The following is a 61,311-nucleotide window of genomic DNA, read 5'->3' as shown; positions in this document are numbered from 1 at the left end:
TTCTTTTCTTCTATAAATATATGGTACTGGGCTTCCCTGGTGGCGCAGTGGTTGAGAGTCCGCCTGCCGATGCAGGGGACACGGGTTCGTGCCCCAGTCCGGAAAGATCCCACATGCCGCGGAGCGGCTGTGCCCGTGAGCCATGGCCGCTGAGCCTGCGCGTCCGGAGCCTGTTGCTCTGCAACGGGAGAGGCCACAACAGTGAGAGGCCCGCGTACCGCAAAAAAAAAAAAAAAAAAAAAAAAAAAAAAAAATATGGTACTGCCTTAAAAAAATTGTTTTATTGAGGTATAATTTATATTCAATAAAATGCACCCACTTTAAAGTGTTAAGTTAGATAAATGCATACGCCGGTGTACTACCACTGTACTACCAATTGGTATACACCAATGTACTACCACTACCAGTCAAGACATAGAACTTTCCTTCACCTCAAAGAGTGTCCTTTACCACCTTGCAGTCAATACCTTCCAGCCCACCCTGATCCCATGCAACCACTGATCTAACTTGTCTTTATAAATTGGTTTTACCTTCTCAATGTTCATATAAATGGAATCATATAGTATGTATTCTTTTTGTATCTGACTTCATTGTTGTTGTTGCATCTCTTTTTGCTGTTGTTATTTAGTATCACTGTATGAATACACAGTACCACAGTTTGTTGAACTGTTTCTCTGTTGGCGGGTATTTGGGTTGTTTTCAGATTTTGGTTATTATAAACAAAACTCCTATGGGAGTTTGTGTATAAGTCTTGTTTTGAACATATGTCTTGTGGTGAACATGTTTTTATTTTTCTTGAGTAAATATCTGGAGTAGGATTGTTTGCTTATATGATACAAATGTCTTGGAAAAGTGTAGAGAGTTTAAAACAACCTGTTTGAAAATGGCATTCATTGATTCCCTAAGTATTGCCTCTTAGGCCAGCTGCTCACTGGAACACAAAGACGGAAAGAACATGGTCCCACCTTCAAGGACCCCAGAGTGCCCAATGTTAGAAACAACACAGTGGTGGGCTAATGTCCAAATGAGAAAAAGTAAAACCAAAGAGCATAACATATTTATCCAACAACCCCAAAGAAAAGAAGCTCTACAGATAAAAGTGAGTTTATGAATTGAAAATCTTATAGTTTGTATAGTTCTCTACTTATTTTAAAATCAGTACTCACGGGCTTCCCTGGTGGCGCAGTGGTTGAGAGTCCGCCTGCCGATGCAGGGGACACGAGCTCGTGCCCCGGTCCGGGAAGATCCCACATACCGCGGAGCGGCTGGGCCCGTGAGCCGTGGCCGCTGAGCCTGCGCGTCCGGAGCCTGTGCTCCGCAATGGGAGAGGCCACAACAGTGAGAGGCCCGCATACAGCAAAAAAAAAAAAAAAAAAATCGGTACGCACAATGACAATAATTAAGATTTAAGAAATTAGATTGACATGGATTAAATGCTTAATGATCAGTAGTAGCCTTTATTTCTGCCACATGGAAGACACTGCTTTGTTTTCCCTTCCTTCGATTGTTATTTCCTGAGCTGTGCTTGTTTTTTAGTTTAGTAGTTTATATTTATCTGGCAAAGAAAAAAAGATGGAGTCAGTTCAATTAATTCAAAAGTCTGAAATACATAATCTTTTAAAGTTATTACTGTTAAGTATAAAACTTAAAGTAACTAAACATGAGTAGAATAAGTGATTGAAATAAGTAAAATTACATTTATAATACAATACAGCATTTCTTCTTAATATAACAATAAATATCCTTGGACAGGTAAGATCTCATTTTTTAAATCTAGAAGTTGATGCAATATTAAAGGAACTTCTTAATTTCTTAAAATCTTTGTTTTTAAAAGTTATTTCTACCATGTAATAATCTAATAAATCAAAAAGTCAAGATTAAAATTATGGGCTTTTATTCTTTAAGACTTATAGATATTGTCATTGAATTATTTGCAAGTTCTTGATCTATGCTAAACTGAGTCCTGAAATAAGTCATATATATGTGAGATTTACATACACATAATTTATGCTCATTGTAAATAAGGGGCCAAGTAACTTTGACATTATTTCAGTTATAATAATACAAAGTCTTTATTAGTAGCAAACTTTTTTCACCATATAAAAAAATCATCTACCTTTTCCCATATATTAGCGACTCACAATTTAAATATTTGGGAGCCACTTTTTGAATTTCTGAAGTCAAGATTTAAATACGTTATGTATATCATCATTTTTGCCCTTCTTTGCATTTGTAGATCTCTCTTAATGAGACCACAATATTTGAAATGTCATGTTATAGAATATATCAATGAAAGGATGAAATCACTGTAGAATATTGGGTTAGCTTTTTAAAGGAACTTCTCTCTCTAAATGCTATAATATATTGAGAAATAGCTGGGCTTGGGACTCTCCCTAGGTGGGTATAGGAATCAGCATATCACCCTGAGTGCCATCCCTTCACTGTCCACCACCATAGAACACTGTTAAGAGCATACTTAATAGTGTATGCTCTTAAAAACACTATTAAGGAGTGACAAAAGAACAGCACAGACTAAGCAGAGTATGTGAAGGCCAGGGGATTATGGTGTGTGAACATTTGTTATTTTTTGGCCACATTGTTTTTCTCTGGTGCGTTATCTCTGGCCCATGGTGTGTATCTGGGTGGGGCCCTGTTAATAAACTCAGTGCTCAAATGCTAAACTGACTTTGATGGCAGAGTGCCAGAAAGGTGGAAAAGAGGGTAGGCACCTCAATTCCATCATCAGAGCCCTGATAAGATGGGCACGTGCTTCCTGCTGAAGCCACCCCTGTTTCACCGAACTTCCCTTCAATTGTGTGAATTCAGCCTTAAACGCATGTGTGTGCATATGCACACACACACACAGTCTCTCTCTCTCACACACACACACACACACACACACACACACACACAGCATTAGCTATATTGGGAGAGGCAACTGAGAGAAGTTTCATTCATAAGTAACTCACTGTAAAGTTAGTGTCTCAAAGAAATTTAGAATACTGTATGCCACCACATACAGCTGTGCAAGTTACTCGTTGCACAGAGACTACAACGTGAATAGGACCCCCAACTCTGTGCAGTGTCCAATCTGCACAATTGTACATGGCAGCCCTGCAGGGACTCTGTGAATATTTGTATAATTTTGGTATGAAAGTAAGAGGCTTTGGCTGTGTTGGCTAATCTGAGAAAGCAGGTTGGGAAAGAGTATGATAAGGGAGCAAAGAGGAAGGTAGCAATGAGAAAGGAATCACTGTAAAAGCAGTAGCAAGTAATTCCCTGCCAGTGCCTCACCTGAAGTGCCTTCTTGCCCTGTGCTGATGTTACATTTTGACCCCTGGTGGATTCTAGAGCAGAAGCCACAACAATATCTCAATATTCCATTCCACCTCTATTGTTACTACAATAGAAGTAATAAGATTCAATGTTAAAAGATTCAGTTTATTGACAGCTTTTTGTGAAAAAGTCATGTCTGTCATTTATATCTATAGACTTATAATTGTAAAAATTACCTTTAGGTTGTCTTACTTGTTTTTTTCCATTGGCCTTTTCTTGTTTTACTTTCCTTTCCTCACATGTATTCCCCTGAGAAAGGGAGGACAGATGAGGCACAAGACTGAGGAAATTAGAAGAGGATTTGACAGGAGAGGAGAGAGCCAGAAAATACTGGGACAAGGTGGAAGAGAGGTCACTAGAGAGAGAGAGGAAGTGAGGAGAGAAAAAAGCCAAAAACAGGAGAGAAAAATGTCACAGAAGGAGAGAGAACTTAAATTTGAGTCTTAAATTCAAATGATGTTCCAACCTCCTCATCAAAAATGTCTTTATTCTTTCCGATGGAGCCCATTGTTAAATTTCACCGTTTCTCCCACTCTTTTTCTTTTTAGCCCTGGTTTCATAAACAGAGAATGAACCTGGCTGCTTAGGATTTCAAGGGTCTGATTTGCGGTAGTTAAGAGGAAAGTGGAAAAGAAAGATGGGTGGGGGAGGGGAGGACTCCCAGTATTTCTTAAATGAGTTCCCTCTTTCTTTTTTTGGTGGGCGGTTCGCGGGCCTCTCACTGTTCTGGCCTCTCCCGTTGCGCAGCCTATGCTCCAGACGCGCAGGCTCAGCGGCCATGGCTCACGGGCCCAGCCGCTCCGTGGCATGTGGGATTGTCCCAGACCGGGGCACGAACCCGTGTCCCCTGCATCGGCAGGCGGACTCTCAACCACTGCGCCACCAGGGAAGCCCTCTTTTTCTTATTTCTTGAATCTCTATCCTTTGTCTCATTTCTTTCCATCTTGGAAAAATAACACGGGATTATAGATAAACCTATTGTTTGGGCTCACTGTAAAGAAATCAGCAAAGTTAAGGAGAATAAAGCTTAGAAAGGTAAGAAATTGAAAGTCAATAAAGGAGAAAGATGGACCCAGATCCAGAGAAGATGGGTTTAGCCTGGGCCCTGCCTTGTAGCCTTTTCATAAAAACAGTACATTTGCAGTGCCACTTTACCCAAAACCTTACTCAAAAAGGAGAAGAAGTGTCATTCTTTCAAACTGCTGAGAGGTTGGAGAGATGAATTGGAGACCATGGTCCCCAACTAGCCCTGCCCAGGAGTTATGTGAATGTGAATCTGATGGGGTTAATAGAAACAGCGATTTGTTTTACTGCCGTGGGAGCAGTTATTATTCTGGCTCCTGCCTAGAATAGAAATCAGATTTACAAACTCACTTTCCGTCTACATTCAGTCTAAATTCAATGGGACAAGGGATTAAAATTCTACTGATCTTTGCTTTTCTTGAGGTGAAGAGTGTTGAGTGTGAAAGGGGAAAAAAGTGATTCATAAGACTGTGATAAGGGGGAAAGAAATGCTAATCAGAGGGAACATTGAAAAACTGTACAATACTAAGTAAGGAAAAGCGAGAGGATATAGGAAAGGAAAGCGGGAAGAATGAGAAAGTACATGAAAGAAAACAAACAGGGAAAATAATTAATACTTCGTGAAAACTGCATGCCAAATGTGTATATCGTACCATCTTCGTGATTTAACAAGCGCAAGAGGGGAATTTCGCTGCACGTTTGCCGTATCTTTCCTCAGCTCCTGATTTCCAGAGCCCCATTTCAAGCTGCCTGGTAAATTTACATAGATGCGCCACCAGGACCTCAAACATGAGCTAAGAAAATCACAGCAGCAGAAAGGGCCTTGAGACAGCCAGTCACGCCCTCCTCATTCCCCCACCCATATGCACACACATTTGATAGCTGAGGAAACTGAGGCCCAGAGAGATTAAATGATGCGTTCATGAAACAGAGGAAGTGCAGTTAGGACTCAAACCTAGGGCTTTTGATTCTCAGTTCAGTGTTTCATAGCTGATTTCTTCACCTTTTCCTTGCAGATTTTCTTCCTTTTCCCAGCTTGCTTCATGGACTCACTACCTCCTAGTCATGTGGTCTCCCAAACTCTGTCCTCCTCAGTCCTTTTTTTCTCGTGTCCACACAGGTAGTTTAGTCATTAAAGCTTGTTGACTGTGTGTTCATGTCCTTGTTCTCATCTCATTGCTTCTTGCCTGGCCAAGACTTTGGTACCCTTCACCTAGACTATTATAATGACATTCTGCCTCTAGCCTCTTCCAGCTTCTCTTAGAGACTGCAGTCAGAGTATTCATCCTAAAATGTAATACTAATTTTGTCATTTCCTTGGCTTTCAGTGACTCCTCCTTACCTACCAAGTAGTACTTTCCAAACACCTTAGTGTGGATTAAAACCTCCATGACCTGACTCCTGCCTTGCTTCCCAGCTGCCTCTCTCACTACTCCTAAATTCAACATGCCCAGCCCTGTCTCATTCCTTTGATTTTGCCCACACTGTTCCTTATATCCAGGATATCCTTGTTTCCCCTTTCCTAACTCAAAGACTGCCTCCTTCGTAGAATCTTTCATGATTTTTTCTCTTGAGCTAAAGCTAAGTTCTCCACTTTTCTCATATAGGGCCTATAACATTCCTATTTATGTTATTTGTGCACATGTCTAGAAGCCAGGTAATAGGTCCTGTTATTTATTTTTAATCTCTCCCAGAGCCTGTCACAGTGCCTCATATATAATAGATAGGCAATGAACGCTTGTTCAGTTGAACAAAATTGAGTTTGCGCCAGAAGACAGGTAAAAGAATCAGTCACATATAAGATGAAAATAAAAGTATCAATGTCCTACATTAATTTCAAATTTCCATGGCTAAAATAAGGAGTGCTTCAGAATGTACAAAGAATGTACTAATTATATGCTCCTGCACTAATTATGTATTAGTGGTAAGGCTGTTGCTAGATTTATCCTTGTCTTTAGAAAATAAGAGGAAAATGTTTGCCAGTGTAGGATATCTCTGGAATTTTTACAAATTTGATTTCTTTTTGAAACAAAATTTGGGATAGAAATTGATAGATGAAAATTCTATATATTGCGAAGAAAATTTTGTATTTTTCTTATAAACTATGATAGCATTTTCCTACATTGTTTTAGGTTTAATACTGTAGATTGGAATATAGGTAAAACCACATTACAGTGAAGTTCACCTGGTATTTTGGACACTAAATTCCAGTGGTGAAGGCCCAAAGACAAATCCTGCTTGTATAAATAGCTTTCCTATAATCATTTGCTTTTTAAAAATTTTATTGAGCTAACATTTATTTATAACATTATATGAATTTCATGTGTACAACTTTATATTTCTACTTCTGTATATCTTACAATGTGCTCCCCACCGAAAATTTATTTTCCTTCTGTCACCATACACTTGATCCCCTTTACCCATTTAGCCCTCTCCACCAATCATTTGCTTTTTTTTTTTTGGTAGGACTCTTGCAAAAGTGACTAAAAATGTCTTCAAGTGTTTTTGGTATTTTTTTCCTCTCCATTTACATTTAGCTAAGTGTGCTTCTGTGTTCCTTCCATGATGTTCTTTTATGTGCATGACTGGAGCTGAGGCCTATTCTACCCCCCAGAAGTTAGACAGTAACTTAGAAGTGGGTCAGCAGCAAGTAAGGGGAGAAATCTCCACCGGTGCCTACAAGACAGCCTCTACTTCAAATACTTGTTACAGGTTAAAGATCCCGAGACATGGAAATATGTAAGGAAAATGGTAATTAAATGGTATCACCTGACAGCGAAGCAGAAGCCAAAGACGTAAGCAGGAAGGAAAGAGGGGCTAGGTGGTTTTAGATTTACCAAGAAATTGCGCTGTGGATCAATTCCCTTCCAAATCAGTAGGAATAAGAGGCCGTATCATGTTCAGGTTCTGCCCGCAGAGCTACCTCGGGAGTGGTTCACGCCCAGTGAGTTAGACATTCAGGGAATTAGGGAACTCTATCAGCACAGAAAAAAGCAAAGTGATGCCTACCTCTTGAAAGATAGCATGAATATAGTCCTTGAGGCAGTTTCTGCAGGATAGGACTCTCACAATGGAGCAAAGGCAGGAAAGGGAACGCATCAAAACATCTAGCTGGATTCCTTTGTTCTCAACTACTCTGTTCTAGGACCCAGAGGTGACTGCTTGATACCAGGGATCACAAAGAAATGTAGTGGAATTTGTTTCATACCTGAAGCGTCTGAATCAGTTCTCCTGCTCCTGTAAAAATAAATAGCACATTTCAAAGTTTTGGCAGTATAACCACAAATACTTAGAAAAGAACTACTAAGTATGAGATAATCATTCTCTAAGTGCTTTGTAGGTAGTAATGAAACATATTTAGCCAGCCAAGGGTATTATTCATTATAATACATCTTAGAGTAAAATTACCTAAATTTTCGTAACATGTAAGCTATCCAACATGTAAAAGCGAGTTGTATGTAATTACATATAACCTATTTTTTTTTTTTTTTTTTTTGTGGTACGCGGGCCTCTCACTGCTTGTGGCCTCTCCCGCCGCGGAGCACAGGCTCTGGACGCACAGGCCCAGCGGCCACGGCCCACGGGCCCAGCCACTCCGCTGCACGCAGGATCTTCCTGGACCGGGGCACGAACCCGCGTCCCCTGCATCGGCAGGCAGACTCTCAACCACTGCGCCACCAGGGAAGCCCTAACCTATTTTTATTGTAACTATCACCTGTCACTCAGTGAGGCTGTGACCATCCCTATCCTGCTACCTCTCGAGCCCCTGAAAATTCATTTGAGGTTGAGACTCCAAGAAGCTAACTGCTGCTGTTCTGGGGCTTCCGTAAACAGAGTCAGCTGTGTTGGGAATATAGGCTCTCATAGACACGTGGGGTACATTCTGGAATGGAGGGGTGACTGGGGTTACAGTGCCTACTCTGCTAGCTCTTCATCACAATCTCTATGGCCCTGATGGGAATCTTGTAGGCAAATAACATACCCAAGTATTTGTCCAAGTTAATACACTTCTTATGGTTTAGTGGATAAAATAGGAGACTAGCTGTCAGTTTTTCAGGCTATTTCACTTTCAGAGATGTCTTTGGATAAAGAAGTTTGTTTTCTGCATGCCTGATTTTTAAAATTAATATCAAAAAATACTTATTTTCGTAACCTCATTGACATGCTAAAATATAAACTTGTCAGTTAATTTTCACCAAATCTTTGTTCCTTGGCTACATTTCAGTAACTCTTTTGGAAGTATTGCTGTTTGAGTAAAAGGGTTTGGGAAGAATAATTATACTTAGATAATATCTTCCCAGATAAATGTGCAGAGACATAATTCTGATCCATTTAAGAGGTCTGGCAAATCCGTGCAGTTCAGGTTCTACAGTGGATCTTAAGGTTAAATTAGTAATTTTCTGAGAAGTTTGCAAACAAATACTCATGTACCAAGTAGGTCTGGTGATTTAAATAAGGTTGAGTTTAATGATAAAAGTTTTCAAGAGACTGAAAAATATCAAGAAAGTGTACTTTTAAAAAAAATAGGTGCAAATTAAAATAAAGCCTGCCATTATCCTCTTTAAAACAAAGGGAAGAGTCACAGTAGCACTATTGTCAAGGTATGCGAAGGAATATAAATGCTTTATAAAGTAAATTCTTCACTTCTAAAGCACCTAAAATGACATTATACAAGTCTCCAGCATCTTTCGCTCATCTAGATTTAAGTTGCTCAATTTACATTTTAAAGACCAATGAATCTGAGGGCAAAATATTCAACGACGTCATTGTTTAATTTTTTTTTCCCCATTGTTCCAAAGTATACGGTTAGAAAGTGTCACTGAAATCCATGGTCTTGGAGAAGAAAAATGAATATATACTAGAATTTATTTATCACTCTCATGGTGTCCTGACTTAATCCTGCAATTGTCCCAGGATTAAGCATCAGTGAATCCCATTCTGTTCTTTGATCTTATCACATCTTTCATTTATAATGAACATTCTCAAATCAGGTTCTAGCTAGTAATTAAGTTCCTGATGTAAATAGGCAATAAAATATAACTTATGCTTGATTAAATTGGACTTAAGAGGATTAGTTAGAACCAAATTTTTTTTTGCTTTGTTTTTATCTATTTCTTTCTTTCTCTACAGTAGGGTCAGCAGATAGATCACACAGGAAGCTGAGAGACTGAAGGGCAGGGCCTGGAAGAGTTTGGGGTCTGCTAACCAAGATCCTTTTCAATCTTTAAAATTCTAAGATTTTTGCTATTTATATAGGCATTCATTTTCTCATCATTTCTAATAGGGATCTAGTGAGACTAACAAAATTTTGCACCTGCAGATCATTTTTCAACCTAAAAACTTAAGTTCTCTCTACAATTTTTAATATTTAAAAAAACTGCTAAGAGCTTATCTAATGCTCAGAGGATTTTTAGGGTAGTGAGACTGTTCTTTATGTGGATACGTTGTCAGTATGCATGTGTCAAAACCCACAAAACTGTGCGACACAGAGAGTGAACCTTAAACTAGGGACTATAGTTAATAATAATATATCAATATTGTTCATTAATTGTAACAAATGTACCACACCAATGCAGGTGTTAATAATAGGGGAAACTGGGGATGAGAGGAGGGTGAGGAGGTGGCAGTGGGGTGGGTATATGGGGCTGTATGTACTATCTGCTCAATTATTCTGTAAATCTAAAACTGTACTTAAAAAAAGTTTACTAATTTTTTTTAAGTTTTTTTTTTTAAAGGCATTAAAAGTTAATCCAGTGCTTGAGGGCATCTATTATTCGCAAAAGGACAAGGAAAGAAGTTGAAATGATTTAAACAGTTAACCTTGTTAGATTTTGAATCGTGTGTTTCTGAAGCCTTAGACAAGGGCGGGACAGACTTTGAGACATAATGAATGAAATAAAGCAGAAGGAAGATGTCAGAATGATCAGACCTGATTAATAATTATTTAGGACAAATTGCTAGATTGGATGGATTCAATTTTATCTCATTTGTTTTTTAGAAATCTTATGCTTTTCTATGAAAGTCATACTCATACACAGCAAAAGATATATTTTCTATTGAGTGGCACCTGCTTCTATACCTTTGCCTCTTACATTCTTTGTTTTTCTCTCACTACTTCTGACAGATGATTGATTACTTTTTTTTTTTTTGCGGTACGCGGGCCTCTCACTGTTGTGGCCCCTCCCGTTGCAGAGCACAGGCTCCGGACGCTCAGGCTCAGCAGCCAAGGCTCACGGGCGGGCCCAGTCGCTCTGCGGCATGTGGGATCTTCCCAGACCAGGGCACGAACCCATGTCCCCTGCATCGGCAGGCGGACTCTCAACCACTGCGCCACCAGGAAAGCACCGATTGGTTACTTTTTAAATCTCCCTTCCTTCTTTCTCCTCTAACACATCAGACTTCCAGTAGTCCTCCTGGGCATTATTTAGTTCCACTGAAAGAACTCAGTGGTTACCATCAAGAAATAATAGATCAGTGTCCTGAGGGAAATTTCTCTATTTCAGCTACTTCTCCACCCTCAATCTGAAGCAGGAAAGTTTCTTCCACCTGGAAAATAAATAAATAAATAAATAAAAGCATTCCAACCGAAAGCAGCAGAATACACATTCTTTTTAAGTGCATATGGAACATTCTCCAGGATAGATCACATGATGGGCCACAAAACAAGCCTCAGCGAACTTAAGAAAATTGAAATCATATCAAGCATCTTTTCCTACTACAATGCTATGAACTTAAGAAATCAACTACAAGAAAAAAACTGCAAAAGCCCACAAATACATGGAGGCTAAACAATATGCTACTAAACAACCAATGGATCACTGAAGAAATCTAACAGGAAATTGAAAAAAAATACCTAGAAACTGAAAATGAAAATACGACAATCCAAAACCTATGGGACGCAGCAAATGCAGTTCTAAGAGGGAAGTTTATATAAATACAATCTTACTTCAGGAAACAAGAAAAATCTCAAACAACCTAACTCTACACCTAAAGCAACTAGAGAAAGGAAAAACAAAATCCAAAGTTAGTAGAAGGAAAGAAATCATGAAGATCAGAGCAGAAACAAATGAAATAGAGATGAAGAAAACAATAGAAAAGATCAATGAACTAAAATCTGGTTCTTTGAAAGGATAAACAAAATTGATAAACCTTTAGCCAGGCTCATCCAGAAAAAAAGGGAGAGGGCTCAAATCAATAAAATTAGAAATGAAAAAGAAGAAGTTACAGCTGACACCACAGAAATACAAAGGATCATAAGAGACTACTACAAGCAACTATATGCCCCAAAAATGGACAACCTAGAAGAAATGGACAAATTCTTAGAGAGGTACAATCTCCCGAGACTGAACCAGGAAGAAATAGAAACTATGAACAGACCAAACACAAGTACTGAAATTGAATCTGTGATTTAAAAACTCCCAACAAGCAAAAGTCCAGGACCAGATGGCTTCACAGCTGAATTCTATCAGACATTTAGAGAAGAGTTAACACCTATCCTCTGAAGCTATTCCAAAAAATTGCAGAGGGAGGAACACCTGCAAACTCAGTCTATGAGGCCACCATCACCCTGACACCAAAACCAGACAAAGATACCACAAAAAAAGAAAATTACAGGCCAATATCACTGATGAACTTAGATGAAAATATCCTCAACAAAATTCCAGCTAATCAAATCCAGCAATACATTAAAAGGATCATACACCATGATCAAGTGGGATTTATCCCAGGGATGCAAGGATTTTTCAATATTTGCAAATCAATCAATGTGACACACCACATCAACGAATTGAAGAATAAAAGCCATATGATCATCTCAATAGATGCAGAAAAAGCTTTTGACAAAATTCAACACCCATTTATGATAGAAACTCCCCAGAAAGTGGGCATAGAGGGAACCTACCTCAACATAATAAAAGCCCATGTATGACAAACCCACAGCTAATATCATGTCAATGGTGAAAAACTGAAAGCATTTCCTCCAAGGTTAGGAATGAGACAAGAATGTCCACTCTCACCACTTTTATTCAACATAGTTTTGGAAGTCCTAGCTATGGCAATCAGAGAGGAAAAAGACATGAATTGATTTTTTTTTTATTGGGGTATAGTTGATTTACAATGTTGTGTTAGTTTCTGCTGTACAGTGAAGTGAATCAGCTATATGTATACATATATCCCCTCTTTTTTGGATTTCCTTCCCATTTAGGTCCACCACAGAGCATTGAGTAGAGTTCCCTGTGCTATACAACAGGTTCTCATTAGTTATCTATATGAATTGATTTTTAATATATTTTTTAATCCAAACTTCAAAGCTCTTGGTCATATAGGAAAAATTTCTGAAGAAGCCTCCCTTGAATTTGACCTGATTGTTCTTCCTATGGCTATGAAGGGGAATCCCCATTTTGGCTCTGGGGCCTCAGGAGAAGCCCTCACAAGCCTTGCTCAGCCCTGCTTTGTACCTAGGACTGGCTTCTCATAAGGCAACAGTTCTCAAACCTGATTGTACATTCGAACCACTGGGAGGCCTATTACAACACAAAATGCTGAGACCATCCCAGAGTTTATGATTCAGCAGGGTGGGGGTGGGCCTGAGAATTTACATCATTAGCTGGCTCCCAGGTGATGCTGCTGACCAGCCACACATTAAGAACCCCTGGTAGGGCTTCCCTGGTGGCGCAGTGGTTGAGAGTCCTCCTGCCGATGCAGGGGACACGGGTTCGTGCCCCGGTCCGGGAGGATCCCACATGCCGCGGAGCGGCTGGGCGGGCCCGTGAGCCATGGCCGCTGAGCCTGCGCGTCCGGAGCCTGTGCTCCGCAACGGGAGAGGCCACGACAGTGAGAGGCCCGTGTACCGCAAAAAAAAAAAAAGAACCACTGGTATAGAAACCCTAGATAAGACACGATGCTTTGCTTAAGCATACAACCAAAAGTAATGAAATTATAATCAAGATCCACCAACACCTTGAATGTATTGGCACTTGGATCTAGAGGCCCTAGAATTGCGAGAAATGTGACTGCCCAGGGGCAAAAGCAAATGTTACTCTGACTTCAAGGCTTAAGAATCCTCTAAGGATCATCCATATTCCTTTCCTTCCCTGGACCCCTTCTTAGCTGGGAAAGAAGTTTAAGAAGAAAGCCAGTTTTGAACACTTAACCCTCAGTCAATTAAGATATTTTGTTTTCTGTTTTTGTTTTTGTTTTGACAGAAGAGCCAACTTTCTTTTATCTACGCTGTTGGAAATGAAGTAATAGTGACAATAATGATCATTTACTGACCACCTAACATGTCCCATTTATAACTGTTATGCAGTCAGTCAGCTTGGAACTCTATTCCCTCAGAGCTCCACCCTTCCTTCAGATCTCTGCCATTCCTCAGAGAAGCACTTCCTGACTACTTATATAAAATATCCCTACTCCCTCCTCAAATCTTTCTGTTACTTTTTGTTTTCTCGCAGCACATTCCAGCAGCATAATATACTTTATTTGATTATTATCTATACCCTCCACTAGAATGAAACACTCCATGACTTGTTTTCACTGCTGTATTTCCAGTCTCTAGCACATAGAAGGTGCTCAGTAAATATTATTGAATGAGTGAGTCAAACTTTTAAAAAGTTTGTTTCCCTGTTTTCCCCTGTTCCTTTTTATATTTATAAAGAACTTAGACATAATTCATGACATTCCTCATTTTCATTCTTGCTAATGTAGCATTTAGATCTCTATATTTTTCTCTGGTTTCTTATTAGCTGTTATTCCAGAATGATCATATTAATTTTTATCTTTATAATACCACAGTGTCTCTCACATTCATCTTGCAATTGGGTAATACAATTATAAAAATAGTTTTTCAGATTATTAAGTTATTCATTGGAAATGTAGAAAAGGGAAAGGGCGGGCTTCCCTGGTGGAGCAGTGGTTGAGAGTCCGCCTGCCGATGCAGGGGACACGGGTTCGTGCCCCGGTCTGGGAAGATCCCACATGTCGCGGAGCGGCTGGGCCCGTGAGCCATGGCCGCTGAGCCTGCGCGTCCAGAGCCTGTGCTCCGCAACGGGAGAGGCCACGACAGTGAGAGGCCCGTGTACCGCAAAAAAAAAAAAAAAAAAAGGGTAAGGGATATGTAGAGAAGAAAATACAGAGAAGTGTAAAGATAAAAATACCTGTAAATAGCCTCTAACTCCAAAATGTGGACATCGTGATTCTGTTGTTTTCTTCAGCACACATCACTGACACCAGGCAGATGGCCCAGAATGCCAACTGAATGGTGTGAGAAGTTGGTGTGAAAATAAAAATTAGACAAAGTTGAACCAAATGTGGATAATTGAGTTGATTATGTTATCATTCAATTACATTGTATGTATGTCTGAGGATCTTCAGCAAACAATGCCCTAGTTGCAGGGACTTGAAAGCATGCACTTATTTACATACTTCACATCTTAGCATCACTTGGCATTTCCCTGCCTCACATACCTGGATTCTTCAGCCTTGAGAGCCGTGCTTTTAGAGTCTGTTGTCCTTATTTCAGAGGGCCTATCGCTCATCTCTTTGGATTTATTTGTCTCACCTTCTTCTGGAGTCAAGGTAGTTTGAAAACATCTTTCACCTTCGAAAGTTAGCATTAGGTTTGAGATGGTGACATGTTTTGAGGATTCTCTAAACTCATTCTTAATTTTTGTATCTCGTAGACAAACAGCCTTCAGAATATTTTCCATTTTTTCCTTTGAAAATAACAGGCGGCAGCAAATCACGGAGCAGAAGAGCATCATACAGAAGCAGATTATTTAAGGAGCAGTAATTATTTCATCTATATTTACTGAGTGGCCTCAAGTGCACAGGCACAATGATGAGGGGGGTGAGGCTTGGTATTGCACAGCCATTGAGAAGAGCCCAGGTGGGCGCTGGAGGCTGGCAGCATGGGGACATGACACAGCACATGCTAGAACTCATGTGGTCAGGTATACCAATGTCACCTCACACAAGAAAATTAGGACTCAATTGCAGGACTTCCTCTCCCTGAATTGGCAGGAAAGGAAGGTTTTCTAGAAATGCCTTGACACCTGCTCCCCAATCCAAGGTTGCTCTTGATTTAAGAGCATCTAATAGGTGACAGAAGTTGGAGGTTCCTAGTAATACTAAAGAGTTTGTTTTTCAAAAGACTTAGAATCTAAAACTTAGTACCCTAAAATATCTCCCATTCTAATGTCCTGGTTTCTGTTAATAAACCACTTCTGTCGCTCCCCGCCTTCCTTAGAATCTCTCTCAGGCCTCAGAGCAATAGGTCAGCCGGTCTTAAGGACTCTGTCTCTCTTGGACTTCTCTGGTGGTCCAGTGGTAAAGAATCTGCCTTCCAATGCAGGGGACGTGGGTTCGATCCCTGGTCAGGGAACTGAGATCCCACGTGCCGCGGGGCAACTAAGCCTGCACGCCTCAACAAGAGATCCCGCGTGCCGCAAACTACAGAGCCCATGAGCTCTGAAGCCCGCACACCACAACCAGAGAGAAGCCCGTGCTCCGCAATGAAAGATCCCGCGTACTGCAACTAAGACCCTATGCAGCCAAAAATTAAAATAAATAAATAATAAATCTTTAAAAAAAGACTCCGTCTCTCTGATGTCCTTCACATCTGCACCTTCTTCCTCCCTTTGTCATTACATAGTCCATCACCTCTATGGCTGTTCCTTGAAAATAATGCAATAATCTTCTCTAAAGCTAAAACATTTTTTTCTGACAATGAAAGTAATGTATATTTATCATAGAATATTTAGAAAATCCTAAGAGATATAAAGTTAGAGGGAGAAAATTATTGCTTGCTTGATGCCACAGGCCAGAAATAACTACCATGACACATTTCATTGCGATCTTTCTGTCCTGTGTCTGCTTTGTGGTCATATCCCACATTTTTCACTTAATGATTTATTATAAAATGTTATTAAAAACTGTGTAAAGCTACTTGAATCTTTCTAATTAAAAATTATTTTTATTGTAGGAAACAGAAAATTCAGAAATATATAAAGACGAAAACATCAATTGCTTATAAACTTGCAATCTAGAAATAAACTACTATTAACAATATGACTTTTCCCCCTCCTATTGTCTGTGTGTTTACATGCATTTTTATGTAATAAGGATCATATTCTTTACTTCGTTTTTCACTCAGGTTTACATCATAAACATTTTTCCAAGTAAAGAAAAATTCTCCAACAATTTTAACAGCTACAGAGTAGTCATTCGTTTAACAAATATTTCCTGAGTGACTATGATCTTGCCAGTCACTGTAGTTGCTCCTGAATGAGATAAACATGGTACCTGACCTTTGTGGATTTAAATTCATTTAGCCATTTCTCTGTGGTGGATGTTTAGTTTACTTCCGTATTTTCATTATTTCATTTTTATAAACATGGTATAGATGTGGTATGATTAACATCTTTATAGCTAAATCCTCATTCCTTTTGATGATTAACTCCTTAAGAAAGATTCTTAAAAGTGGAATCACTGAGTCAAAGGGTGTCAACATTTCTAGGTTCTTGACTCATAATGATTTCAAGAAAGTTTGTTCCAATTCTCACCCTACCATGAATCTTTACAAATTCCAAGGTGACCCCACCTTTACTAACACTGACTATTTTTATTCTTTTAATTAGCAGTTTTATAGATGAAATTTTTTTCAAGTTTGCATTTCTTTGATTACTAGTGAGGTAAAACTTTTCCACTAAATTCATTAGCTAGCGTTTTCTTCTTCTGGAAATGTCCATCTTTGCCCTCTGCCATTTTTCTGTTGTGGGCCCCACGGAGGTTTCTCAGCAGCAGTCTACACACTGATCTCTTTACCTGCCATCCATCCTTCCATCAGACTAATCTTTTAAAAACACAGCTTTCACTCCCTTACACAGAGATTTTGTGGCTAAGGTTTGCCCAAGGACTGAGTCTACACTTCTTATTTTGGCATTCAAGGTTTGCAAGCAACTTTCCATCCTATATCCTAATATTTTCCACATATGTTATGCTCCAGCCAAACTGATTCATTCTCAGATGTGTCTCTGTGTTTTTCCACTTTCTGGCCCTTTCTAAAGATGCTCACTTTGGGTATTTTATTTTCTTATTTCCACCTTCACTTCTTATTGAAATTTCACCCCATCCTTCAGTATACTTCATACTTTTGTGTACATTTAAACCTTAATATAGCCCTTGCATGATATTAATATCCCCATTTGAGAGGTGAGGAAACAGACTCATGCAGGTTCAGTGACTTGGCCAAACTAATATGCAGCAGGGCAAGATTCCAACCCAGGGCTTCTGATACCAAAGTTCCTTTTATACCACCATAGCTTTCTGATACAGGGTTAAGTTGTATGGTATGGATGTGCACTGCCTGTTTCAGGGAACATCTTACAACTCTTTTACACCAGGGTTCAGGTATCAGAACTCATTATTAATATTAGGTTACTAAGAGTAAGTTCCATAGCATTTTGATAATCGATATCAGGTAGCTTACCAAAGAAGGTGAAAGAGAGTGATTATTAGAGAACGAAAGTCTTCCATGTCACATACCTCTTCCTCCCGCTTGGCCCTGAGTATGTCATCATTTTCAAACACCACTGTGACATTGCAGATGTCCGTGACTTCTGTGACTTCTGTGACAATTCTTATATCTGGGGCCTCGGTGACCTCATTTTCTGGAATATCCGTGACATCGGTGACATCGGTGATGTCCGTGAATTCTGAGAAATCAACGCTTTCTATGCCATTGATGGGGTCTGAACATGTGTACAGGTGTGGGGTCTGTACAGCTGTGAAGGCTGCAATATGCGTGATGTCCACTGACCCTGTGATGTCTGTGCTGTCTTTGATTTCTGAGAGGCTGAAGACTTCTGACACTTTGGAAGCTGTGGCTTTCTCCTCATTCAAGAGGGAGATGAGTTCCACCCACTGACGGAATAGGGTGTCTTGTTTGCATGCAGGGGCACAGAGCTGTAGGTAGTAGGCTCGGCCACTCACCAGCTTTACTTTGATGCGCATATTCTCAGCATCATGCACAGAAAGAGTCACAAACTGCAGAGGGAGAAACCTGCAGACAAATGCAAATATCACCTGGAGGCCTGATTGGAAACTATCATGAGGACTTTCCTTTTATAGCAGTTTGTGGCGTGAGACTCAGGACAACAGGCGTGTCTCTCTGACAGGCCTGGGGAGGGGCAGGCATGGGATGGGGCAGGACCTTCTTGTGGCCATATGTTCCCAGGTCTGGTTCTTAGCTTTTGAGGGTCAAAACTTTGATTTTTAGTACATGTAATCAGGCTCCTGAGGGCCATCTGGCCTGAATCATACTAAGACTCTAATGAACTAAAATATCAACTATTTACTATTTATTTAGGAGAAGTTGTCCCATTTAGTTAATCCTGCAAGGTTGAGACTGAGAGAAGTTAGTGATTTGCTGTGGGTCCTACAGCAAGTTGGTGGCTTGAGACAAGACCAGAGCTAATTCTGATGGAAGTTGGGATAGGGTGGGGGGAATGTTCTAGAGAGGCATTTTATCATGAGCCTTCAGTTCCTGTTACTTAGGTTTAAGTTTTGAAAAGTGAATGGCCTGTTTGACTTCCAGGTTGTCAAACTATCTCCCCAGACTTTAAGGATGTGACTCTCTCATCTGCAGCAGGGAGCACAAGTGAGATGCTCCCTTGGACCACTTGTCATCTGTGTTTCTATTCTCAGCTCCTCAGGGGTAAAGCATGTTTTCTGAGAGGTCTTTAACCTCTTCTCTTTGTAACTCACCTGGTGAGCACCAGATTCTCCGGAGAAGGAGATGTCAGAAGACTTTTAAAAAGGGGTTCTGGATTTTTCTGGGCGGCGGGTGTCAGATGTGCCAACAGCATCACGTTGGGGGTCTTGAGGGTGGGACTGGAAGAGCAGATGCCTACAGTCACCCAGTTGGCTCGGTTATGAAGGTAAATGGATTCACCTCTCCTGTTGACCTGAGGCAGAGAACAGGAAGAGGAGTTTTCTGTTAAAGTGTGTGGCCCTGACAACCTCGTTTACCCAAGCAGTGTAGGAATAAAGGAGAAATGAACCATGTTGCCTTTGTTCAAGTGAATTCTTAGAGATATCACAGAGAACAGACAGACACAGTCTCTGACCTGTGGGGTCCACTGGGGAAGGAGAACATTAAACAATTATGTCACTAAGTGTTGTTGTAAGTGTTACTGAGTATAAGTTCAGGGTGCTGTGCTGTGGAGCACATCACAGAAGACTTGACTTGGGAGGAGGAAGGCAATGGTGTGCTGATAAGTGTGTAACCACTGTCTCTCGGGAGATGCTCATAAGTTTATTATCAATATCACTGGTATAAAAGATTAGTAGCACACAATTTACAGACAATGATACACCATACTCTTTATGTTAAATCCATACAACCAATTGATTCTCCCAGAAGTCAAACTTGTATCCATAACCTCAAGATAATAGTAAAATGTAGTAATATAATAGGAATGATGAGTTTTGAGTATTTGTTGCCTTTGGTTTTTTTTGGGGGGGGTACTTTAAAAAAAACATTTACTTATTTATTTATTTCCGCTGTACCGGGTCTTAGTTGCGGCATGTGGGCTCTTAGTCACAGCATGTGGACTTCTTAGTTGCAGCATGCAGACTCTTAGTTGCGGCATGCATGCGGGATCTAGTTCCCCGACCAGGGTTCAAACCCAGGCCCCCTGCATTGGGAGTGCAGAGTCTTACCCACTGGACCACCAGGGAAATCCCTTGTTGCCTTTGTTTTGAATAGTTTTATTTTTATTTTTATTTTTTTTTTGCGGTACGCAGGCCTCTCACTCTTGTGGCCTCTCCCGTTGCGGAGCACAGGCTCCGGACGCGCAGGCTCAGCGGCCATGGCTCACGGGCCTAGCCGCTCTGTGGCATGTGGGATCTTCCCGGACTGGGACACGAACCCACGTCCCCTGCATCAGCAGGCGGACACTCAACCACTGCGCCACCAGGGAAGCCCCTGAATAGTTTTATTTATAAGTTTATACAATTTAATTCTTAACGATGGCTGTGTTTAACAACTGACTTGTAAACTTCCTGAACACTTACCAATTGGCCAGTTCCAGCACACCCTCACCATAGGGTCAGAAAATCCTCCCCTGAGGAAGGGACCTCTAGCTGAGACCTGAACAATGTGGGACATAGACTGTCTGAGAATCTCTGCCAGTTGGAAGAAGAGGAGACTGGAAAGTGGGTAGACAGGGATGTGAAGGAAGCCAGAGAGGGGAAACACTTGGTTTCTCAGCTGTACATTAACTGCTTCAAAAAAATAAATGACTTAAAAGCAAATATATTTAGAAAGAGATTGTAGCCTACACTATTGATTACCTACCCAAAGCCATGCTCCTATTCATCGGATTAATGGAATTCTGGTTTTGTCCAGTATCCACCCCTCAGGGATGCTGCCCCAGCTGAGGAGCTAAATCCTGATCCACCTAAACTGGTCATGGTGATCCATTCCATCCCCTGGCCAGTGATTGCTCTCAGCAGGCCCTGGCCAATGAGACACTGCTGGGGGCCTCCTGGAGGCTCTGGGAAAGGGTTCTCAGCCCTCACAGACAGTTCAAGGATGAGACACATCCTTCCGTTGCTGGCAGCTGTCATGTCCTGTTTGCATGTGATATCACGAAGGGAGTGAATTTGAGGGTGACAACAAAAAGAGACAACCTGGGTCCCTGATGACTCCCAAGAGTGAGTTGATGTCCTGTGGTTCTTTCACTCTACTTGAGATAATTGTTCTTTTTCGCTCACAGTTGAGTCAGGAACCTTGATAACTTGCTGCCAGAGACATACCGACCACAAGAGGTTGTGTGTGTTAAAGGGAATAACATATCCAGTTAAGACATGGGGCCATGTCTGATTTATAGAATGCTGACTGCCTCTCCCAGTGTTCATCAGAGCTTGAAAATGGTTATTTGAAAAAGGTGCAGAAGTGTGAAAAATAAAATAAAAAGATTATTAGTAGGAAAGAAGCGCACAGAAGGTAAAGAACGTCAAATCACAGCATCACATGCTTTCTGGGGCATGACTTAAACATTAGTGTTCTTTGAGGCATCACCTCCCTCCTATGGTGTCTGGAAGTGAGGAGGTCTCCCGTCAGTGCAGAGAATGTGTGTATGTTGTCGTTCCTGTCACTCCTTTGTAGAATCAGCCGAGGAGCCGCTTAAATGGGCATGTTTCACGTTAGACTTGGTTGTGACATTTTCAGGAAGTTTAAGGGTATGGCCCACACCATTTAACTCATTTCCCTGTTTCTTTGTCTTTTTTTTTTCCCCTTTGGCCATACCTCACAGCATGCGGAACTTCCCCAACCAGTGATCGAACCTGCACCCCACTGCAGCGGAAGAACAGAGTCTTAACCACTGGACCGTCAGGGAAGCCCCTGTCTGAATAATTTAATGTTGAATGTTTAGCGGAAAGTTAGAACTGCTCTCAAATGCATTGAAGTGTAGTTTCATTCATCATGTAGGTACATTTTTAGGAGAAGGAAACTTTTCTCCCTGGCACAATTTGACAATTATATTTTACCTTCAGAACTAAGAACCAAAATGCATTTTAATCCCTAGTTGGGTCATAGATGTTATTCTTTAAAATGTCTCCTAAGTTAAGGAGTTATCTGAGTGCTTTCCTGTGGCAGAATATTCTAAAAATGACTATAATCTCTTTGTGTAGTTTTGGGGAGATGATGATAGAATGAAAATTTCAGTAGACTTGGGACAGAATTTCTAGGTAAGAGTTTGTTGGGAAAATTTGAAATGAATTTTCCTTTTACATCATAATTATTTTAGGTTGTTTGAAGTTCCCAAACTGTTCCCTTTAATTGTATCACACATTCCCTTGCCACATTAAAACAATTTTTCCAACCTTTTCTGTTGTCTTTGAGAAAATTAATTACCAAAGTTATTAGAACTTAATTCAGGGCTCAATTATTATTTACCTGGATAAAACTGCTCTCTAATATGGGAGGAGATACAAAAGGGGCATACTCTCCTTCATCCAACATATTTTGAAGCTCTCCTGGATCCTTGGAGCCTGGGACACAGATGTCATCTTGCTCGTCGATCCTCGTAGTAGACTTGCTGTTATTCTTCTTCATTGTGCTTATGTATAAACCTCAGAAAGTTGAAGAAATGGAAATACAATGAACAGAGACAGAGAAAATCTAATATAATAATTAAGTCGCCTCACTTTTCCACTAATTCAACTAATTTTATCAACATCTACGACATTCCAGGGACTGTGATGGGCACTGGAGATCCATGTGAATAAGACCAATAAGATGCCTGCCCTCACGCAGGTTACAGTCTCTGGAGAAACAGCGAGTAAGCAAGAAGATTTTGGATGATAAGGGCTACAAAGACTCTGGATCAGATCCATGTGATAAAAAGTGTCTGGGGTGTGGGACTGGCAACAGAAATTAGTTAGGGTGGTTAGGGGAGGCCTCTCAGCATCCCCCCTCCCCAAACCATTATTTTCCACCTTCCTAATTAATGGTACCTCTATCCTTCCCAGCATGCATGGGCCTACAGTCCTTTTCTGTAAGTAGGGTATACCATACTAACCATACTAACCTGAGATCATCTCTTCCTGACCATTCACCCACTACCGAGGCTTAGTGAACAGTGGGTGTCTATCTAGTCATTGACAGCTGTACATCTCCTGCTGTCGCTCTGGCTCTCTCTCCAGAAACTGCTTCAGTAGACACCAATGGCTCTACATCATTGGATTTCACCTTTCATCTACCAGAAATCACAGAATTCCAAGAAAGGAACAGGTCCTAGAATGCAATTCTGTTCAAACCTTCAAAAGATCACTCTTCCTTCTTCACAAACTCCATGCCGGTTAGAGGAAAGCAGTAAGTTCTGAATGCTTATTTCCATCTCGGTCCTTTCTCAGAGATCCTTCTTTTCCTTTCCCTAGCCAAGCTAGAGAGTAGCAGTGAACATGCCCCATCTCTGTCCCAGCCAGGGCCTGGGACACAGAGACCACCGCTGCCTGCTATCCCATGAGCGTGTGACCCTGGGAATTCTCATCAGACCTTCTGCTGGTGACAACACAATGCCCCCCTCCAGCGCATCTTACACATGAACATAGGGAAAGTGAAATAACTCAAGAGAAAGTGAAATAGTCCAGAGGAGCCAAAATGTAAAAAGAATGAGACAAAAGGGATCATTCAGGAAAAAAAGAGAAAGAGATAAAACAACAACCATCAGCTGAAACAGAGAGGATGGAAAATAATAACCAACAAAATATATTTAGTTCTTGCTTTGCGGCAGGCAATAATAGCTTTACATGCACTGTCTCATTTGATTCTAAAAGCACTATGAACTAGCATTTTTAAGATGCTTATTTTATACACCATGAGGCTTGGAGAGGGAAAGTAACTTACCCGAGGTCACACCTTATAAGTCCCCACACCAGGAATCAGAACCTCATAGTCTGACTAGAGGAGCTTATGCCATGGCCTAAGGTTCAGTCCTGCCCTGAGTGCTTGGAAAGATGGATGTGAGAATCGGCAAGGGTGCGAGGGGTCAGGATAGGTCAGGACGTATGGGAAAAAGGATAAGGAGGGTGAACCAGAGACAACAGAAGGTGCCTTCCCCTTCTTCCTATTCTCTTCCCTTCCTGAATAATTTAGTCCTAAATCCATTAGCTGGGACAAAGGGAGGCAGGACTCTGTAATGAGGGGAGTGAGGAGCCACAGCTCAGGACACAAGGGAGGCAAGAGGGCATCTGTTACCAGGAGAAGGGGTGCAGCCCAGTGTAAGAAACCAGGGCTGAGCAGCCTGAGGAGGGGGTCCGAGATGGAGAGAGGACGGTGGCAGAGATGGGTAATATGTTCATGCAGGGGAATTGATCTAATAAAATAGGAGACCATGAGACTCCATGTAAATTAAAATTTCGATGAGGAACAGAATATTTAGTTCAAAGTACCTCTCACCAACATATTTATCAGTGTCAAGGGGAAAAAATAACTGTACAGTGAAGAAGCCGGGCAGACACCGTCTCAGTGAAGTGATGAGTGAACACTATCAGTAATGGGAAAAACCAAAATGATGTACCACCTTACAGGATGCAACGAGATGCACACATCATTCTGTGATATTCCTCCCAAAGATGCATGACCTGAATCCAATTATTAGGAAACATCAGACAGATCCAAATTGAGGGACATTCTACAAAATAACTGGCCTGTGATCTTAAAAAATGTCAAACTAATGAAAGTCAAAGAAAGAGTATAGAGCTGTTCCAGACTGAAGGGGGCTAAAGAGACATGACAGTGATTCTGAACTGGATCCTTTGGCCGTGCAGGACATTACTGGGACAACTGGCAAACGCTGAGTGGGGTCTCGGGATTAGGTGGTGGTAATAGGCAATGCTCCTGTCCTGGTTTTTTTTTGTTTGTTTGTTTTTGTTTTTTTGCAGTACGCAGGCCTCTCACTGCTGTGGCCTCTCCCGTTGCGGAGCACAGGCTCCGGACGCGCAGGCCCAGAGGCCATGGCTCACGGGCCCAGCCACTCCGCGGCATGTGGGATCTTCCCAGACTGGGGCACGAACCCGCGTCCCCTGCATTGGCAGGCGGACTCCCAACCACTGCGCCACCAGAGAAGCCCCTGTCCTGGTTTTGATGGTTGTATTTTGGCTGTGTAGGAGAATACCCTGGATTGTATTTGGGGATAATAGGGCAATGACTTGGCAAATTACTCTCGAAAGCTTCAGGAAAAGAAAAGTCTTTGTATTGTACTTGCAATATTTCTGTTTGTGATTGTTTAAAAATTTTAATGGGAATAATAATACAAGGAAAGAGGAAGGAAAAGAAGGTATAAACCAGGGGTCCCCAACTCCCGGGCCATGGACTGGTACCAGTCTGTGGCCTGTTAGGAACCAGGCCGCGCAGCAGGAGGTGAGTGGCTGGCGAGCAAGCGAAGCTTCATCTGTATTTGCAGACGTTCCCCATTACTTGCATTACTGCCTGAGCTCCGCCTCCTGTCAGATCAGTGGCAGTGGTGAGTTGTATAATTATTTCATTATATATTACAATGTAAGAATAATAGAAATAAAGTGCACAATAAATGTAATATGCTTGAATCATCCTGAAAACGTCCCCCACCCCCGGTCCATGGAAAAATTGTCTTCCATGAAACCGGTCCCTGGTGCCAAAAAGGTTGGGGACCGCTGGTATAGACGAGAGGATGGAGATGGGGAGATGGATGAGTTCTGAGTGTTTGGCCATCAGTGCAAAAGGCTGTATTTAGCCACTTCAGATTTCCAAGGAGAGAGCTTTGCAATAGCAATGAGAGAATCCTCACAGTGACAGGATGGTAGGAAAAAGGCACATAATGGCCCATTGCCATCTAGGTTTTTTCTCCTCCGTGACATCCAGCAGGACAAGGCATTTATTTTATCATCGCTGAGTGGCTGAGAAACAATGAAGCTGCCTTAGAGAATCAGAGGACACAGCAAGTGTTGAAAACATCAACTGGATTCTTTGGGGCCTAAATATACGGGGATCTCCTAGAATCTGACAAGAAATCACAAGAAAGGTGCATTTTTAGATGAGAGCAAGGTATGACGGAGGAAGGAAAGCAAAGGTCGGCAGCCTTTTGGTTCAGGGTTACCAGTAATATCACAGCAACTATTCACCCTTCACTTCCCAGAACAGCTGTGATTGCTTACACTTTTGTCCCTATCAGTCCAGACTCTCTACTATCAGTTCATGTGTACCTGCTTGAGGTCTAGAAAAGCTGATCCCTGTAAGCAATGTCTTTGGTACAGCGTCATTCCCAGAAGAGGAAAGGAGAAAGAGAAAGCCTGGAAAGTGGAGTAAGTAGAAAGCGAAGGGAGAGAGAGACCAAGGGTGAGGGCGCATGTGACAGTGTAGCTCTACGTGGTCCCCCCACACCCTGCCAGCCATATGCACCATCACCTCTTACCTCAACTCAGGGTCAAGCCACAGTCCTCTCAGAGACAAAGTTTTTAACTCACTTCATTTTGGGCTTCCTCCTTTTAATGATGAAGTCTTCTGTGAAGGAGACAAGAAATGGAAAATAAAGTGTACAAAGGAAGAAAATACTAATCCTTACTTTCATTTACTACATAAGGACCATGCCTTAAAAGGAGTTCCTCTAGGGACTTCTCTGGCAGTCCAGTGGTTATGACTCCATGCTTTTGCTGCAGGGGGCACGGGTTCGATCCCTGGTCAGGGAACTGAGCGGCCAAAAAAAAAAAAAAAAAAAATTAAAATAAATAAATAAAGGCTTTTGCCCATGCTGAAATTAAAAAAAGAAAAAAAAAGAGTTCCTCTAATTACACTAGTAGTCAGAAGGTTGCTGTCTGTATTTGAGCTGAGCTGTTGGCAATGGTGCCAATCACGGTTTTTGGTGAGTGGAATCAGACAGTCACGAGTCTGTAGCCCATAGCTGGCCTGAAACTGCGAAATAAGTGAAATTCTGGGCTCCTATAGTCATGAGGATATTCTATAATGTGACAAAGCTAGTAATATGGACTCAAATAACCGTTGTGCCATGGAGGGTCGTAAGAAGCCTGGGTTATTGTCTTCCTATAAAGAGCCAGAGCACTCTGTTCAACTCTCTACCATCCCAACTGGTAGTTGTGTACATGTATACACTTACATATGCTCATACTATTTTGTCACTAGTATGTAGTTCTCACACCGTATTGTGGTTGCAGACACTATAGACAATCCTTTTTCCTCTCCATAAAATTCTGAAATAACCCCTTCAGGAATACCTGGGACCAGGTGAACTACAACTATAATTGCTCTCAGAACTCAAGTGCTGTAAGGCCAGTATGGAAACTGGTGTGGTGGGGATATAAAGAATCTGGAGTCAGACATATCCAGGTTCATATTTGGGCTCTGTCACCTGCTACTTGGTGACCTTGGCATGTTACTTGATATCCCTGAGCTCAATTTCCTCATCTATAATATGAGGATAAAACCACCCAACTCGGGATTTCCCTGGTGGCACAGGGGTTAAGAATCTGCCTGCCAATGCAGGGGACACGGGTACGATCCCTGGTCCGGGAAGATCCCACATGCCGCGGAGCAACTAAGCCCGTGCGCCACAACTATTGAAGCCCGCGCGCCTAGAGCCCTTGCTCCGCAACAAGAGAAGCCACCGCAATGAGAAGCCCGCACACCTCAATGAAGAGTAGCCCCCGCTTGCTGAAACTAGAGAAAGCCTGCGCTCAGCAATGAAGACACAACGCAGCCATAACTAAATAAATAAATATTAAAAAATGAAATTAAAAAAAAAAAACAACACCCGACTCAACTCAGTGTTGGGACCACTGGATGCACCAATGTATAAAAAACACTGAATAGCATGGCTATTGCACAGTGAGCACCTGTAGCTGCTTGTGCTGGTCCACCACACTTGACCCTGTGTCCAAAAGTATAACCTCCTCAGTGTTTGCTGGGCTGGGTTCCTTCTTGATCACTGTTAGTTTCATATTTCCCAAGTTGCATTCATTCTAAGGAATGAAGGAATTTCCTCAGCTTAAAAACTGTGAAATGGAGTGTGCCTTGTGATCACTCTCCACTGGCGGGGACAATTGCATGGTGGTTGTCATTTGGCTGTACCTGCATGGACTTAGTCATGGTTGTTCACATTAAATTATGTACATTGGTTGTACTGCATGCGTTGCATTTAATTGCCATTTAAAATGTGTTCCCAATGGGTACCTGAAAATCTTTTGTTGACACCTTCTTGTAAGATTGAGAAAGTTTCTGTATAAAACTTGCAGAATGCACATCAGAGGCTTGGAAGAAGGTCCAAGAGACCAGAGTGGAGCGCTCCTCTAAGAAATGCACAGAGGATGAGGGCACAGAGAGTGACAGATAAATATTGTGTGGAAGAATCCCAAGTAGTAAGAAAGCATTGAGTCATATAATTAGCTGCATTGTTTTTCTTTCTCAGTGGTCCATAGTATAATGATGTATCTTATAATGGATGGATCTCAGATTTGATAAAACACAGTAGTCAACTCTTGCTCATCCACAAGTGGATGATAGAGTACACATTTTTGGGGAAAAAAATCACTTAACAAAGTGACAACATCCACATATTGGAGGGTATGTCTACTGTTCACAAACACATGCTACTCTGTATGTGCCCTGTGGCCCTTTCGCAGCACAGTCATTTATGTGGCTTCCAGAATCCCTGGATCTGAGAACAGTTCCTCCAGAGAGAGGATGATCTCCCAGGGGAGCAGGTGTAGCTGTGGATCCAAGGCCACAGAGAGGGAGGAGAGAATGAGGAGAAGGAAGGGCTCCAGGGGATTGGTAGCCAAGACCAGGCCTGGCCCCTCTTGTCCCCTTTGAACCCTGGAACAAAGGTAGGGGTCAGCTAAGGAACAAAGAATGTAACCATATATTTTATCTTCTCTGGTTTGATGCTTTTTATTGTTTGTTGCTAAATATTTGTTCTGGAAATACTTTGATACTTTTGGATTATGTGTATGGATGGTAAATGTGTGCTGAGTTTTAACTAGTTTTGTTGTAACTGTGATTTGAGATTATCTCTCTGTATACCAAAGCCTCCACCCCTAACCTCTTCAGTTATGCTGGTTAATTAATCAAGATAGCACTGCTCTTACGGCATATGAATCGTTCTGTGAAACCAACTGTGTGGCTGTGCACACGCACAGCACCACGCGTTTTGTCAGTGGTCCAAAAGCAGGGTCAGCTGTTAACTATTTACTAGGACCACTCTTAATAACTGGAGATAGTATTAAAGTTTTGGTATATATATATATATATCCATATATATCTCATATCTTTCCAGTTTTACAAATCGCTTTAGCTATATAATATAATATGTACTAATATTTTCCCATGATGTTAGATATTTTAAAAAACAGCAGTTACCAATCATGGTGTGGACCTATTTGGAACATCACAGTCTCTTGTAAGATGTGCCAAAACGAACTGCACCCAATGGTTCAACCGATGTTTGGGAAATAGTTTTCTGTTAAAGGGCAGTGGATGATTCAAGGTTCTCCCTCTGATGAGTCTCCTGTGCTCTGCTGTGCTTTCTTGTGGGGAGATCACAGAAGGGCGGCCTAACATTTTGCTTAACTTACTGTGTTTGGGGTCTCCTTTTCTCAGGCTGCAGGTTTGTAGTTCCCGTTGTTTCTGGTGTCTGCCCCCAGTGGCTAAGGTTGGTTCAGTCGGTTGTGTAGGCTTCCTGGTGGAGGGGACTAGTGCCTGTGTTCTGTTGGATAAGGCTGGATCTCGTCTTTCTGGTGGGCAGGACCGCATCCAGTGGTGTGTTTTGGGGTGTCTGTGACCTTATTACGATTTTAGGCAGCCTCTCTGCTAATGGGTGGGGCTGTGTTCCTGTCTTGCTAGTTGATTGGCATGGGGTGTCCAGCACTGTAGCTTGCTGGTCGTTGAGTGGAGCTGGGTCCTAGCATTGAGATAGAGATCTCTGGGAGAGCTTTCGCCATTTGATATTATGTGGAGCCGGGAGGTCTCTGGTGGTTCAATGTCCTGAACTTGGCTCTCCCACCTCAGCGGCACAGGCCAGACACCGGGCCAGAGCACCAAGACCCTGTCAGCCACATGGCTTTTGGGAAGTCTGAGGTCTTCTGCCAGCGTTCAGTGGGTGTTCTGTAGGAGTTGTTCCACATGTAGATGTATTTCTGATGCGTTTGTGGGGAGGAAGGTGATCTCCACATCTCACTCCTCCACCATCTTGAAGGTCCTCCTCAACAGCTTGAGTTTTAATGGAAATTGGGAAGGGGAGAGAGTGAAAGTCTGGGAGCTAGCGTGCAAGTGTTTTCATTGGCTTTTCTGACCACTGAAATCAGAGAGGGTGTCTGTAAATGCCCTGAAAATAATACCACTTCCATGTAGTCTTTCCCCGCACTGATATTTTGTGATAAAACATTTTTAAAGCTATAACAAAGCTGAAAAAATTCTATAGTGAACACCCATATACCTACCACATAGTTTCTCTTTTTTTCTTTTGTTGTGTTATTTCCATAATGACGTGAAAGCTCTTGAATGATGGGGTTTACCTGTCACTCATTAGAACTGGTCTCTGTGATACTTGGAGCTTGGAGGTTAGTTCTTTGTAGCACTTTGAAGCATAGCATTTACTTAGTTTTTTTCTAAGATTCTTAACACAGCAGTAAACATCTTTTTAGTATTGGTCCATCACAGTCATAGGTTGCAATTCTGGTTGAACCTTAGAGAAGATATAACTGTTGTGGCCTCCCTCTCTACTGACAATGGGGCCCCAGCTAACCTTTTAGCTTTGAACAGAAAAGCCCTGTGTTCTAGATCTTCTCTCTCATTTGAATAATTTAAAATGACCACATTTCCACAAATTCATTCAATTCAGTCACTTATGGAAGAAAGTTTGAAAAATCAAAATGTAAAAATCATCAGAAAACTTGTTTTCAAAGAAACTCTCAATGAAACTATTTTTAAGAAAAAGAAATTCAGTAACCAGGTGTTAAGTCTCTGAGATTTCTTGCTTGCTCTGGTTGAAACTAGAAGGAAATGAAACTTTAAGGAAAAGGGGAAGGTGGAAAAAGAATAGACATTTTGCCCTCGAATTATGAGAATTCATTGAACTATCCTTTCCTTCTCTCTCAGGTTCACACCAAAGTTGCAGTAGGCAGACAGTCACTTACACAGAGGTGAGGATGAAACAGATCTCTGGAGATCTCCTGGATGTCTACTAGAATAGTCTCCAAATAGCACGTTTCCAGCTCTTTTCACATTTCTTTGGCAGGTGTTTTCAGTCTACTGGACAGGCAACTTACCCCTTAGTGAAAGAAGCACATGAGGCCGGACTTCCCTGGGCATTGTTCTAAGGCTCCTGCCTCATAATGTGCTGACGTAGTCTCTGAAGTAAGAGAAGAACGCTGGGAGCAGCAGCCCTGAAGGTCAGCCCCTAACCCTGGGGTGAGGTGTTGCTAGCGTTCCTGTGGAGCTGCACAGCTCAGGAGCAGTAGTTCTGGTTGCCATGTGAAGTTTTCAGAGGCTTCCCTGGAGAGAAAAGCCAATTTAGCCATAGGACCACCATGGAAAAGATATCATACTGAGAAAGTTGAAAACACTATCATTTATCATTCAAGTGATAATTTATCATTCAATCTACCAACATCCCAATTTTCAGAGACTTATACATACTTAAGCCGCTTTGTGCTTCTATGAAGAAAAACTTCAAAAGAAGGTAGGATTCTTAGAGGGCAGAGGCCTCTTTATCTTCATACCTCCAGCTTCTAGTATATTCTGACACGTGCTGTAGTAGGCACTCAGTAATTGTTGGGTGAATGAATGAATGTAAAGAACTGCATGGTATTCTCTCTCTGAAGTTCTCCTCTCTCTTGAAGATACATGATTAGGTTACTTGTCTTTGCTTTTCTCTGTGGCTTCCCTGTCAGATTGTCCTTCTTCACCTTTGCGTTGTGGTCCAGTGCTGCAGATGCCCACCTGTCTAGCCACTCCCTCCCCTGCTCTTGAGGATGGAAGGGCACCAGGGGATGCAAACTCACCACTTAGGCCTGGGGGGCATGACCTTAGTGAATTAACTTCATTTGGGTCACCATATTCTAGATTCAAACACTTGCTTTGGACAGGGCCCAGAGGATATTCAGTCTCTCAGAATAAATATCATCTGAGCTTTTGAGTGGATGATAGGGTTCCTATTTCCTTAAGAACGGTAACTTCCATGCGGGACCATGTGTTGGGGTCAGGGAGACCACAGCATCCACTCCCATAGGATGTGTATCAGGCAGTTTTCCCAGAAGCAGTGTTGAGGGCTGCATGCATAAATGGAGTGTTTACTGGCATCAAGCTCTGGTGATAACTCTCCACGTATAACTGGCTCAGCCTGCAGGCAAGGGCAGTCTGTACATGTGCAGGATCAAAGGGTTTCCTTTTATTTTTGCCTCAGACACTCCCTTTCCCGTCTTTTATCCTGAATGCCCTCTTTCGGATGGACAAATTCTTCCTCTAGTTGTATGAGTACCATTGGCTCTTTCTTCATTCAGCATATTTGTTGTGTGATCCCTTGCCATTTTCTGTGCTTCCTGACTCAGGACCAGGGTACATTTCTGCATAAATCTGATTCATCTCTTCCATGTTGGTGTTACTAATTCTGATGTCTTGATGAAACTCTTCGTTTCTCACTTCTATTTTTTTCGAGGTTACTGGTATCTTAAAAAGTGAAGAAATACCAAAAGAGGGAAATAAAAATCATGGTATATTTTAAATATTTACCTTTAAAATATTAATGCTTTTTAACGTGCACAGCGTATTAAACCATACTTATAACTTTACGTGGAGATGATGTCATAGTTCTGAGTCTGAGGCACTTTGTTGAAATGAGGTCCATGACCAATTAACCTTCTGTTCTTGTTCCTCATGAGATGTGCCAACTTGCTCATGCCTGCATGAGGTCCTCTCTACTGCATGTCCTAAGCATGATATGAAGTTTTTATGCCAGGTTCTGTCTCTGGCTCCCTGGTGAGTGCTATACAAGGTCAGTTCTGTTGGTCAGTTTAGCAATGAGTACCTGCTATTTCCTGGGGCTACAGAGGTGAACAGTCTCTGCCATCAAGTGGAGGAGGGGTGATATAAGCAGATAAATTCAGTGGGATGCAGAGATAAGTGGAAGCACAGATAAGAGGCACTAAGTCCAGTTTGGGGATTTAGGGAAGGGTTCCTGGAGGAGTTAGTGTCCAAGGTTAATCTTGGAAGATTAGCCAGCCTGAGCAAAGGCATTGAGGCATAAAATGACATGCTTTGAAGGGGTAACTGCAAATGGTCTGGTGTTAAGTGAGGGGGGATAGTGAAGGTGGATGAGGGAGGGGCTAGATCACAGAGGACTTTAAAGAACCTAACTGGGGGCTTGGACTTAATTTGTTGCAGCAGTTTTCTGATGAGGAGTTTTAGCACAGAGAGATTTATGCTCTGCATTGATCACTTTGGTAGCAGTGTGAAGGACAGACTCAGGGAGGGCAATTCTGGAGGCATACAGATTAAGATGGTAGCAGTGGGACTAGAAAAGAGAGGGTTAATTTAGGAACTATTAGTAGAGTTGACAGAACTTGGTGACTAACTGGATGTGGGAAGTGAGAAGAAAGAGTGACTCAGAGGTTTCTGGTTTGGGAAACTGGGTAAATGGTGGTGCCATTAACAAAGAAACAAAACACAGGCAGAGGAACAGGTGTAGAAGGCAGGAAGGATGAGTTCCTTGTTTGCAGGAGCCCTTGTCTAGCATGGTGCCTTGTATTCAATAGGTGTTTAGTAAATAAGAGGCTTTTTTTCTTAAACCTCCAGTGGCTTCCCATGCTCTTAGGCTATTTGACATATATCATAGGGATGTGTGTGTGTGTGTGTGTGTGTTCAGTATACACCCAAGAGCCTATACATGTGTGAGCGTGATCTGGCTGCATCCCGGCTTCAGTTCTCTCCAGCTGTATCTCAGAACCCTCCCCTCTCCCTCATCATGCTTCTATCTCCTTTCTGGTGTTGTATTCTTTAAGCCCTTTCCTCTGTCTGAAATGCTCTTCTCTCAGTTCTTAACATGCGGGGCTTATTTTCACTCTTCTGATCTGACTTCAAATGTCACCTGTTTAGAGAACCCTTTCCTCAATCCCCAGACAAGTGATTGTCTCTCAGCTCTAAATCCACCATTGCATTCTACATTGTGGTGCTGGGGCTGGAACTCAGCTAATGACATTTTTTTTTTTTTTTTGCCAGCTGGCTTCCTGTTAGGTTGAACAATAGGCTGCATTAGACTACAGGGAACTCGGCAAGCAGAGGGAGCGAAGAAGGGACTTGTGTTCGTTCCTGATTGCTTCTTGATTCTCTCTGTCACCCTGGTAATGGCAACTTGTTCTAGCCTTTTTTTCCCCTCACTCTCAGAATTAGCATCTGGGCAGTGCCCTTTCCTTGGAGGGTTGAGTCCTAGCTCCAAGAGGTCTGACCTCTGAGCTTCCAGATTCTGATAATTCTAACCTCTTCCTCCCATCTCCCAGCCCTAGTTTTTTGTGGTATCCGCTTCCTATAGTTATTATCTCTGACATTTCCATGTTTCTTTTGTGCTTTTCCAGATCTTCAACACAGATTTAACTTATTGTTACGCTAAAGTCTCTGAGTGTAATTTCTGCCTTTCTTAATGGCTGGATCTTACAAAACTGAATATGATTTAGGGCTCCATCCAGTTACTCTCTAACTATAATAGGATTTTCTTCATAGACTTTTCATAATCTGTATTTCAAAAAAAATTTTTTTTTTTGCTTTCTCATAATCTGTCTTCTCTTGGATATGAGTCTTGGTCTCATTCATCACTGTATCCTCAGAGCCTAGCATGGAGCCTTGCATACTGTAGGAACTTAATATATGCTTGTTAAATAAATTATTGAATTATTACAAAAGACTACAGGAGACATATTGCTAACTGACCTTACAAAATGGCCAGAATTGAGCAACTTGTTAACCTCTTGGTTCTAGGCCAAGTTATAAATGAACTCTATAATGATGTAACTCTGTTATAGACAGTTGAGCTCAACACTTCTTATAAGCCTGTTAGAATACAATGTATTATTTAACATAGATCCACCCATCATCATTGGGATAATAAGATACATAATTTATTTGCTTTGAATTCTATATGTACATAAATCCCTACTTTCTATAATTAGGAATGATAATGACTTACCTATTAGGGTTTCATGAAGATCAAGAGTTGGTTATGGGTTAGATCCACAAAGTTTTTTTGGTTAGCAAATAATTGAAAAAACAAAAGCCATCCAAAGGATCCACTTGCTGTAACATGCAACATCACTTAATAGCGTTTACTTGGTAAATGTAATCTGCTTATATTCTTTTTTTCATTGTGTGTTACATGATTTGAAACAACCAAAGCACAGAACCGAGAAAGCAGGTTAAAAAGGAACTGCTTACAAGGAATTACCATAGCACAGGGAATTATATTCAATATCTTGTAATAACCTATAATGAAATATAATCTGTAAAAACCCACACCTGATTCACTATGCTGTACACCTGAAACTAATGCAATATTGTAAATCAACTATATTTCAATAAAATAAAAACTACAATGTCTAAGATGAGAATTGCACTCGATAGGACTAATGGTAGATTAGACATTGCAGAAGAAAAGAGTAGTGAACTTAAAGCATAGCAACAGAGCCCATCCAAAATGAAACACACAATGAGAAAAAGAGTCCCCCCCAAATTAAGAGCATCTGTGAACTGTGGGACAATTTCAAGTGCCCTCATGTGCAGATAATTGGAGTATCCGAAAGAGAGAAGAGAGTGGGGCAAACAGAAAAAGTATTTAAAGAAATAACTGAAAACTTTACAAACGTGGTGAAAATGATAAATCCATAGATCCAAGAAGCTCAATAAACCTCAACCTCAATAAACTGCACCAATACACATCATAATCAAACCAATCAAAAACAACGACAAAGAAAAAAGTCTTAAGAGCAGCCAGAGAAAACATATATGCTATGTACAGAGGAACAAAGATAAGGATGACAGCAGATTTCTCATTGGAAACAATGCAAGCAATTAAAGTAATGAAAGGAAAACACTATAAACCTGGAGTTCTATACCCAGCAAAAATCTCTCTCAAAAACAAAAGCAAAACAAATACTTTTTCAGACATGCAAAAGCTGAAAGAATGTATCACCAGCAGACCCACACAACAATTTTAAAGGAACTCCTTCAGGCAACAGAAAAATGATACCAGATGGAAATGTGGATCCACACCAAAGAATGAAGAACCCCAGAAATGGAAACTACATAGATAAATATACACAATTCTTTCTGAAAGTCAAGCTCTGAAGGGAACAAGAAAGACTGGGTAATTGCTATGGGTAGGCAGGGGGCTAAGGGAGGTTTTCATTTTTGTTTTTAGGACATAGGAGAATTTTAAGGATGTATAAAGCTGATGGGAAAGCATGTAAGTAGGGAGAGGTGACACTATAGGTTAGATAGAGTAGAGTATAGGGCTTGGGCAGAAAGGTGGGTCCTTGACAGAAGAGGGTCAAGCACTTCTTTGTGACCTAGAGAAGGGGCTGGGTCAATTTAGTGGGGGTGGCAGTCTTGCTGTAGACTTTGGTGGATAAGTATGTACTGCTTGTATAATCATAAGAAAAAACAAACAAACATGAAAAAAAGGAACTGCTTAACTTCCACACAGCTATAAGCAAGAATCTAAAAACACCTTATAATCTTTTATTTAAATATCAACTACTAAGACAAAGAATTGTAATACATCATACATACATAATTTTAAAATAATTTTGGTCAAATAATGCAAATAGATTATATGACATTGACTTTCACTGTGCCAAGTAGAACCATTTTATTGACCCTTAAGTTTTAAATTAAATTTCCCTTGAATCTACCTCAAATATGTTCATATCTATTTTTTTCCTTTTCTAATTCAGAAAGAAAAATGTTCCTTTTCTTCTCCAGCCTAACTGGGCCATCAGTGTCCTTTAATCCAGCCCTTCCTTCCTCTTCTCCTTTCCCCATCTGGAACCTTACTCTCAAATTTTTAATATGCCCACTACTATTGTTTTTCAAACAAATGTCTTTTCTTCATCTTGTTATTGGTTCAAGCTACCATCCTGTGTCTATCTTTCTTTCCTCATGCCCAAGTTCCAAATATTTCATAGTCACGGTTTCTGTTTTGCTATCTGGCTTTTGCCTTCAACCCATTATTGAAATTGCACTCTTGCAGCTCACAAATGATTGCCTGATCAATACATTCTTTTGAGCCCTCATTCTTCTTGACATTTATTTTTGACAGTTGATTATCTTTCCTTCTTGAAACTCTCCTCCCGTGTTCTGGGACACTGCAGTACCCTGTTTTTCCTCTTCTACAAACTGCTCTTCCTTTCATTGCATCCACGGCTTTTTCCTCCAACACTCCAAAATAAGGTGCTTCCCAAGGCTCTGTCCTCTTTTCTTGGCAAGTCCTTCCTTAATAATCTTTCCTATCTACCCTTATGTTTCAAATACTACCTTCATGTGAAGGATCCCCAAGGTTATATTCAGCCAGTATCTCTTCTGTGAACTCCTAACCTATACTTTCAAATGCCAACAGGACATGGCTACCTTAGGGCCCCTCTGACATCTCAAACACATGTCCAAACTTACCAGCTCCTCCACAAAATCCATGTTTCTGACTTTCTTTTTTTTGTTTCTTGTTGAACATGTTCTCAGTCAGCCAAGACTAAAGACTTTGAAACATCTCTTATTTGTCTAACTTCCTTTCCAACACTTGTAATCAGTCATAAAATTCTTTCCATTTTTTAGGTCCAGAGGCACACTCAGATGTCATGACCTTCCTATCACCATTACCCCTCTAACATTATGGTTAAGGCTATCGTCACCCCTCACCTGCACAATAATGATCACTTCTTAATTGGTGTCTCTCTTCAGTTTTTCCCCAATCCAGTCTATCCTATTCAATGCTGCCAGAGCATTTTTTTTTTCCCAAAAAATGATCCTAATACTTCCCTGATCAAGAATCTCTAATGGTTTAATTGTCTCTAGAATAAATCTAGACTCCTTACCCTGGTATTCAAGAAGTCCATAGTTTGGGCCTCAAACATGTACTGTTTTGGTCTTACAAATATATCAATTTTCTGTTTCTATGGCTTAGTGTTTGGGAATATGGACTCTGAAGCCAGATTGTTAAGTTTGAATCCTGGCTCCTCCTTTTATTAGCTGTGTCACCCTGGACAAGTTTCCTAACCTCTCTGTGCCTCAGTTTCCTCATCTATAATAGGAATAATAACACTTACAGGGTTGTTGTGAAAATTAAACATACGAAAAGTGCTTAGAAAAGTGCCTGGTAAGCTCTGTATAATGTTTCATGGAACAAATATTTACTTCTGCCTATCCATATGCACATATGCCAGGAACTCTAAGGATTTGGGGATAATATCAGTAAACAAAACAAAAATTATTGCCCTTGTGGATCTTAAATTCTATAATAAAAATAACAATTATTATTAATTGTACATTCTGTTTCTAGAATACCCTTCTTCCTGCATTATCACCTTTAAAATTCTACCTTGACTTCAAGACCCACTAAAATTTCTTACCCCTTGAAATCTTACCTTGTAGAAGGTTCTCATTTGAACTCCTCCAACCCTTTAAAACTGAATTACAGCATTTATCACATTTTACACATTCTACCATGTTATTATCAAATATCAAACATATCAAATATTATGGTTACTTGCACATGTTTTTTTAATCTTCCTTGATGGACTGTAATGTTAGCAATTATCCCTATTCATTCTTGTAAATAGTATAGCATGATGTACCTTGTACTCAAGCACACAGTATATGCTTAATAAATATTTCTTGGATGAATGTAGGTAAAGAACTCCTTGCATGAGCTTTCATTTGACCTCTATTAATTAACCTTATCTTCTTTAATTGAACATATAAACTAAATTTAAAATGTAGAACATTTTATTTTCAACTTTGGAAATATCAAGTATAAGTATCAAATATTTATTGTTTACAAATTGGCTTTTTTCATTACCATCATTTGGCACCTTGTCTACTAGTGGGCTAATTTTTGTTGTTTGCTTTACTAAGTACTCTATAGCATATTCAATGTCCCCCGTTACCACTGTTTGGAAAGTGCCCCTAAGTTTTTATTAAAGAAGCCATTGTGGATAGCATATATTTCAACTGTATTTTCTATAGTCAGTACAGATTTTTCCCATTTTTCACTTCCAAACATGATAAAAAAAATGTCCAGGTACTCATCGGCAATTTTATGGCTCACTACTTATGTTCCCCCTCTATTCCAAGGAACTGTAGATGTTTGAAATTTGTTTTTATGACATCTGAAATAAAAATGTAGTTTTTTTCTAAATTATCAACTATCTTTCCTCTAAATTTGCTTGCTATTCTCCAGCTATGACTGGAAAGACCAGACCAACTACAGGTTCTCTCCTACTTTCTAATCTGTATTTGCACAATGCTACAGTAAAATATAGATTACTCTATATTTTTAAAAATCTCCTTTATACCACTTAACCTTGCTAAGCCATCTTAACTATTCCTTTTATCCAGGCAGAACCCCATCAGAATGGCATAACAATCTTCTCTTTTTTTATTAACAAGGCCAACACACACTGGATTTTAAATAATGATCGAGGATTTTTTTATTCATTAAGTTTCAGTATCATTACAGAAAATGTTATGGTACAGAGCTGTTTAACATTGTTTTTTCTTTGCTCTTGATTTCCACATGAATGCTGGTAACACTAATATCTGTACAAGATCAGTCTTTGATTTTATTTTTTATTCTGTACAATTTTAAATGTATTGGTTAAAAAGGCTGTCAGCACTTAAGGAAGCATTTTTTCCCCCCAGTTTGTTTGTTCAAATAAAAGGTATCCAGTTACTGCCCAAGAGTACTGTGCCATGAGGCTACTGGGATGCGAGGCCCCCCCACCCCCGAACGCTCTGCGGGGACGGTTCTCCTTGAGGCAGGGCAGGGCCACCACCCAGTCACTCTTTGTTTGGCACTGTGCACATAAACACGAGATACATGATAAAGAACAAGCAAAAGCTCTCTGTAAAGCGGTTATGAAGCATACTAAGAAGGGAAATCCAAGTGTTGCCTACGATAGTATAAATAAGCAGACAGCCTTGATTTAAGAGCATAAGTAGTTGTATTTTAAAGATGAGAAAAACACAAGTTCTGCAGGCACCTACTGCTGTCTACTAAAAGCTATCGCTATCAGACCTAGCATTGAACACACAAAGCAATTTGCAAGAAAGGAAAAATCTGCTTTGATATAATCAGAATAGAGTTGTCTGTTAAGATTTATTTTTAGGTGTTTTTTTTCTTTAAAAGGTATTTAAATTCTTTTGAAATATAGTTCAAGATGTTGACCATACAGATCAACTTTTATCCAAATCAGAAAAACTAGCTGTGCCGTTGCATATTACAGGATACAGTCAATGGTATGTAGACATGCATCAAAGCTTTCTCCCGCTGGTGACCATCATAGCCGTCCGATGACCATGACGTCCACCACCTCGCCCTTGTGGAGCTCCACGTACTGCTCTGTCTTTGGAGGAAGCATCAATAATCCGTTGGCGCTGCGCATGCTCATCAGGCGGCTGCTCATCTGATTACCTAGGAGGAAACACTCTCATTACAGCAGCATCAGCGTCATGGCGTATGCGTGCGCAGCCCTTGCAGTCCTTTTCAGAATAAAAACTGATGAACAGAAACACAGGTCTTCAAGAGGAAGAGAGATGATCAGACTTCCCAGTACCTTTTTCAGGTGGCCTTGCTACTGTATCCTACTACCTTCTCACTGAACTTTAAAAATAAACATTACAAATTATTGCTTAAAAGAACAAAACCAAAATTTTACAGCATTGTGGAAAATACCATAGAATTTCTCAATTCAGGCTAAAATGTGACGTGTGTCTGAAAAGACAGGCTTTTAAACCCTATTAAAATAATAATGATAATAACAGCAGTGGCTACCATTTCTTTAGTATTTACTAAGTACCAGACAAGGTGGTAGACCTTTTACTCAACTACCTTACTTAATTCTCAACGACTCAAAAGAGGTTAGATAACTTGCCTAGGGTCCTACTAATTAGTTGGTGGCCAATTTGAATGCAAGTCTGATGGCAAAGCCCATCAGAGACCTACTCACTGTGCTAGCTGATGTTTGCACTTGATAGGACCTTTGTTTAATTTTTTCTGGAATCCCATCAAAAGTCAGGTAAAATATGACTAGAGAAGTTGGGGATAAAAGTTTAAAGTCTACAGCAGGTAACTTCAGAACTCTGAATTATCAACGTTGATTTCTCAGTCCTTAAATCTTACCAATATCTAGTGTATAGTAAAGGCTACAGAGAATCACACTCTAATTGGGCTTTAATCTCACGCTGATGGGTGGCATAGCCCAGTCCCCTCCTTTTCCTACAATCAAAGTTATGCTCAGAACTTACTGGTTGAACAAACAGATAAAAATCTTCTGTAATTTTAGATTTGTATTTCAAATGTTTATCTAGAAAATATGGCTCCATTGAATAACAAAATCTTTATTTATTTATTTTTTTACTCTTGTCCTGTTATGCTACACTGTTTTAGGAATAAGTTAACATCTAATCTTTCAAAAGGGAAAATGTACAATAATTACAAAATTAGGTATACTCAAGGAAGGAGGTTATACATAAATTTGTGTTTTAACAGGATGGGTGTATAGAGATACCTGCAGGTGTGAATGACTAACCTGTACTCTGTGCCCAAGGTAGCGGTTCTTGGTGATGCCAAGTCAGTATACACCGATGGTATTCTGGGCGAGGATCCAGTTTTACATCACATGATAACTACAGAAAAACGAGGAAAAGAAAACAAACTTGATCACCTGATCATCTCTTAAAACTACAGGGTGGTGGCAGTTGTGCAAAGAGTTCAATGGACATGGAAATATCTTGGCATTCTGCTGTCTCCACCACTGCCACCTTATGTTCTTAATACAGGAAGTCCAGAGGTTGCGTTGCTCTGGTGAAAAGAGAAAAGAAGGCTAAGAAGTTGGTACCCGCAGTAGGAAAAAGGGCAGATGAAAAATATAAAGTCTATTTTTGAATTCTAATTTTACCTCTGACCTATGAATTAAGAAATCAAGGCAGATGTTTTAACATTGAAAATAAAGGAGGTAGACCTACACAAACATACAAGCTCAACATCCATTCATCGGTGTGTCATCCAACTGTCCATCCATCCATCCATCCATCCATCCATTCATCCATCCATCCATCCAGTAAAGATTTACTGAGGTGCTAATTCAGCTACTCGTTCATACACTTATCTTTAATATGAAAGGGATACTTCCTTTTTAAAATTTTTATTGGAGTATAGTTGATTGACAATGTTGTATTGGTTTTAGGTGTACAGTAAAGTGGATCAGGTATACATATACACAAATCCACTCTTTTTTAGATTCTTTTCCCATATAGGCCATTACAGAGTACTGAGTAGAGTTCCCTGTGCTATAGAGTAGGTCCTTATTAGTGATCCATTTTACAATAGTGTGTATAGGTCAATCCCAATCTTCCAATTTATCCTTCCTCACCTCCCCCCCTTACCCCCAGGTAACCCTAAGTTTGTTTTCTATATCTGTAACTCTATTTCTGTTTTGTAGATAAGTTCATTTGTACCCTTTTTTAAGATTCCACATATAAGTGATATCCTATGATATTTGTCTTTGTCTGACTTACTTCACTCAGTATGATGATCTCTAGGTCCATCCATGTTGCTGCAAATGGCATGATTTCATTCTTTTTTATGGCTGAGTAATATTCCATTGTATACATGTACCACATCTTCTTTATCCATTCTTCTGTTGATGGACATTTAGGTTGCTTCCATGTCCTGGCTATTGTAAATAGTGCTGAAATGAACACTGTGGTGCATGTATCTTTTCAAATTATGGTTTTCTCTGGATATATGCCCAGGAGTGGGATTGCTGGATCATATGGTAGCTCTATTTTCAGTTTTTTAGGGAATCTCCATACAGTTCTCCGTAGTAGCTGTACCAGTTTACATTCCCACCAACAGTGTAGGAGGGTTCCCTTTTCTCCACACCCTCTCCAGCAGTTATTGTTGGTAGATTTTTTGATGATGGCCATTCTGACTATCTCATTATAGTTTTGATTTGCGCTTCTCTAATAATGAGTGATATTGAGCATCTTTTCATGTGCCCCCTGGCCATCTATATGTCTTCATTGGAGAAATGTCTATTTAACTCCTCTGCCTATTTTTTGATTGAGTTGTTTGTTTTTTTGATATTGAGTTGCATGAGGTATTTGTATATTTTAGAGATTAATCAAAAGGGATAGTTACTTCCTTTTCTCTTGATTATCAGATTATCCTATTATCAGGACTGATTATATCAGTCCCAATACTGATAAACAATCTCATTAAAGCAAATAAAAATAGTCTCATAAAAGTTATACCACTTTGGTTTGGTCACATCACTGGCACTAAAAGAATTCCTCTGAATGAGTCTTTGCTATGGAATGGCATCTTTCATATCTTTGTAACATAGCCAATTTCTGTTCACACACATTATACAGAATGACCAATCAACCTTCAACCTGGAGCCACTGGTTTTTTTTTTAATCTATGTCATTAAATTCATCCTGAAATCTGATCAAGGTGATAATGTGTTGGTAGCAGGTGCCTAAAAGGTATAACTTGAACAAGTTTATACAGTACATAATTATGATCTATAGCCCATCAAAGATTAGTTCAATGTTAGTGAAAACAAGACTCATTCCAATGCATGAGAATTAACATTTTCCATTAGCATAATAATCATTTAAGTTACTCTATCTTAAAATGGTCTAGAAATCCTTTACTCAACTAAAACAGATATTGCTTGGATTAAATAATACAGTTAAAACTTGACCTGGAAATTTTATTGAAGTGAGTTTATCTCTAATCCATTCTGGTTATTTTGTTTTAAAATATTCTAATAATCTACTTAGTATATTAAAACATTCTAATTATGCTTTTTCTCTGGAATCCAGAATAAAATTCAATTCTAGGGTGTTTCTCCTTGATTAAATCACACTCTACTCTTTCACATGATATTACTTATGTTTATACCCTATTTCATATCTACTGGGGGGTAACTTGCCATTGTTCCTAAATTATTCTGTGCTTACCTGAGGACAAAAATCTGTCTTTCAACCTGAGTGTGTGGGTGTGTGCGTTCTCCAGTACTAGACCACAAGAGCTATTCATGTGGCTGTGTCATTTGCTAAGTGTTTAAGGTTTTTCCCCAGCAATGGCACTGACTGGCTCATGGAAGTACAGTGGAGCAAATACTGTACTGGGAAGATACTGGCACCTAGGTTCTACTCCCAGTTTTACTGCTAACCGATGTGCTGTATTGGCAACTTATTTTGCTTTCCCATACCTGTTTGTTCATCTACAAAATGGGGTTGTTTGTTTTAAAGGAAGATATTTGTTAATTTAATAAAGAAGAATCAATTGCATCAAATTAAAGTGAATGAAATTTTTTCACAGCCTCACAAACAGCTGTTCCTTTTGTAGCAAGAGATGAAGCTAATTAGATTTTTATGGTATTTTACTGAAATGCAGAATACTTTATTCACCAATGTATTTAGTTACACTGACATTATAGTTCTGGTATATTACATCAGTTAGCTTAAGACAGCACCTATTTACTATAAGCTTCAGTGCTTATAAGAATGATGTACCATGAGTAAACATACACATATATCAATATTTTGGTGGAAAAACACTGCAAATGGTGGATGTTTCACTTCTGCCGATTTCTTCTACTCTTTCAAAACTGGGCAGTGAGCTGTGGACTAGGAGTCCTCTGTTGCCTTTGAATATTTTGCTGGCACACAGTAGTCACTCAAGAGATAAAATTGTATTATTTGGTATAGTATTGTATGGTATGCTCTACATGTGAATGTCTAAGAGAGAGAATGAGAAAAAAAAAAAAGAAAGGTCAATGAAATGAGCTGATAAGCCACAGACTGGGAGAAAATAATTGTAAAAAGAACACACCTGATAAAGGTCTGTTATCCAAAATACACAAACAATTCTTAAAACTCAATAATAAGAAGATGAACAACCCAATTAAAAACTGGGCAAAAGAATTGAGCACCTTACCAAAGAAGATATACACATGAGAAGTAAGCATATGAAAAAATGTTCAACATCGTAAGTCATTAGGAAATTGCAAATTAAAACAACAATGAGATATCACTAGATACTTACTAGAAAGGCCCAAAATCCAAAACACTGGCCACACCAAATCCTACTGAGAATGTGGAAGAACAGGGACTCTTATTCACTACGGTGGGAATGCAAAATGGTAGAGCTACTTTGGAAGACATTTTGGCAGTTTCTTACAAAACGAAATATATTCTTATCATACAGTCCAGCAATCACAGTCCTTGGTATTTACCCAAGTGAACTGAAAGTTTATGTTCATACAAAAACCTGCACACAAATGTTTATAGCAGATTTATTCATAATTGCCAAAATTTGGAAGCAACCAAGATACCTTTCAGTAGGTGAATGGATAAATGGTGGTATATCCAGAGAATGGAATATTATTCCTTGTTAAAAAGAAATGAGCTATCTAGCCGTGAAAAGACACGGAGGAACAAACGCATATTAATAAGTGAAAGAAGACAATCTGAAAAGGTAACATACTGTATGATTCCAACAATATGACATTCTGGAAAAGGCAAAACTATGGAGACAGTAAAAAGATCAAGGGTGAGCAGGGAGGGAGGAACGAATAGGCAGAGCACAGAGAGTTTTTAGGGTTGTGAAACTGTACGATATACAATGGTAGATACATGTAACTGTACATTTGTCAAGACCCCTAGAATACACAACACTGAAAGTAAGCCCTAATGTAAACTATGGACTTTGGGTGATAATGATGTGTCACTGTAGGTTCATTGATTGTAACAAGTGTACCACTGTGGTGCAGGACGTCAACAGCTGGGAAGGTTGTGTGTGTAAGGATGGGGTGGGGAGGAGGAGTAATACAGGAACTCTCTGTAGTTTCCACTTAATTTTGTTATGAACCTAAATGTGCTCTAAAAACAAAGTTTGTTACTTAAAAAAAGGGGAAAATATTTTTTTCCTTCCTCTTTGTCCTGTCCATCTTTTAGAGAAGTGACCTCAAAGAATTATCTAATACAGTAAATAATTAATTGCAAACACAGTGTAATAGGGCACAAAGAAGTAAATAATCAACCCTTCTTAGGGACACTGAGAAAGGCTTCACAGAGGGCATGATGCCTGAGTCTTATGACTAAGGAATTTTCCAAGCTGAGAAAAGAGATGGGGGTGATTAGGAGAGAACCTCCTAGGTAGGAGATCTCACGTCCGTTCTGGAGGCAGTAAAAAGCTTGGTATGGTCAGAGTGCAGGATGGGAAGCAGATGAAGCTGGAGGGGAAAACAGGCCTTGGGATGGAGGGCCTCCTGTGCTCACTTGAGCAGTTTGGATTTAACCCTGCGGTCATGGGAAGCATTGAAGAATTTTAATTGGAGATGCTGACATGATTAGAGTTAGAAAAGGGATTTAAAAGGAGGCAGGATTAGAAGAGAAACCATTAAACATTGGAGCCATCATTCAAACCAGCTTATTTGGCTACAAAACACAGGGGATGTGGATGGTGGAGGGCGCTTTAGGAGAATGGTGAAGATTTGGAAGACTGCAGTAAGGAATGGAAAAAGTTGATCCACAGGATATAAAAGGATCATCAAGGGGAATTTTGGCCCCTGCTGAGGTTTGTAAATTGGAAGTGATAGCTTGAACAGCTGTACTCTCTTCTCTAGTTGTACTCAGTGCCCTGGGAATAAAACTGAAGGACAAAAAAGGGAGGATTGATCTAAGTTTGTGGATTCTTAGAGTTACTACAGTTCGTGGAAGAAGAGGCAAAAAAAATTTGAGGGTGTTAGAAAAACACTGAAGTGATACGCCACAGGATTTAGGTTGGATGAGGAAAGGGGTAAAGCCAGAAGGGACTTATGGAAAGGGAAAAGGGAAGGTGTTATAGGAGTGTTTAAATTCTTTTATATCTACTGGTAGGTAACTTGCCATTGTTCCTAAACTGTATACCAGAGTTGGTGATTTTTGAGATGGAGCACTTCAGGGTATTAAAAAGGATATGTGTATTGAGTTGCTGAAGCAGAAATAAAGTTATTTAGAATTATGAAAATAAAGCAACTGATTCTAAGAGGTGAGGGAGAGAAGACTTTTAGACGATTGCCAAAGACCTGAAAGTCTTGGGAAGGTTTGATGGTGGTAATGAGGGGAAGGTGAAAGCTCCAGGAGACTCAGGGAAGAGGCTGGACTAAGCCACACAGATTGGAGAAGAGAGTTTGTGAGAAAACAGATGACCAGAGGGGATTCTATTAGAGTGGAGGTCCCACGTGACATGCTCCAGGCCCTGGTTGGTACTAAGGGCCCGGACTCTGCTCAAGTCTGGTCAAAACTTCCAAAGAGTGGTTAAAGGAGCTTTACACTAACTTTTAAAAGTACTAGAGAAGTTATGAGGCACTGATTTCATTAGTCCAACAGAGAGGCGCTCGAGCTCATCTGCCTTATAAATCATCTAAAATTTATCAAGTAACTTTAAAAATTCTTACACCTGTTGGTGCAGATCAGTTTTAAGTTAATTTTTCCAAAGTTTCTATAACCTAGTTATATTTTTCATCTCCGAATAATAATAAAACTGGTTTATATTTCTTATAAATCATAGACAGTTCTCTCATTTTCAATATGTTTTTTAATCAATCCATAGGCCATTATATTCTCATATAACAGGTATCCAATTATACCTTTTGATGTTCAATGACTGATCATTTTTAAAGCTGAATAATGCTCCATTGTACACATACACTTCATTTTCCCTATCCATTCATCTGTTGTTGGAAATTTGGGTTGTTTTCTTATCTTTGTATAGTGAATTATGCTATAATGAACACTGGGGTGCAAATATCTGTTTGAGATCCTGATTTCAATTCTTTTGGACATATACCCAGAAGTGAGATTGCTGGATCATATAGTAGTTCTACTTTTAATTTCTGAGTAACCTCATGCTGTTTTCCATGAGGCAACATGGATAAACCTAGAGGACACGATGCTAAGTGAAATAAGCCAGTTACAAAAATACTGCATGATTCCACTTATAGAGAGTATCTAAAATAGTCACTCACAGAGGCAGAGAATAGCATGGTGGTTGTCAGGGGCTGAGGGGAGGAGGGAAGGGAAATTGTTGCTCAATGGATATAAAGTTTCTGTTATGCAAGGTGAATACGTTTTAAAGAATCTGCTGTACAACATATCACCTACAGTTACCAATGTGGTATTGTGCACTTTAAAATACTTTAAGAGGATAGTTCTCACATTAAATGTTCTTAGCATGAAATAAACAAACAAATCAAAGAACACAAAGAAATGTTTGGAGGTGATGGATATGTTTAGTACCTTGATTGTGATGACGGTATCACAGGTGTTTGCATATGTCCAAATTCATCAAAATGTCTACATTACATATGTGCAATTTGTGTATATCAATTATACCTTAGTAAAGCTTAAAAGAAAGAAAAGTACTGATTTAGTATTATAGTTTAAATTGCCAGGAAAATTGTTCATTAGTTATTACATAGAAACTGTGTTACATAATTAGTTTACTAGTAGTAGTAAAGCAAACTGAAGTTAGTGTTGGTGGAGAAGGGGACTATAATTTCGGAGTGATTTTTACTGCAGGTATAATTCCTCAGCCTTAGTGGTCCTTTTTCCAAACAATATGGTCTCCCTTTTCTTCTTCTTCACTAGAGTCTCTTTCTTGTCCTTTAATTGTCTTTTTCTGAACTGTTTAAAATTTATCAGCGGGGTCACAGAAAAAGTGATCAGCTAAATTGCTGTTCTCTCTAAGTTTACATAGGGGAAATTCTTGTCCCTCCTTCCATATAGGTTTAGTATTAGTTTAGTATTCTATTGACCATTTTTCATTACATATCCACTCCTAAATGGACTTCTAGCTGGAGAAAATTATTCACTTTAGGAGTCATGGAATAATGTGGGAAGGGAATAAAAGGGACTCCTTTCCCTCTGTTTTCTATCATGAAGAGGGGACTAAAACCACATTTTTCCTCAAAACTAATATAAAATTCTAGATGTTTGTTTTGGGCAGTTAAAAAATCATACCCTAATTTGTTATTAGGCTTCAATTTTGGTTTCCGGTCATTAGAAAACATTACCCTGGCTTTGATGATGGTTGGCCGAGGATCCAAGATGCCTTGCATCTTTCTCAGTGCAGGCACAACAAAGAGATTGCAGGTGACCACGGCTGACACAGGATTCCCTGAAAGTCAACCAAGCAGTTATTTATAGTACACATATAAAAATTTGCCATATAATTATGACTGTCTATACCTTCAGGTATCATAGAGAGTGAAATGACTAACCACTAGCGTTCCTCTTCTGAATCACCTTGAATCCAAAAGGATGCCAGAATAGAGCTGTAGTTGACCAAATGCCACAGAGGGTGTAAATATTTGGATCTAGCAGTGAAATGCAGAGACTTCTGATGCACAGAAGCTGTTTGACACCATTTATATCTGTTTTCCTGAGAGCCGTACATTGAAAGCCTTTAGTAATGAGTTTGCACTTGCTATTTTTAAAATGTTCTAAAATTACCATAGTAGTACATGCTCAGTGCAAAAAAAAATTAGCAAGTAGGATAAGAATAAAGAAATTTATCCATAATCCCCTCTAACCAAAATTTTCTTTAAACTGAAAAAAACAACAACAATGATTTAAGACGTGAAGGACTTGAAGGCGAACACTCTTAGGAACTGAATTATGTTCCCCTCAAATTCATATGTTGAAGTCTTAACCCCCAATGTGGCTGTATTTGGAGAAAGGACCTCTAAAGAGGTAACCAAAATTAAATGAGGTTGTAAGGGTGAGGCCCTAATCCAATAGGACTGGTGTCCTTATAAAAAGAGGAAGAAACACGAGTGTGTATACACAGAAGAAAGGTCATGTGAAGACACTGAGAGAAGGTGGCCATCTGCAAGCAAGGAAGAAAGATCGTAACAGAAACCAACCTTGCTGGCACCTTGATCTTAGACTTTCAGTCTTCAGAACTGTGAGAAAATAAATTTCTGTTGTTTAAGCCACCCAGTCTGTGATATTCTGTTATGGCAGCCTGAGCAGATTAATACAAATACCAAGTTTTTTTGCAGTTATAAGAAAAATTTGAGGAATTCAACTGTACCTTTCCAAGAAGAAATCTGGGTGTGTCATGCACTTCAAAGAGAGGTATGGTGGGCTATGAAAAAAATGACTGAGCTGAGAATAACAGATTTCGCTTCTTGTGTGGTATTGTCAACTAACCAAGCCATGCGACCCAGGCAAGAGTTCCAAACCTTTCTGGGTCTAACGTTACTCATCCACAAAATGAAAGGTTTGGATTATATGATTCTTAATATTCCTTTTGGTTCTAAAATTCAAATTTTACTAATACTTTTATACAGTGGTATGTGAGTATGCATATATATATAGAGAGAGGGGGTGGGGAATGCTTATTATATTTTAGGTTACCTTGGCCTGGCTTTGTGCTGCTAATTTCATCATCAAAATAAAAGCAGTGGTCAGTTTAGCCTATTACTAGCTAAAAGCATACCTTTAATTTTCTTCTACCCACAAAAGCAGTTAAGAATAGATTTTTTTTAAGTTGTTAAAAAAAGTTGTGATGAATGACATTGATTATTTCAATAGAAAAAGTGAGTTGTCCCACAGGACAGCAGACTCTTAATGAGAATCAATTGCTTTCCTCTTGCCTCAAAATATAAACAGATGGAAATTTTTCTGGAAAAGCAAAAAAAGGAAAAATAAAAGAAAAATAAATAAGAAAGCTATTGCTCAACAATGATTACAGTATTCTTGTAATGATACTGTTTTATAAAATTACTCTATAAAAAATGAATTGTTCTATATAAGAAAAGGGACTGGAAAAATCAACAACAAGAAAATTGCAAATAGTGGTTATTTCAGGGGGAGGGAGATTATGGATAACATTTCTTAATGCTTATCCGTGTTTTCTAGTGTTTTTACAGTGAACACGTTACTATAGTAATTTTAAAAAGTTAAAAAAAGAACAAGTAGATAACACATAACTTTTCAACTGCATTAGAACTTATCAAGATTAGTAATGGCTTTAATTGCAAGGACCTTAAGAAACCAAAAATCCAATTCTGAGTTTTCAAATCCTTATAAAAAGAACCACTTTGCTGGTTCTACAATCTGAACATGTGAATTGTTGCTGCCCTCTTTTGGTACTTTCAGGCTGAGCAGTGAAAATCTCAAAATAAAGCAGCAATTTGAAAATAGGCTATTTAATTATAACTTCTTTGGCAGATCAACAACACTTAGTAATGGCAAAATAGGCTCCCACTATAACATACTTTGTAGGTCAAGTCATATCTTCTGTAGACAACAAAAACAGTCTCTTCTAGTCAAAATGAAGCTAGGAAGATGATTTCATTTCTCTATATAATGGTCTTCAGAGTATCTAGGGATGTATTAAAGGCCCTAAGGAGTTTTGTACCACAGAAATCGTTTGAAGACTAAAACTTTATTTACATGACCTCGCTCTTAAAATTTCCTATATGAGAGAAACATACTCTCTTTTATGCTTACAGATAGGGGCTTTAAACATGTTTTTAAAGTTCTAAAATTTTCTGTCTGCCTTCTTTTCTTTCTATCTCTATTTTGAGCTTTATTTAATATAAAAAAGCAGGTAAATATCCCAAAGCCACCAGACTTGTACATCTGAAAGGAATAAGTAGGTTATTTTCTAAAGGAATCTATGCCAAAAAATAGAGAATGGGACACTGCTACAGATCAGAGGATAATTTTTAAAATTGAAAAAAATAAGTAGATACACAAAACTTCTAAACTGCTTTAGAATTTATCAAGATTAGTAATGGCTTTAAAACCTGGCTTTAAATGCACAGCCAAAGTCCAAAAATTGTAAACTGAACCACTTTGCTTTTTCTATAATCTGAACACGTGAGTTTCTGCTCACGTGGGAGAGGGTGGGGATAATGATGTGGTCAGACTGATGATGCCTGGGATTTGGCTGAGAAGCATCAGCATTTGCAGTCCCTCCTGTGTTGCTGCTCTCCCCAACCAGTCCAAATCTGGTGAGAACCAAAGGCAGCTTTGTACTTTTTTGTTCTAGTATTTCCATGGGCGATTTAAGGCCCTTTGGCCCATTGAGCATAATACTCTAGTTGTGAGAGGTAATTATACTGCTAACTTTGACCAATTTCCTGTAAGGAAAAGCAGGTGCCCTAGAAAGAGGTAGTGACACTTAACTCCTGATTATCATCTTAGGGTCTGAAATGTGCTTTGAAAGATACTAATTTGACTTTCACACCAACCCTAAGTAGCCCCATTTTACAGATGAAGAAACAGCTTCAGAGAAGTTATGTGATTTGTCCAAGGTCATACAGTATGAAAAGCTGGGATTTGAACCCAGGTGTGTCAGATTCCAAATCATGCGCTCTGACAGGGGACTGGTCACCTGGGAAACAAAAAGATTTTGGTTATTTTTCCAGAAAAAGCAAAAGAAACTATTTCAATTATTCTTACCTGGTAGTGCAAAGATTATTTTTCTTACACCATCAATATCCAAAGTTGCAAATGTCGTTGGCAGGCTAGAGGAAAAGTAGAGGTTGTTTGTTAGTGACTGCTAAGCAACCTGAGTAGTAAGTTAAATACTGCAGTTTTCTTGTTACATGGTTCTTCATACAGGTCACCTATTGTGTGAAAGTTCTTTTCTGTTGACTCTCCTTTAAATCTTTATAACCTGAAGTGTTTCGAGAGCATTTAAATTAATTCTTTTTTAGCATCTTCTGTTTTCAGGTAACCAAACTTCCTGGTTTTCTGTAGTTTACATTGTTTTCCTTCTTGCCAGTGCCATAGAAGCATATGCCAAATCCTGGAGTTTCTCCACCCCTCTAGTTAACAATGTCTATACGTTTTTTTTTTTCTGCTGGAGAATAACAATCATTCTTTTTATCTGAAGACTACCTGGTAATACATGTCTATCAGATAACTACCTATTGTTCAAGATGAGTATTTCTCAGCCCTTTAAGACTATACTCAGAAATAAACATAAAAGTTTCCCTCCTATGAAGGGAATGTTTTGAAATGTCAAAATAAATAAAATACCATGACTAGAACAAAATTAAAGCAATAGTAATTTAAGAATATTATCAAATTATACTTCCTCAAAAGTCTGACATGAACGCTCATCATGGGGGTGTGCAGAGGGGTGTGAGTGTGAAGAGGGCAGGTGGTTAATAATAGTGATTTTTTTTATTGATTACCCTTAATATAGAATTTCAGCTAAAATTTTTATTATATTAATGAATCTTGAGTGATGCAAAATTCTTAGGGAATGCTGAGATTTAAAAGTAGCTGAAAAATTACCCTTTTAAGCACCCAAATTGTTTTTCTTTTTACTATTTTTGCTCGTTGGTTGAAAGAAGAAAGGATCACTCACTCATTACCTTTTGCAATAATATGATGAACATTAATATTTTTGATGAATTACAGCCATCATTATGGATTGATTCTACTCTGCTATGATACAGAGATTTTGGGTCACAGGGGTATTAAACCATAACATAACAGTACACGTGGCGGTGTTTCTATAGTTCTTGTTTCTGTTTTTTTCCCCTAGTTTTTTTTTCTGTAGGTCCCCTTAATGCTAGACTGCCATCATCTTGACCCTTAAAGCTGGCCTTTGGTTTGGGAACCAGAGAGCAGTAGTAATAGTTATATTGTTGGGATGATAATAATAATAGTAATAATAGAAGTTACTATTTTTAAAGAAACATCTAAGCATTATATCCATTATTTCATTTAATTCTTACAATAATCCCATGAGGTGACAATTGTCATCCCATTTTACAGATGAGGAAAATGAGAGAGAGATTAAGCAATTTGGCCAAAATTACTCAGATACTAAGATTTGAACCAAGCTTTTTCTAACTTTATGGCTCATAATTAGATAAGGCTCTCATAGGGTACACTGTGAAGTGTTATTACATGGACTTCGTAACGTAACATCTATTCTTGGCTACTCTGAGGCCTTTTTTTTGCTTACTTCCTGATTCTTTGCTGTGTTTTACAAAACTGAGATTAGAATGTCATATCCATTTATAGATAGGTTATTTGGCAATGACTGTTACTGTGTGATGAAAATAATTTCCAAGGTACATTTTCGACAACATCTATGCTCACTGTAGATGACCCATAAAAAACTGTGATTGGTAGATCTGGTTGATAATATTCCAAATGCTTTTTGAGTATCTCCGTGTCTAAAAGGAAAGAGGTTAATTGCATTCTGAATGTACTGTATGTGGGAAGAGCAAAGCTAAATTGTTCTTGAGCTTTTTATATTTCTTCTTATTCTACTATTAAGTAGCAATTACCTTTAAATTCTTCTTCTCTTCAGACAAGTATAAAATTCTGGACAATTAAAGGAAGCCCATTTAAACTTCTAAACCACTTTTTTTTTAATAGCAAACTAACACACATAATAAGATTGAGGAGGGAATGCATAACACCTTCCTTCTACTGTATTTAAAGCCAATTTAAATCATCTTTTGAACCTTGCAGACAGCTAGTGTGATTTCTCTGAAGGTACTCATTTTAAAAAGATTCCATTACAATAAAACATTTTGTTATGTGCGCTGCTATCATGAGTGTTTTATTGCTAGACTGTGAAGTTTTTGTTTAGGATCTGGAAAGCCATTTCCTTGAAACTCAACACCTATTGTTCATTTTTCCTCTTGAGATCAGAATGCAACAGCTTTTATACAATAACCGAAGTCACAGAAGTCCTACAGCTGAAGTAAGTGGTAAATAACAGACTAAAAATAAAATGAATACCAAAATTATACATCATGGATGCTGAGATTAATTTAAATAATAGATAATTTAAATAATAGATATTATACAAATATTTCTCCTCTAGAGGTGAGGGTAAGTAATGTCAGCTTCTTTCTCACTGCAAAGGAATAATCAATTCAATTTTTGAGATTAGTGAGAAGTACACTGACATACTTTTGGGATGTCCTCTGTATTCTAATCAAATTAGTACTGCCCATGGGGACAGAGTAAAAAAAGCCTGTGTACTCATAGCATAATAGTATTTGCTTAAGACAAGATATTCTTAATAGGAATGATCCCAATCCAACACCTTCAATAGTAAAAGGGCCTTGTCAGTGGCAGCATATCAGAGCAACTACAGAAATATAATGCCAAGAATTCTAAATTCTATTACATTGTGGAGAAGGCTTTAGGGACAATCTTAACTTCATATTTAAATGTAAAGCCTGATCTCTGCCTTAGAACTGACACAAGGTATCCAATAAATCAGGGAGATTAGGAGTGCTGGCTTGACACTTAAAAAGGTTTCTGGAATTTGCTGCTAGTTCCCATGGCTCACTTGTAACAACTGGTAAGTCCCACCTCTACTTTCTCTTAGGGTTCATATGAGCACCCATCAGAGTATGACCCTGAACTAAAGCATCATTACTGTTGTCCCTGACAGCATGGAGGTGTGCTGGAATGCTCACCCACACACTGAGGGCTTTCAACAGTGTTTTTATAATGTTTACATATCACAGGTTTATAGAGGAGCAGGGGTCTCAACAGGCAGGCTGTTGTTTAAAGACATGGCCACACATATTTTATCAACACCAATGTTTGCATTCTTTGAGGATTTACAATGGATTACAGAACCTCCATTAGCCCTTCCTGAGGGAGCTATTAGTTTTCAGGAGATATGCAAGATCTAGGTATGTGGTTACTTTTCTTTCCTCTTGGGAGGTAGTAAGAAGCAGTATGAAACACTATTCATGAAGTATTCTTACAAAAAAAAAAAAGTTGAATCTGAATCTACTCAAACCTTTAGATCTAACTTCTGATGTACAGAATATACTGGAGAGAGACAGGAACAAATTAAATGCCACCACAAGGAAGCAATCAGCCAAATCCATTCACTAGGACAAAACTAGGACAAAAGATTCAGTTGCTTCAACAAGTCAGTGGCATGCCAAAAAAGGGGGGCGGTGGTTGGTAAATGTTCCTGTTTAATAGAAACTTAACCAAATACCGTGAGTAGACCTGACTTGAATCCTAATTCAAATAAAACATATGTAAGAAGGCATACTTTTCCTTGACATTTGGGAGGATTTTCAAATACGATCACAGTATTAGATGATACTGAGGTATTCTTATTTATTCTGTTACCTGAGATAATACCATTGTGATTATGTAAGAAAGTACTGCTGTTGTTATTAATATTTGAGATGTATACTAAAATGACATGTCTAGAACTTGCTTTAAAACAATCCAGCCCTCTGCCCCCCCAAAAAGGTGAAGAAGAGGATTGATAAAACAATTACAGAAAAATAGTTACTGAAGTTGGGCGATGGGTATATGGGGGTTTCATTGTACTCCCTGCTTTTGTGTACGTTTGAGAATTTTCATACTGAAATGTTATAAGTGAGAGAAAGAAGCAGAAAAAGAGAAGGAAGGAACTAGACATGGAAATTAAAGGGAGAAAAGGTTTGGAAAGTTGCTTTGCTTTGTTTAAACCAGACCCAGTGATTTATAAAGAAGATGAATTCCCATTTCAGATAGGATATACACTTGTTCAGAGAACTCTAATACTATAATATTTCTTTTATTAGAATAAATAATCCATAATAGAAAATGTAAAAAGAAAGCATTTAAAAACTTTGTTAGTCAAAGCAAGCCAAACCAACCCCATATATTAGATAACAAGATAATTTTCATACCCTGGTTTCATAAAAACCCTGCCAAAATGGATCTGGGCATGAAGATCAATGTCCAGCACCTGCTTGAGATAGTCCTGCAAATATGAAAAATAATCACTTTATTTTCGAACATTCTAATATCAGACTTTCAAACTTTAAATGAAAAAAATAAATTTGTAAGATTGAAATGAAAAGAAACACCTTATTTTAGTGAAGTTGATTTAAGACAAATATTCCTTCATTCCTCATTCATTTATTCATTCAGTAAATATTTACTGAGCACCTGGTATATGTTGAGTATCAATCTATGTACAGGGAGATACAGCCTGGAGCAAAAGAAACAATGTCCCTTCCCTCATAAAAGGTACATTCTAATAGAAGTAGTTAGATAGTAAACCAAGTAACCACATTAACATATAAATCATTACTTGATAGGTTGTTGTCTCTCTTTTAAGACAGATTTTTATGTCTGAGAAAGGATGTTAATAAATATGACTTAAGTAGCTGTGCCTGGGCAGGGAAGCCACATGTATGCATCACACACTGTTCTGTCTAATAACTTAAAATGATGCACATTCCTTGAGGAGACACTTGGACATTTGCCCACAGATTACCAAATCTAAATAAGTCAACTAAAAATGTAGGGAGGGAGCTCTAAAACAGAAAGTCAAGGGTGTTTAATTGCTCCAACTTTATATTCTGCTATTACCAACACAACCAACCTAAGGTTATGACCAACCCAGAGCCATCTGACAAAACATGATCTTTGGAAAGGAAAGGCAATACTGGCTTGTAGTTGGTTTTGTAAACATAAAGAAAAAAATTGCAGTTTAAAAAGTTTCTCTTAAGTAATACAACCTCTTGGTCTATTACTGAGTTTCCTGCTCACTAATCCAAGATTCTAGTAACCTACTAAAATTTTAAATATTTCACAAGTTATGGGACACTTTAATTTTTTTTGCGGTACGCGGGCCTCTCACTGTTGTGGCCTCTCCTGTTGCAGAGCACAGGCTCCAGACGCGCAGGTCAGTGGCCATGGCTCATGCGCCTAGCCGCTCCGCGGCACGTGGGATCTTCCCGGACCGGGGCACGAAGCCGTATCCCCTGCATCGGCAGGCGAACTCTCAACCACTGCACCACCAGGGAAGCCCGGGACACTTTATTTTTAAAAGCTGTCTCCTTCTATCTCCACAGCCTCAGCCAACATCATCTCACCTGAATTACTGAAATAGGTCTCTCTGCCAACACTCCTGCCCTCCTCCAATTTATTCCCGCCACAGTAGTGAGAGAGGCCTCCTGGAAACAAATCTGATCAAATCAATATATAATACTTCAATAACTTCCTGGTTTCCAGAAACAAGTCTCAGCTTTTAAATATCATAGCTAAGATTCTTGTATTTTCTAGTCCCCTTTTGCCAATCATTGCTCTTATCAGGCAATCCTTTTCCCACCAGCCTGATTCCTCTTCCTTAATTTCTCTCTCTCTACATTCCAGCAGGACTATATTGCTGTCAGTTTTTACACTTTCTTGCCTCAAATCTTTGAAAATGTTCTTCCTTCCGTTTAGAATACTCTTTCTTTCCACCCTCCTCTCTCTCAATCTCTGAGATGACTCTCAATCTCAGTCATCTTCTCAGCCTCCCCTGAGTTCCCAGGGCTGGATAGTAGATTGATTAGTGTTTATTTTTAGGTTATATTATTAGATGCAGTAATTTAGAATTTACTTGATGAACTGATCCATGTACATATATGAATAGGAAGTGTCCCTCCACCTAATATCTAGTAATCCTTTTTATCTTAATTTTCTCTGACATCAAGAGAGTCATACCAGCTATCTTTCCTTGTAACATTTTTCTCATCTTTTACTTTCAATGAGCTGTGTCCTTATATTTAAGGTGGGTCTTTTATAAGCATCATGCAATTTGTTGTTTTTTAAAATCCAGAATGACAATTTTTAATTGGAGGACTCAGTCCATTTACACTTAATATAATTATTGCTATATTTGGGGTTTAAAACTATTGCCCTCCTATTCATTACCTATTTGTCACTTTTGTTTTTATTTCTTTTTCTTCTTTCATGTCTTCTTCCAATTCACCAAAATTTTTTGTTATTTAATTTTCTTTTTCTTCTATTTGTTAGTTACACATTCTCTTACTATTATAGTGGTTATTTTAGAGATTACAACATGCATTCTTAACTTACTACAATCTATCATAATTTGGTATTTTTATCACTTCCCAATGTAAGAACTTTAAAACATGTTAACTCCATCCATTCCTCTTTCCTTTTCGTGCTATCATGTATCATATACTCTATATACATTATAAATATGTGTGTGTGTGTATATATATAACTATTATATATATACATTCTACATATACTATACAAACAATATATACTCTATATATTCAATATATATTTATATACATTTAAACCTCAAGATAACAATTCATTTACATTTACCCACATATTAACCCTTTCCTTTGCTCTTTAGTCCTTTCTACATTTTCATGCTTCCATAATCTTTCCACCTGAAAAACTCCCTTTAGGATTGGTCTGTTCAGTTTTTATCTAGTTCAGTTCCACACTAGCTTTTATTTTCTTTCAGCATTTTACAAATGTCATTCCATTGTTCTCTCTTTTATGTTTTAGAAGTTCTGTTTTGAACACATTGATTTTGTTTTTATTTTTTTAATATTTTATTTTATTTTGGCTGTGTCGGGTCTTCATTGTGGCATGTGGGATTCTCTCTAGTTGTGGCGTGCAAGTTTTCTCTCTCTAGTTGTGGTGTGTGGGCTCCAGGGTGCACGGGGTATGTAGTTTGCAGCACATGGGCTCTCTTGTTGAGGCGTGCAAGCTCAGTAGTTGTGGTGCGTGGGCTTAGTTGCCCTGCAGCATGTGAGATCTCAGTTCCCTGACCAGGGATTGAACCTGTGTTTCCTGCATTGGAAGGCAGATTCTCTACCACTGGACCACCAGGGAAGTCCCTCCATTGTTTTCTGAGTTCCATAATTTCTGTTTAAATCATTTCTGTTAGTTCTATTTTTGGTCCTTTGAAGGTAACATGTCTTTCTGGTAAGATGTTTCTCTTTGTCCTTGGTTTTCAGCAGTTTTGCTATGACTACCTACGTATGGTTTCTTTGTATTTATCCTGCTTGAGATTAGCAGAACTCCTTGAATATCTGGCTTTATGTCTTTTATTAGTTTTGGAAAACTCTCTGCCATTATCTCTTAAATATTGCCTTTGTTCACGCTCTCCTTTCCTTTTGGGACTCCAATTACACATATGTTACACCTTTCACCAAATCCCATACGTCTTTTATGCTCTTTTCCATATTTTTTCCAAATTTTCATTTAGTTTTTATAAATAGATTCTAATTTTCTAGTGAAATTCTTTGTCATTTCTTTTTCTTAAACACATTAATTACAGTTTTTAAAAGTCCATATGAGGCAATATAAATGTCAGGACCATTTTTAGGGTTGTACTATCTTGTTTTCCCTTCTAAATTTTTAGTTATTTTGTGCTATTTCTGGTAAAGTCCAAACATTATATATGAAAAAAATTCAGAGGTTTTGAATGATGATATATTCCTCCAGAAAGAATTTAATTTCTTCTGGCAGCTTAACTAAGATTACCTTGATATAATCAGAGACTGAGACAATTTGAGGCTCAATTGCAGTCTTTGAGAAGACTGCTTTTTTTTCCAGTTTGTCCTTATTCTTAGATCACAGCACTTCAAGGGTTTAAATTGAAAGCCTGAGATATTTGCCAGGGTCCTTCCTCCACGGCAGGTCTTGAACTCTTAACACTTTTGAAAACTCTGCTTATTTTCTTAGCCTTTTAGCTATTCTGTTATGCTTAGATTCTTGACCTCTTGACCATTACATCATCCCCTGTCCCTCCTGGCTTAGGAGTTAGTAAATGCCTTGAGGAAATATATGGTGAAGAATTCCAGTTCAACTTCTCTGTGGTTCACTTTTCTCTGAGATCTTGGTGCCTTGAATCCCATCTGTCTTGGTTGTTCTCTTTGGACACCTTTTTCTTATTCTTTAAAAAAATTTACATAGCTTTTATCTATTTATTTTTAATAAATTTATTTATTTATTTATTTTTGGCTGTGTTGGGTCTTTGTTGCTGTGCACAGGCTTTCTCTAGTTGCAGCGAGTGGGGGCTACTCTTTGTTGCGGTGGGCTGACTTATTGCGATGGCTTCTCTTGTTGAGGAGCATGGGCTCTAGGCGCGTGGGCTTCTGTAGTTGTGGCATGGGGGCTCAGTAGTTGTGGTGCATGGGCTTAGTTGCTCCGCGGCATGTGGGAACTTCCCAGACCAGGGCTCGAACCCGTCTCCCCTGCATTGGCAGGCAGATTATTAACCACTGTGCCACGATAGCTTTTATAGTTGTCCTTGGTGGGAGAGTTGGTCCAAATAAGCCACTCCATCATAGTAGAAGCAGAAATCT

General features: G+C 39.2%; 2 protein-coding genes across 3 annotated transcripts in view; both read right to left on the bottom strand.

Annotated features, from left to right (window-relative positions):
- Positions 1–1,437: 1,437 nt before the first annotated feature.
- FAM71D (family with sequence similarity 71 member D) lies at positions 1,438–31,179 on the bottom strand. Its single transcript, XM_029239758.1, has 9 exons — positions 31,053–31,179; positions 29,784–29,788; positions 26,319–26,404; positions 22,322–22,497; positions 19,123–19,322; positions 17,902–18,418; positions 14,824–15,071; positions 7,568–7,596; positions 1,438–1,555 (listed from the first exon to the last, which is right to left on the bottom strand). The coding sequence occupies exons 4-9, from the start codon at positions 22,478–22,480 to the stop codon at positions 1,533–1,535; spliced, it is 1,176 nt and encodes a 391-aa protein (XP_029095591.1). The 5' UTR covers positions 22,481–22,497; positions 26,319–26,404; positions 29,784–29,788; positions 31,053–31,179; the 3' UTR covers positions 1,438–1,532.
- An 8,396-nt stretch (positions 31,180–39,575) lies between these two features.
- Positions 39,576–61,311, bottom strand: part of GPHN (gephyrin) — a 619,699-nt gene continuing 597,963 nt past the window's right edge. The window contains exons 19-23 of one of the 2 annotated variants that reach the window (XM_029239205.1): positions 56,872–56,945; positions 52,646–52,710; positions 49,243–49,346; positions 41,701–41,797; positions 39,576–40,583 (exon numbers count right to left, since the gene is read on the bottom strand). In XM_029239205.1, coding sequence (XP_029095038.1) covers positions 40,450–40,583; positions 41,701–41,797; positions 49,243–49,346; positions 52,646–52,710; positions 56,872–56,945 — 474 coding nt within the window. In that variant the 3' untranslated portion in view covers positions 39,576–40,449. The remainder of the gene's footprint in view (positions 40,584–41,700; positions 41,798–49,242; positions 49,347–52,645; positions 52,711–56,871; positions 56,946–61,311) is intronic. The other variant, XM_029239207.1, reaches the window with a different exon arrangement.

The sequence above is a fragment of the Monodon monoceros genome, unplaced genomic scaffold (genome assembly GCF_005190385.1).
Source record: "Monodon monoceros isolate NGI ecotype Baffin Bay Population unplaced genomic scaffold, NGI_Narwhal_1 Super_Scaffold_21, whole genome shotgun sequence".
NCBI classification, from domain to species: Eukaryota; Metazoa; Chordata; class Mammalia; order Artiodactyla; family Monodontidae; genus Monodon; species Monodon monoceros.
Note: the sequence above shows the minus strand (reverse complement) of the source record. Positions and strands in the feature narration are given on the sequence as shown.

Excerpts from the sequence above, each read along its gene's own strand:
- FAM71D (XM_029239758.1), bottom strand. The coding sequence starts at position 22,480 with ATGAAGAAGAATAACAGCAAGTCTACTACGAGGATCGACGAGCAAGAT. Across the intron at positions 18,419-19,122 it reads GAGAATCTGGTGCTCACCAG|GTTTCTCCCTCTGCAGTTTG; the intron begins GTGAGTTACAAA and ends ATTTGTCTGCAG. Across the intron at positions 7,597-14,823 it reads CTCAAGGCTGAAGAATCCAG|GAGCAGGAGAACTGATTCAG; the intron begins GTATGTGAGGCA and ends TTATTTTTACAG.